We start from the raw sequence: 72,089 nt of genomic DNA on the forward strand, positions 1-72,089 counted from the left end.
GCCTTATATGTAAATATAAGCAAATTAAGGAGAACTGACTTGATGTCCTTTAATTTATGAGTCTTGATGGCCCTGTTGAAAAAACCCAGGACATTATCCAGGCATATGTGGTTTGCTTACAATGAATCCTATGCTTGAACTCTAAAGCTAGTTCTCATATACCTGTGATTTCATTTAATATTTATTACTAATCTTGCAAGAGCTGTAGGACTTTTGAATAGCATTGGTTTCCCGTGAAAATCAGTTACCGAATGACTGTGCCGAAGGGGGATTAGAATAGGTGGCAAATTATTGTGTAGGTGGCCTTGCTTCCAGCCCAACATTTGAGTTCAGTAATTTCAGATTAAAATGAATTTTCAGGGCAAGGGATAAAGAAGCCACCAGAACCAAAACACATAGCCTGGAGTTTGTTGTGGGGAGAAGGAGCAAAGATGGCTTCTTTGGCGATAGCTTATGTATGCGAAAGAGCTTCACCCCAACTTACTTCTTCACCCAGCCCTCCCAGAGGAGCCTTCCCACTGCTTGGTCTCCTCAATATTTGGTAAGATCCCAGGGCTATTAACTCTGCTAATTATATTCAAGCCAATTCACAAAAAGATATTTGGGGTTTCAAAATCATTTTTCATCCAATAATTTCTTGCAAGAGAAATAAAAAATACAATTGATAAGAGTAACATTTTAAAAACTTAATTAGTAAACTTGTTTTGCTTGTGTGTGTGTGTGTGTGTGTGTGTGTGTGAGAATGACTGCCTTCAATGTTGGTAAGGTGCTTTCGATCATTTATTCTTAATCACTGCTCATGGGTGGAGAAAATGATATGATATATTTTAAGCTTTGTCAAAAGTTTGTATTTTTTTGAACATTGTATTTGGACTGGCATTCCTCAGATTGACTATAAAGAAATTACTAACAAAAATTACCTGTACTTAATAGATTTTCTTGTTCCCAAAGAGTTATAGGTTAGTAATTTTGAAACTACTTTCTGTGTAAACTAGAATTAAGCAGATAATAGATTGCAGACAGCAGTAGCAATGTTTCAGATTATTGGAGGAAGGAGTTACAAATACAACAAAGGGTAAGAATTAGAATACATCCTATTCTGTTAAATTGGAACTGGAGGTCTTAACAATTGGAGGTCATAAACCACTCATTATTTTTGATGTGAAAGGTATGGATACAGTTATGGATACAAGTGAAGATGGGTGTGTGTATGTATATTCACATGTACACATGAGTGAATGTGTACAAAACTTTGGGTTTTCCAGCTCTGTGGGTTGAAAGGAACTAGAGGCAATAACACCTTCGTAAACACATGCATGCCTATCTCAGTCTCAAAATACCATTTTTCCCCAGAAGGAACTAAGACCCCTTAGAGAAATAGCTGACCCTAGGGGAGAGGCAACAAACAAATAAAAACAAACAAAAACAACACAGACCTGGAACTTCATGTTATGTCTGAAAGTAGGAAGTGCTCAAAGAATTATGGGGACATGCCAAAAGCACACAGGTGCCAGCCAGCTGGAAGGAACCCCCACTAGCTAAATACCGAACACTTTGAGTATCAAAATAGAGATAACAATAGATGATGACCAATTAAATAAAATAGGAAACCACGAGTCCATATGGATATAAATAATTAGTTAGGGAAAAGGGAAGTTACTCCTTATAGGAGACTGGACCTGATAAACGCAGAAGGAACGATGGAATTAGAAATCCACAGGTATCACAGTATCACAGTAACAATGAATTCAAGCTAATGTAGTCAACAGATACTAAAATAGTGAAAATATGATGAATAATAGGGTCTTTCCACAGTTTTACAAAATATGAATTAATTACAAAGGGGAAAAAGGTATCTTTACAGTGGAGAAATGTGTCAGATACCACCTTAACCAGGTGATCAAAGTTAGCATCCTGAGTAGTGAGACAAGCCAACAGCAGGGGCCTTATGATACGATACAATGAGAAGAAAATAGTATCACATCTACAGTGTTCCTGCTGCAAATGAGTAACCTGAAACCACTCATGAGAAAATATCCAAGAAATCCAGAGTGAAGAACATGTTACAAAATAATGGGCCTTTATTCTTTAATGATGTCAATATCATGAACGACAAAGAATAGTTGAGGAATTGTTTTAGATTACAGAAAACCAGAGGCTTATGACAATTGAACACAATGTATGATCCAGGATTTTATTTGCTATAAAGATCACTATCAGGACAAATGGAGAAATCTATATAAATTCTACAGATTAGACTATATATCATCAATACAAATTTTATATCTGATTTTCATGTGTGCTTTCCTTAATTTTAGGAAAGATACACTGAAGGATTTAGGGGTGTAGATGTATTATGTCTTCAAGGTGCTCTCAAATGGGAGAGGGAAAGAGGTTGGGAGGGAAGAAGGGAAGGCAGAGGGGAAATGGAGAGAAAGGATTAGAGACAAGAAGGAGAGGGGGAGAGACAGAGGAGGCTGGGAGAGAGAATCAGAAAGCAAATGTGGAGAAATGTTCAAATGTGGAAAATGTAGGTAAAGGCATATAAGGGATTTTAAAAAATATTTTCCTTCCATCTCATCTGTAAGTTGAAAACTAGGTTGAAATAACAAGTTAAAAAAGATGTATTTTTGGTTGGATAATTTCACTTCTAACAACATAGGGATATAAGAGTACAGATAATATTTATGTACAATGTGTTTATCCTAGCATTATTTACAATACAAAATTAGAAATAATGTACATGTAGAATAATAAGAGAATGTATAAATGATTAGACATAAGCATTTAAACATATTATGTAGTTAGTGGAATCAAGTTTTTCAAAGAGATATAATCAAGTGGAAAATGCTATAATAATTATAAACTCAATTATGCAAAAAATATATACACTAAAGAAGGGGTATATTAATATGTTGATGGAAACTTTCTTTAAAGAGAATAACTAAAGATTATTTGAAATATGTGTTGATTTTCATATTTATTCCTAATTAACATATTTCTAACAAGAAAGAAAAGCATTTTTTCTTATTTTCATAGCTTCTAATTTGAGATTCTGTTTGATTTGAGAAAGGGTGAGGTTTTCAGGAAAAGGATATGATAGTGAAAAAAAGAACAAGAAAAACTATTTCAACTACAAGATTACCTCAAGTGTGGGGCACTTTAGAGACCTCAATGTATAAACAATTAGTGTGCTAATTACAAATTGCAACTTGTCAACACTTGGGTGATTTAATTTTTTAATGCATGTATTTCAAAGTAAGGTGATTACATTTACACTTCCTAAAATACACATTTCCTTGTTTCAGACAGACCTTCCCTCTACTGAACACATGCAAATCATATATCCTTCTAAGATGTGATTTCCAAGGATGGGAGATGGCTTCTGGTAAAATGGCAGATGCTTTCTGTAGAGGATGGAAGAAATCATCACAGGGGTGGTAGCTATGATTCCCCCTCATTTAAAGAGCTTGTAAAATGTTGGTAAGAAGGGAAGTTGATTGAAGATCACATAGGAATATTTAAAAAATTTGTTAGTCATAGGTAATTTGAAACCATAGCAATGGTCGTGGTGAACAACATTGAGGCGATCTTTATCAGGCTGCAACCTTTCTTTGGTAGTAGACACACATACTATTTATTGAGAATTTCTTCTTCAGAGGTGGTGGGTTCAGGTATTTTTTGAAATAACAAATATTGTGTAGAATGTTCCACATTACTGAAAGAAGATATCAGAAGAGAATTCACAGGAGGAACATTGCTTAAGCAAAATTAAAAAGGCCTTGAAGTTGGGTTTTCTCAAAACCAAGGTGGTAAATGAAAGCCAATAATAACAACAATAAGGAACATGTATTGAGCACCTACTGTTTGCTTACTCTTGTGCCTTCCTTACTTCCTGTATTGCTAGTACCTAAACTGGACAGCCTTGAGAAGCTAAAAATAAAAATTGTCCTGCAATGACTTGGTATCATCTTTTGTGCTTAGGATCCAAATAACTCAAGAAAGATAGCTTGCTTGATTTTGTTTATGGGAGATAGGACTTGAGTTCAAGCAAGAAATCCCGGAAGCTGGGCTTCAGGTGAGCTGGAGGATTTGGCAAAGGAAGGCATGAGGCGATGTTTCCATTAGGGATGATTGGAAAAGAAAGAGGCTGGAAAGGAAATATCCATGTGCTGTTGGATTGCCAAGAAGAACATGACTCACCAATGAGAGATTTGTTATCTGAGACTCTGAGTCCCTTCTTGAAAAGTGATACTTCTCCCGAGGTGGATTGGACTCAGGAAGAATGAGATGTGGGAATCTGGATGGGTTCCATTTCGAGGGGGAGTGATACCAGACTGCACTCTGCTGCCAGTACCTTAGAGGCAAGGTATTGCATTTCCCCTGGACTTTGTTACAGATGTGCAAGCCTGATGGACAAGGGGAAGCACAGGAGACCCACCATTTGGAATGAGCAAATCTTCCAGGGAGCCTTTTCTCATGCCTGCAACTCGTCTTTTTTTTCTTCTCTTCCTCCTCCACATTTTTTCCCACATGTTGAAATCCTGCTTTAGTTTAAAGGTTAACCCACATACACAGTCTCCACTGAAGAATCTTCCTGATCCACTGAAGAAACGAATTCATCCCTTCCTGGTGCTTTCATATCACTGTTTATTCTTTTTGTCAAATCATGTCTTAGGCTGGCATGGCTTGCCTTCTACTCTGGCAATTGGTATAGATGTTGGTCCTCCTTGATATTGTGAAAGTTCTTTGAGGGCAGGGACTAAGACTTATCTTGCTGTCCCTAGACCATCACTCAAGGCCTTGCCCAAATGAAAGATCAGTAAGTATTTATTTGTGAAGTGTAATTAAGTGGTCCATCTGTGTGATATGCATTTACTTAGTGAAGTCTGTGAGAGGGATAAGAGGCATACCATGGGAATAGGGGGACAAGATGCAGTAGGTAACAGATCCAGGAACACCAGAAAGAAAAGTTAGCCAGCTATGTCATTTACCCTCTTTTCTGTGAAATGAATTTACGAGTTGATCTTAAGTCAGTAATGGCACTTAAGGCACTGTGAATTAAGGTTAGGGCAGCACTGTGCTGCTGGAAGAATGCTGGACTGAGACTCACTGTCTGCTCCTCTGACTTTAAGAGGGCATTTGACTTCTATGCACCTTATCCTCCTCACCTGAGAAATAGAGATGAACTACAGTCCCTCCCTTTCCACTGGTTTGTTGTCAAAATTCATGAGGCCACTACGAAAGTGATGTGTAAGCTCGGAGTACTCCTTACCGTTGTTGGATCAGCATCATCGGCATAACCTGGGAGCTGGTTAGCAATGCAGGACCTCAGGCCCCACTGTAGACCTCCTAAATCAGAAGCTACATTTTAACAAAGTCTTCAGGCAGTTTGCATGCCCATGAACTGTTTCAGAAGTACTGCTCTCAAGGGTTGTAGAATATAACATGTGGTTGTTAATAAGGTCTGGTCTGTATGTGTTGGGGAAAATGAACGTGAACTCAATCCTGATGACTGAGCATTGGAAGGGAAGCCAGCTGGCGAGTGGAAGGATGCTAGCACCCATGGATCATACTGGTGAGATAGGAAATGAAGGACCTCTTCTGTTGCTAATAAAATGGTGGGCATGCCGATCCCTCAGACACGTGCTCCCTTGATGCCACCTACGCTCAGTACTTCTCCCTGTCCTTTCCTTTCATCAAGACTCATCTGTCCTATGTTCTTCTTTCTCAACAATCCTGGCCACATGAGGGTTAGGTAGTACAAAGTAAGGGTTTAGTGTTAGGTGGTACCTCAGAAAGAGGCGTCATGCAAGAGAACTTCCCAAGATGCCATTTTCATTCCAGGGAGTTAGGGAGGTCATGGAGAATTTGGAGTGTGAAGGAAGACCCAAGGAGCTTATTAAACAACACCATGTTGATAATCATAGTTGTTAATGACCAGGACTCTGTGTATCTCGAAGTGGTAAGGCTAGTGTAGGACTACTGGATTTGCATACATGGAGGGCAATGAGATACTTAAGGAGAGGTTAGAGGAAGGTTGGAAATGACAATGAAAGCTACTATGCATTAAGCACCTACTCTGTGCTGGGCATTATGCTGGATATTTTGCCTTTACAAATATTATCCCACAACTAACTAAAATTTAAATAAAAAACCAAAAAGATAAAATATTATCCCCTTTCACCCAAACTGTAACTCTATAATCCCTATTTTACAAGCAAAGCAGTTGGGGTTATTAAACACGTACAAGGTCACACAGCTCGTGGACAGTGGAGCTGAGATTGGACCTCAAATTGGATGAATGGCAGAGCTTTCTACTGAAAAGAATGGAAGAAACAGAACTCCCTAAAGAAGTATCTAAGGATATCTAATTTTTGATACCATCAAGATATATATAATAAAATTTAGAAGCACTGGTTAGGACAAAACAATTCCCCTCTTCATACTTTATTTCAGTATGAGACAATATTTCATAGCGGAAGTCGAGACTTTGGATAGTAACTAGAATACTCTTTAAACTTTGTCCTTGATGTTGTACTTGAAAAATAAAACCAAAAGTGGTGACCACTTTCATTATAACTTTGTTTTGTCTTTTGCTGACTTACCAAGAGGTCTAGTACGAAGACGTGGGGAGGGTTAATTGAGTCTGACCTAAAAGAGAATTCCTACACATGTATATGAAGAAGTAAGAAGTTTTGTACTCGTAAAAATCTATCTTGAAGAACAAACCGTACATTCTTTCTGTGTATTTTTAAACAATGGATTGTAAAGCACCCATCGTTTTAAAGATAGTTTTGAACTTATACAGTTAAGAAAGGATAGAGCATTACTGTACACTTTCTAACACTTTTTTTGGGGAAAAATGACAATTTTGGGCTCTTGTCTAAGTGTATATACATTTTACCAGATATATGATATGACAATTTTAATTTCAGAAGACTAGGACTTTGGAATGATATAACATTAATAGATTCTATAATAATAGTCCTTGAATTTACTCTATTTGCTTTCTAATAGTTACAGTGTTAGGGGCTGAGACACACATGATGGTGTTTTTCCTAACCATTTGGGAACACAGATGTTTAACTGCTATCTAATAGGGGTCATTTCAAAAAATAGCTGGGCCAAAGCAACAGAAAACCTTTTTGCAAATATAATATGAGTGCATCTGTTCTAAGGAGGTCATATAATTTTCTCTAGCTTTATGCTAAAATGAAAGCAGGGAAGATTTACATTTACAGGGGAAGCAGGAATGTTTCAAAGGCTTACGAGTGTGGATATGATGTCAGCCATTGCTTCAAGGACAGCCTCCACCACTGTCTGTGGGAAGTTGCACAGGTTATTTAACCCCTAGTTGACAGTTATCCAATCAAAGAGTGACAGGAATGGTATCTCTACAACGTAGACAGGATTACTGGGAGATCTAGATGGAATGATGCATACTAAGCTTGAGCATGGGGACCTACCATACTGCAGTTAAGAGAAAGCTACTGTTGCTGAAACTAACAAACATTACATCGGATTATTTACAAGGTAAGGAATTCTGACTTCAGTCATATATGGCAGTTTTGGATGGAAATTGGGATGAATTAGAATTAAAATTGTTGGAATATGCTTTCGAGCTTGGCCATCCCCAGCCCCTTCCCAGTCTCTGCTTAATTACCAAGAAGCGTGGTTTCATTCTGGCTGCTGTGAAGTCCTTAAGGCTCAAAAGGCAACAGTCAGGACTTCTTAAAATGGAGTTCTGGTAGATTTACTTATTTGTATTTGTGCCAAGCTCTTTAAGATGCCCTATAATTCTACCAAGAACTGGGTTTTTAAAGTTCTCCCAGCTTGGAGAATTTGAAAACCAATATGTAGAGGATGATGGGAAATTTGATAACTAGACCAATATGCAGCGGATAACGTTCCCCAAAGATCAGCAAAATCCTGGATCAGACTGTGGTCTATACTTCTGTTTTTCGTTGAAATGTTTCTGCTTTAAAGGCCAGCCACGATCTTCACTGAGATGTGATAGAGTACTATGTGGGGAAATGATAAATCACACATGAACTTTTTCATCTTTAGATAATTATGGTTTAAATTTTATTGTTTAGGCATAACAACATGGATGAAATTGTGTGTTCTCTGCATCTGGTTTGAGAATTTTTTAACTGAGGAAATGTGGCCTTTGCTGAGAAGTTACATTCAGCCAGCTGTGGGGTAAGAGCAAGTGTGGGGCCAGGACAAGTTTTCATGCAGAAGAAGGAAATGACTTTACATTTATAAGAATCAGAAGCTGGAGTCAAGGCAAGGGGCCAAGAGAGAATGAGAAGCTACATGGGGAAAAAAGAGGAGAGACAAAGGGAAACCCATCAGTTACCTAGAAAAGAGCCCTTAGTACAAGAGAGTATCTTGTAGGGACCTTTACGGAGGTAATCACTGTAGGCTCTAAGGTGAAAGTATCCTCTCTCTCACTTGAAAACTTCCACAGAATTTACGTCGCTTACCAGTGCTCACGGCCTAAGCAGATTCTTTTTAGAGAACACAAAAAGGTCCTGAGCCTGCCTCCAACTAGGCATGAGGGAAAAATAGAGCCTGTGTGGGAGGAAACCAACATATGGTACACACAAATGGCACATGCTAATTGTGGAGAAATGAGAAAATATGGGTGAGTAAAAGGAAAGCAAGGAATCGTTCAGATTTAAACCATCCTGAGACAGCTATTCTTAATGTGTTGATGGCTTCTGGTCCTTGTTCTAGATTATTGTGCACATTTGTGTTGTTCTATTATACTTTTCTTCAAATAAAGTGTGATCCAAGCAGTATATATTGCTGTACATACAGTATATAACCTTTTCGATTTGTCTAACAATATGCTGAGGACATCCCTCTAACTGCAGGGTGGCATTGGCAGAAGCTAGGGAGAATAATCACATGAGAAACATTGATTTCCAGGCTTTTGCTATCATAATTATTGGCCTGATAATATCCTGACAGCTAAATCTTGAACGCTTATCTGGTTATTTCCTTCAGATGAATTTTCCCTTCTCCCCTTTCGTCCTTTCCCCCTTTCTTTCATCTGTCTATCAACAAATAGCTGCTGTCTTAGTCAGCTCGGGCTGCTGTGACAAAATACCACAGACTGGGGGACTTAAACCGCAGAGATTTATTCCACAGTGTGGGAGACAGGGAAGTCCAAAATCAAGTCGGTGGCAGATTCAGTTCCTGGTGAGAGTTCTCTTCCAGACTTGCAGACAGATAACCTCTCTCTGGGTCCTCACATGACAGAGAAGGCAAGAGTAAGGAAAAGAGCTCTTGTCTCTTCTTCCTCTTTGTAGAAGGACAGTACTTCTATCATGGTGGCTCTGCCCTCATGACCTCATCAGGCCTTATTAATTTCTAAAGGACTCACCTCCAAATAATATCACAGTGAGGGGTAGGGTTTCAACATACAAATTCTGGAGTGGACACAAAGCATTTGGTCCCTAACAATTGCTGAATGTTTCCTCAGTATTGGGTCCTGGTTGAGGTTCTGGAGATACAGATCTTTTGACCTTGATGTGGGAGATGTTGACGCTAATCAAATAGCCAGGCAGAAAGAATAACTTGTGAAAGTCATGGAAGATTTCACTGAAGAAGTAAACTTGAGCTGGCCTGTGAAGGATGAACAGGAAATAATTAGGGGAAGACAGAAAGGAAGAGGAGCTCAAGAAGAAGGAATAGCAGGTGCAGAGACTTGAAGGCAGGAAGGAATATGCCAGAACAAAGGAGTAAATGAGGATCAGTATTAAGAAAGTAGACGTAGTCAGGAGGTTTCCAGGAACTGTTGCTTCAAAAGGATATAGTATTTCCAGGACTTATTTTAAGTAAAACTGCCCTTAAGAAATGTGATATCACAGGTAATTGTATTATGTTTTAAATACTCTATTGAGTTAAATTATTCTCACGGGAAAATGTAAATAAAAAACTATTGGATTTATGGATATTGTATGGAGGAGGCTGAGTAAACCTGAGTGAACCTGCAAGAACATATAAGAAATCGTACTTGAAGAGTATTTGTGACTCCTTTAACAAGTCCGTACCTAAAAGCTCTTCCGGGTTGGTCTAGGAAGAGATACACGTATCCCGAGTGAACAAATCAGCAGTGGAACCAAATGAGCTTAGTCACATTTGGTAGGCTCTACCAGAGGATCATTTCATCAGTCACTAATCCTGGGCGCAGTCTTTCCTCAGCCAGAAAGAATAGGGCATCTACAGAGCAAAACAATGTGTACCAAGAGCAAGAATGTTATCGCTCAGTTGACGGAATTCCATGATATTCTTGGACAAGGTCCAGAATTAAGACATAACTTCATGAACGTTTCTGTGGTTTTTTGACATGCTGACAATACTGGTGAGGCTTCGAAGTATTTATTACTCAAATGGAATATTTGGTAATCAATTTGCTTTGGCTTAGAGCTGCTGCTAGCCCACACAGAGCCTTTGTGTGAAAAGGAAAATGGCTTGACTTGGCGATCTTACATGGTGTCTGTGTGAATTGGGGAAAGACAAGCCTCCTCCTGCTCTCGTCAGTGTAGCATCACACCAGGGTGTGCTGCTTGGTGAGGGGACCATAGGGGACACTTCAGCTACACTTGCCCCCTTTTCCAGGCACCTATGTGTCAGGTACGATCCACAAGGACAAGCCAGTGATCTTGCTTTGCCTTGCTCTCATTTTGATGTAAATCATGGCTATGAGGTTGCTTGCCTCATCTTTATTTTGGTGATTTTTCACAGAAAAAGTGAGAAAAAATTTTTTAAAAAGCAAGGTTTAAAAACCACCTTTTCTCTTTTATTTGACTTCCCAACATTTGATCCGATATGTAACCTTATCGTCATACTGATGACAAGGGATCATATTGCATGAATAATTTCTGATTTCCACAGGGAAAGTCAGTAAATCTGACCCATTTTTACTTATGATTGAGGAGATAGTTAATTTTAAAGTCTGTTTTTTTCTTACAGTGCTGAGTTCCTCTATGCTCAAAGCACAACTTCTGTTTGCAGATGCTTTTCTGGCTTTATCTTTCTATTTATTAGTGGTCTAGAAGGACCCCACTTTATGACTCTTTGTTTACACTTCTAGAGAGGCCAAGTGGGGAGCCATCTAAAGGGAACATACGTCGTTTTTGAAATTGTTTTTTAAAGGATTTTAATTGCCACGGAACTGACAGAGAAAAACCCTGGTTTCCTAGGCAAGCTCTCCTCTCAAACCACGATGCCCAGGGAAAATCATTAATGGCAACAGCAGAATATAGGGCGCTTCGTTGAATCAATGTTCTTTTGTTCTGAATTGTCCTTCTCAAGCATACAGCCACTATGCCAAATATTGGCCCTATTTAGGCCAATCATTAAGTAGAGCCTGGCACCAAATTTACAACAACTATTCGAGAAACAAGACTAGCTGGTTCTGTTCAATCGCAATGCATGCATGTGAGCTCAAAAACTTCTAGGGGACCCCTGGTGGCTCAGTCCCTTAAGCATCAGACTTTGTCTCAGGTCATGATCTCATGGCTCAGCTCAAGGGTTCAAGCCATGTATCGGGCTCTGTGCTGATAGCTTAGAGCCTGGAGCCTGCTTCAGATTCTGTCTCTGTCTCTCTCTGCCCCTCCCCTGCTCATATTCACTCTCTCTCTCTCTCTCTCTCTCTCTCTCTCTCTCTCTCTCTCAAGTATAAATAAACATGAAACAAACAAAAAAACCTTCTAGATGTACACAGTCTCATGGAAACTTGGTCTGCCCAAGGGTTTCTTTCATGCTCCTCCATGCTACTTGAATTATTCTGTAGCAATTTGAATTTATATTCCTCCTTTCATCACAACAGTGCCTTTTCCACTTAAAGGAGACATGATCTTTTTTCTCTCACATCTGTTTCAAGATAAACAAGAAGAGATTTCTCTCCTGCAACGTGCCAAGCTCGGTTGGCACTAAAAGCAAAGGGAGCAAGGAAGAAAAACAAATACAACGGAAATTATTTAAAGGAGGAGAGGCGACAGGGAGGAGGCAAACAGCAAGCAAACACCAGGCAGGCTCAGGGGTTTCACACAGGATAAGCTTCATCAATAATTTCACCCCAGAAACACCCGCACTCCTATCTCATTCTGGAAATTGTGACCATGAGGCTACACCGGTAGGATATTCTAGGGCTGAGAGCTGCCTTATGTACACTTATTTCTCTTCTAGTTAAGTGGCAAGTAAAGCAGGATGGGCTTAGGAAATTTGGGGTTTTGTCTCAGCTCTGCCATTACCTTGTGTTTTAGTCAGCTATTGCCTTAATTATGCTGCAAAACAAACCATCCAAAATCTCAGTGGCACGCAACAATAAGCATTCATTTCTTTCTCACTAGCCTGTGGGCTGGCGGGCACAGCCCTGCTTCTGGCTGTGAGTCTGCGGGTCAGTTGGGGTGGGCCTGCTCCAGGCTGCCAATCAAAGCGAGACTTACTCCGGGGTCTCTCATGCTGGGGCCAAGCAGAAAGGGCAGCAGTTACTTGGGGGCATAGTAATCTCATGGAGGAGGTCAGAAACTCCTGAAGGGCCGATGGGAACACACTATTCCTCTGATGGTCTGTGCTTAGAATTGCCACACTCTGGCTTTCACTCTCATGGACGTTTCTTCCTCAACTGGCCAAATTAAGTCATCGAAGCAGGGGTAGGGGTGAGGGGAGAACACTCCTCCCCCTTGGAGGGGGGTGAGGAGTGAATATTGGCTCAACAACAGAATATGCCATAACTTGATACTTGATTTCAGGTAACAAGTGTATTTCTCTTTCTCAAATTTGTGAAATGAGGCTTTGGATCACAAAGGCAGAGAGAAATATATTCTGCCTAAGACCCCTAAGACCAAGTGAGGAAACAATGGTTATTAACTATCTTTAAAAAATTAAAAAAATTTTTTTTTAATTTTTGAGAGAGAGAAAGAGACAGTGTGAGCAGGGGAGGGGCAGAGAGAGAGACACACACAGAATCTGAAGCAGGCTCGAGGCTCTGAGCTGTCAGCAAAGAGCCCAACGCAGGGCTCGAACTCACGAACCGTGAGATCATGACCTGAGCCGGAGTTGGATGCTTAACCAACTAACCGAGCCACCCAGATGTCCCTAACTACCTTTTTAAAAAGTCAAAATTAGAAGACTTAATGGTCTCCAAAAAGGAGACTTAATGGTCTCCTAAAAAAAATCATAATTTAGGGTGAGCATATTATCACATGTCAGAAGGTCAATGAAAAAGCTGTCATTGGTTTTTAACTTCTTGAATTTTTCTATTGCAGTCCATTGGAGAAGCAACCTCATGGCGACCAGGTTGTAAAACTAGCCAGGTTTTACATATGGCAATCTCCCACATCCACCCTAAGGTTGTTTCTGTTATTGGGCTCAGTCAGCAAATATGGCCTGTAGGCCAAATCTGTTTTCATACAGCCTTTTGCGTGCTAAGGATGGTTTTTAAATTTTTACGTGCTTTTTTTTTTAAAGAAAATAATGTTTTGTAACATGTGAAAATAAATAAAATTCAAATTTCAATGGCCTTAAAAATCCTCCTTGAAACATAGCCTTCCTCATCCACCTACGTATTGTCTCTGCTTTTGTGCTACAACAGAAGAGGTAAGCACTTATGACAGAGACCATAGGGCCAGAAAAGCTACTGTAATTGTGTTTCTGAGAAGGTATGAGGCCTAACAATTTTGTACCATGAGACAGAGAAATGAACACAGTATTTGATGCGTTCCTCGGCCTCCCCTGAATCTACATCACTCGGGCAAAGCAGGGAGTTCAAAGGCGTGGTGCCTGGCACTCCCTTAATCCTCTCCACAGACTGCACCTCAGATCCACCAGATCCTGTGATGAAGAAATACCTCCTTTCTGTTGCCTAGGTAAAATTCCGTATTTCTCTCCCGTAGGTGTTTCTTAACACAGGCTGGAGTGAAACAGCCAGCTCTTCAAAAGTCCACTGAGCATGCCTCCATGCCAAACCGCGTATATGTTTCATATGGCATTTTGGGTAATGCCAAAAATGGCTCTTGAAGGCCCTTGATAGACATCGATTTACATTTCCCGTTGGTTTACACTGACAATTTGTTTCCTGTCTATTGTTTTTCGCACACATTTTTTTCAACCTTCATAAGCTTGGATTTTGATTTAATTTTTGTTTTATAAAAACAAATGTCATCCCATGAGGGGAGATAGCTTTTGTTATAAACACACATGTGTAGGACTGTAAAAGTTAATGAAATTCACAACCAAACCTTATAATAAAATGGCCTCGGGACAGAAACAATCTGATCAGCCTCCAGTGAGTCACAGATGATCGACTGGAATCGCACACAGGTGGCTGAGGGCACAAGGCCGCTGGCGTCTTGCCTCACAACACACAGGGGACGTGCATTTTATGACCCAACTCTGCGTGCCCTGTCGTGCTTTATTGTTTGCATATTTCTGTTTAAACCTGCCCTGGCAACGTAGCTGCAGAGAAATTACAGTCTGCAAAACCACACTCATTAGGAGAAGTTAGCAAATATTTCATTGCCCGAGAAAGGACCAATTTCTTTGCAAAGCACCGTCCAGATGAGGTAACTCAAGCTTTGGGGGCCCCGGCTGAGGTTTGCAGCTTTGAAAAGGAGCACAAAGGAATAACTCTCCTTCATCCTTACTTGTCTTTAAATCTTTTTCTGTTAAGTCTGTGGGAGAAGGGAAACTATTTGCTATAGTTTGGGCTGCATGCTTTATTGAGTTGGACAGAGTCATTGAGAGAGTGGACATGACTCTCAGCTTTGGGGAGTACCAGGATGGAGACAGCTTCCCAATCTTCCGTTCCAAAATTAAATCATGAGCTCTATTACAAATCTTGGGTGGTATTGCAAGGTCAGTGAAACTATCTGGGTGTGTGGGGGGGGGTCCATTTAGAGTACTTGGTTGTGTATTGATGCCGAGCAAGCCAGGGGTGGGGTAGAGGAATACATTCTAAGAAAGGTAATACGGGCTTTATCATGGCACTGACTGATGCTACAAGGGGAAGTCTGTGGGATCGTCAGCTACATGAGGCTATGAGCGACAGAGAAACCTATCCAAATTGGAAAACAAATGCAGAAATAATACTGCATTGCTTTGAGAACAAATAAATCACCTGGGGTGTTTGAATCCTACCAATGGTAGCACCACCACCACCAGTAACCACTTCTAAGGGTATCTGCGACCGTTTTCTGATGGCATTTAGACAGCAGAATGGTCAAGAGCAGGCTCTGGAACCAGACACCAGGGATGGAGGGCCGGTCTGCCCAGTAAGAGCTCTGTAACTTGGGGCAACTTACCTACGATCTGTGTACCTCTGTCTCCTCTGCAGAAAGACAGGGATAACAAGAGCACCTACCCAGAGGGTTACTATGCTGATGCGGTAAGTCAATCAATGAAAGGAGCTTCACGCAGTGCCTGGCACACAGTAAATGCTTCAGTGATATTAACTATTATTAATGTAATTATTTGGTGTATATGTTCCTACATCTACCCAGGACTCTACAATCATACAGTTATTTAAGCAAGAGAGATGAGAACTAACAGTTAGTGCATGCCATGAGCTAGGTCTTAGCTCACCACTCTCTGTTTATTGTCGGATTTACTTCTGACAGTCTTACGGTGGTAAATACAGATAAGAAAACAAATTCTAGAAGGGCAATGAACTCAGAAAGCACCCATCAGCTACATGTCAGTAGAGGTGGTGTCAGCCACTTACTTACCAAGCTGTGCCTGGTTAAGAGCTGGAGCTTTGGGTTTAATTCTTGCCTCTGTCTCTTACTAACTGATCTCAGACAGTTTAACCCCTTTAAACTTCATTTTCTGCCTGAAAGAAGTGGATAATTATAGAAACTACATCACAGGTGTGCCATAAATATTAACATTCATGAGTGTGTAACACAGTACCCAGTACTTAAAAGATAGTGATCGACAGCCACTAGCTATTGTAACATGAGATGTGCACGTACATTGACTCTGTATTTCCCCATCACAACATCTGTCGTGTGGTTAATACACCCATCATCACTATAGGAGTGTGACCTATGTGATACTGGATACCCAAAGTAGAGTAATCACTCTGTGTCCCCAATTCCTGGGACAAATATTCTAGCTCACATCAGGTATTCAATAAATAAATGGTTGTCAAATGGCTAAATAAATCAGTGTTTATATTTAACTCACTGCACTCTCAGTGCAGAGCCCAATGAGGGGCTCAAACTCACGAACCATGAGATCCATGACCTGAACAGAAGTCTGGTGCTTAACCGACTGAGCCACCAGGTGCCCCTTAATTCATCCATTCTTATGTTTTCTTTGAAGTTATGAACAAAAGGCATTACACTTACAGTAGAATATTACTTATCCTTAACAAAGCAGGAAACCCTACCACCAAAAGGTGCAGGGACTAACCTGGAGAACCCCCTGCTAGGTGGAGAGAGTCCATCACAGAAGGATAAATATTGTAACACTTACATGCAGCATCTCAAATACAAATACTTATGTAATGTGTTGAAAATAGCCAACCTCTTAGAAGCAGAGACTGGAATGGTGGTCTCCAAGGACTGGGGAGGATGAAATGGGGAATTACTTTTCAACGGGTAGAAAGTTTTAGTTATGCAAGAGCGCTAAGTTCTAGAGATGTGCTGTGCAACATCGTGCCTATAGTTAATAGTTGTATTACACACTTAAATTTGTTAAGAGGATAGATCTCATGTTAAGTGTTCTTACCACAATAAAAAAAAAAAGCACTAGAACTGAAGTTTTTGAAATAGTTCCCATTAAGTTCAAGGGAACTGTGTCCCCCAAATGTTTTCCAATTTCTTCCTTAATTTGGCTTGAAGAACTGACATTTACAGGTGACCCTCATAAGCCTTTTTGCTCTTTAAAGAAAGAAGGATGGTGATAGAAACACGTTGTGTCCAGCCTAGCACTTTGGAGATCCTACTTAGTCACACTGCACCATCACCATCATGGTGCTTGTACTGTTAACTCTTTCTCTATGCGGCAGACCATACCAAGACCTTTTCGATAATGTCTTTTAAAAAAATGTTTTACTTGTTTTTGACAGGGTGAGTGGGGGAGGCACGGAGGGAGGGAGACAGAGGATCTGAAGTGGGCTCTGTGCTGACAGTGTACTGCAAGCCAATGTGGGACTCAAACTCATGACCCATGAGATCATGATATAAGCCGAAGCTGGATGCTCAACCGACTGAGCCAACCACTGCGTGCTGGGACCTTCTCAACAACGTCTTCTTTAACCCTCCCATCAACTCTATGAATGAGAATTCTCACTTCTATTTTCTTAGTGGAAAATGAACTGACGTTCAGAGAGTTTAAGTGACTTTCCCAAGGTCACACAGCAGGAATGTGTCAGAGTGAGGGATGGGACACCACTCAGTCTGATTCCACAACCACACCCTTGTTGTCTCCCTTTATGCACCCATTTCTATGAATACTTATCGAGTACCTACCATTACGTAAGTAGGTATTTTTAAAGAGGCTAGAACAGTGTCAGGCACAAAATAAGTACTGTGTGTTTGATACATACATAAACACGCAAGTCCTGGGCTGGATTGGAATATATCAACGAACAAAGCACTTCACTATCCCTGCTCTTGTGAAACTTACATATAATGGAGAGGACAGATGAGAAACAATGAGCATAATAAACATGTAACTGTTTGGTAGAAGGTCATAAGTGCTGTGGAAGAATTAAAACCAGGCATGGGAGATCCAGCAGGAATGTTCATAGGGGTGGTGGGTTTTAGTAGTCCATGTGGTGGTCAGGGCAGGACTCACGCAGGGGGTTTATGAGGGAAGGTTCCCTAAGGTAAGGATACTCTTGAAAGAGAACAGCTAGAGCAGGTGACTGGGGGCGACTGAGGAATTGGAAGGAGGCCAGTGGGTTCGAGCTAGAGTGGCAGGATATGAAGTCAGAAGGAGGAGCGGGTGAGTGACGGCAGGCACTCTATCAGATATTCTGGTCCAAGCCACTCTGATTAGGATCCCACAGCCCGACCCCTACTCTCTGGTCTATTCTTTGCAATTCTTGCCTGGGGGCATTTAGAAGGTCTCAGTAGCCACTTCCAATGTTTGACATTTGGGGGTGGTGGGGCGGAGAGAGTTAAAATAGGACGCTCAATCGTCCGCTGGTCAGCAGGGTCTGCTCAATCCATGAACATTAGATCCTGCAAAGGGCAAAGGTTATTTGGGTGGCTGCAAACCTATAACATCTGTCAGCCACGCACTGATAAAGGAGCCAAAAACGGTTTGAAAAAAATGAATGTGCAACAGAGGGAAGGGCTCTCTGGCAAGAACAAAAGGCTGAGCAACAAGAAATATAAATAGGTGTATATGTGTGCGTGCATGCGTGTGGACATGCATATTTAATTCAATTGGATCACTAGGTACTAATCGCCTGCTATGAGTGAGTCAAAATGGGCACACAAGACAATTTTGTGACATGGAACGAAGTTTCAAGCATCTTGAAAGCCTGGAAAGGGCACTGACATTTGGAGTCAAGAGCAAAGACTGGCAAATTGTTTCTGTGAAGGGCCAGAGTGTCAGACTTTTGGGCCCCATGGCCTCCGTCTCAACTACTAAACTCAGCTGCGTAGAGGGAAAGCAGTCACCAAGGATTCACAAGTACGTGCGGCTGCATTCCAATAAAACTTTATAAAAGCGGACAGCAGTCTGGACTTGGGCCATGGGCAGCTCTTCGCTGTGCCCCGAGCTAGGGACTTGTACTGCTATTAGTTCCTCGGAAGTGCCTCCTCACTGAGTATCACTTCTTGCTGTCAGGATCCTCTTAGGTGTTTCTCCTACTAATCCTACCGTAATTTTTAGAGCACAGATATCATAATCTCTTGGAGCGCCTGGGTGGCTCAGGCATTTGAGCATCAGTCTCTGTCCAGGTCAGGTCGTGATCTCACGGTTGTGAGACTGAGCCCTAAGTTGGATTCTGCACTGGGCACGGAGCCTGTGTAAGATTCTCTTTCTCCCTCTCCCTCTGCCCTGCCCCTACTCACGCTCTTTCTCTCTCTCTTTAAAAAAATATTATAATCTCTATTTCACAGATGAAGAAAGGGAGGCACTGTTCAGAGAGGATGAGTAAATTAACTAGGGTCACACAGTGATTAAAGTGCCGAACTGAGAAGCAAGCGCATCACGGAACGCCATTCCTCCTGGCGTGTTCTCTCAGTCACAGCACGTGGAACCTCACAAAAAAAGACATGCAGATCATAATCAGACGTTCAGCCCTTTGTACAAAGCATGAAAAACCAAACAGAATGAAACTATGATTTCAGTCACTGTGGATTCTAACATTTACAATGTCCATTTTACTTCTGGGAGAGGGGGAAAAAAAAAGACATGTTTCTACTTTGCCTTCTTTGGCATGTGTGTGAACTTCCCTCCAGAGATTTCAAAGCTGCTTGGCTCTGAGGTTCTGCATTTCTCTTGGAAACAATCTGTGTCTTTATGAATGCCAGAGGGGGGCTTTGAGGCCGCAGAGGGATGAAGGAACTCTGCCCTTGTCCTGTGCCAGGGGTTGGCAGCCTCGAGAATGCAGTGGGGGGAGCAGGAAGGAACATTACTCCTCGAGTCACTTGAAAACTTAGCACCTGCACAGAAGTAAGGCCACAGCCACGCCCTGCTCTCTCCATTCTTCCGTGCGCCCTTCTCCCCGTGCTCTGAGAACATCAGCCTTCTTTCTGTCCACAAATTAAATGCCAAGCTCAGTCCTGATTCATGGCCTTTGCACGTGTCCCCTCCGCCTGGAAGGCTCTGTCCCAAGATCCTCACATGCCTGGCATCTCCTGTTACTTAGGTCTTGGCTTAGTCCTTTCATCTTTAGAGGAACTTTCCAGAGCTCCTAGTGCCAATGTCCCAACCGCTAGAGATCTTTCTCTATCACATTAGCCTCTACTTGCTCTTGTCCCTTCATTCATGTGCTTTTTTATCTTCTATTTCCTCTGACGAGATCGTACACTCCATGGAGACGAAGACCTCTCCTACTTTGTTCATCACTGCCCACGGCGCCTAGGACAGTGCCTAACACAGAGAGGGCTTTTGGAGGATGTTTGTTGAATGGATATATGACCAAGGACAGTAGCGAAGCGCATATATGGACTGCTAGTTATGTGGCCAGCACCGTCCTGAGTCTGCATACGCACTTTCTCATTAATTTCTCAGCAACTCAAATTCCCCAAGGAATGCTGATTTATCCCCATTTTATAGAAGACAGAGTGGAGATCTGGAAAACTGAGCCCAGCAGGTACACAGCTATACAACTGGTATGTGGCACAGCTATGATTTTCACTCAAGCCCACATCCAACTTTGAAGCTGCCATTTGCATGATATGGGGAAAACGCAAGACTGAACTGTACACATTTGTTACCCTGAAGGATAGTGAATATGTTCTAATTAAGGGGCAAGGAGCCCGGTCAAGAAAGGTAACAGAACTACCTCAGCCTCACTGTCTCGGAGAGCTTACACAAGGGTGAAGGAATTGCCATCTGTGTCCATTTCAAAGAAATGTTTGAGAAGGAACAGCAGGCAGACCGTCTGCACCTTTTCGTGGAAGTCCACGGAACAGCACAGGGCGTGGCTCCTTATGGCGTCCCAGGGGACATGGCGCTTTTGTCCTGTGGCCTTGCCGAATTATCAAGGTGAGTTTTTAAAGAAACAACTTTCAGGGGAGACTGGAAATCTCAACGGGGAGCCCTACTCTCCACGCAGTGTAGAGTGCCTAAATTCTCCTTTGGGCCTGCAGGTCTCGTCACCTCTGCCTGTTTGGGGGCTGGATTAAGAAGTGACACTTAATAAAGCCTTCTCCAATTCTGCCACTTCCATTTGGCCTTTTGGCACATTTGCTTTGAGTTTCCGGCTTTGATGTGGGGCCTTGTTCGGCCAGCTCTGGGGTTGAGTGAGAGCTGCAGGGAGTGGGGAGGGAGGCTTTGTGTTTGAACTGGCACAGTGATTGATTAACCCTTTCTGCAACTCCTCTGGTGAAAAATAGACGGCTCGGCAAAGCAGGCTCCAGATGGCCACAAGATGTAGGCTACATTTCCTGAGATGCTGATTTCAGGGGTTGTATACCCTGTAACAGATTGAATTTGACATGTGGCCACACTCACATGTGAACCCTGGGAAGACTGGTTTCCCCGGAGTGCCTTTTAGGAGTTTGGGAGTGGAGATTTCATTCTCTGAGCAAATTTCAATCTCAGGGTAGCCCTGGTCCCCTCATGGCAAACAAAGCAATCCAAAGAGAAGGTACAAAAATAAACTCCAAAATAAAGCATTTTCATAACTTATTTTGCTCTTGATCTTTTGTTTTGCATTTTGTAAACTCCACTGTCAACTCCCAAGTGTTGAATACAATTGGGTAAAAAGAAAGAAAAAAAGAAAGGAAGGAAAGGAAGGAAGGAAGGAAGGAAAGAAGGAATCTACAATACTAACTTTAAATAACTGACCTTCTAAAGAAGTTTGAAACACAACACTGTTGCCATAACATTTAGTGACTAAATCAGTATTTTCATCTCTGGAACATCATTTAATATTTTAAGGCGAGAGATACTTGCTCATTTTACCCTATTTACTATGCAATTCCAAGCACGTTTATTCTGGGGTAAAGTCCAAGGAAGCCAGCTCTTTTTTCTTGCTTCAGTGAAAAAGGAAGCGAGTGTTTACAAACATGTTTTTAATCAGACTTCTTTTATTTTATTTATTGTTTTTGCCCTTTACCAAGCACGTTGCTAGTTCTTTCGAGGAAGAGAAAAGTACCATGTGAAATGCAATACCACTCTCTCCGCTGCTTTACCACAAGCCCAGCCTTTACAGTTACTAGTTCTGAGAGAGGGGAGACTTGGTTATCTGCCATCATGACACCAGTTTGGAATGCTGGGACCAATTTCAGCAACCAGGCCAAGCTCCTCATACAACCTTTGAAACCAAATCAAAAAAATGGAACGAGTATGCCTTGCTCCGTTTCTTAAGTGTGTTTGTAGTGGGAAACTGGATGCAAATGTACAGAATGGTTCAATATGGATTTGGGCATATGTTAAAAACAAGCCAGTAAGACAAGGCATCAGTTGTTAACAGTAACTCAAGCTGTGCCATTGGATCACAGCACATGCAGCCTCAGCTATCAGATATGTGATCTTTAGCCAGCTCATCATTTCCTCTGATTAGTGCCAAAGAGAAATTGTTATGTCTATTAGGCCTGGGAAAATGCCGTTTGAATGGGGCTCGACAATATGTGGACCCATGTTGCCATTCTTCCATGTCTCACCCATGGCAGACATCACTAATCGATTATGGCACTCTTTACCACTGAGTCCATGAGGCCTCAGAACCGTGTCAAAGTGAGGTGCCAGGTAGTCGGTCCATCATTGTTGCAATTGTCACCACATGACAATCTGCCGGGGCTACCTCCAGGTGACACCAAAGTGTCCTGCATTTCTGACAGCTTTCTGCCATCAAGAAACATTACCCCTATTTGTACCCATATGTAATTCCCTCCCCTTGAGTGTGGGCTAGACCTAACAATGCACTCTAGTGAGCAGAATAGGGCAAAAGTGATGAGGGAATGTCACATCTGAGACAGGGCTACAAAAGACTATGACTTTCATCTTGCTGACACTTGCTCTTGCCATCTCGCACTGAGGAAACCAGTTGCCATATTGTGAGTAGCTCCATAGAGAGACCCAAATGGCAAGGAACCAATGGAGGCCTCCAGTCACTGGCTCACGGGGAACAAAGATCCTCAGTCCAAAAGACAGTAAGTACTGAATTCTGCAAAAAACCATGTGAATAATCTTGGAAGTAGATGTTTCCCAGCTGTGCTTTGACACGTCTACAGCTTTGGCTGATACTTTTACTGTAGCCAGAGGACCCAGGTTTTCACTCACAGCAATTATGATAATAAATCCAGTTGTCTTAAGGCAGCTCAGTACTGGGTTGATTTGTTACACAGCAATAAATAGCTAATGCAGCAAGATTCTGGCAGACTCCATGAGAGGAAGGAGACAGGGATAGAGGGGACTTGTTCGAATATGGAATCTGAGACTCTGAAACAAAGTTCAAATTTTTCCGGGATGGAAAATACTTAAAGTCATGTCACAGCTCTATGCTGAGCTGCGGCTTTGGGATGAGTCTGTCACTCTTATCAAACATTTACTGCATATTTAGTTCAAGTATGGGTCCCCATGAGATCTTGAAGACACAAAGAAGCAAGCCTGATGTAGTGGACATCAACTCTTTTCATCTGCTCAGTAACCATTTTTGTTCCTTTAGCTTCAGCAGGCTGACTTTTCCTGAAAAAACCACCTCGATCGCTCCTAGACCATTTGCTGTGGGTAGAACTGACCCCATCTAAGGTTACATCTGACAGTGAGGTTGCTAACTTGGTAGAATGTAAGCTTAGGGGTGTTGGTGGTCATCCTTCTTCCTACTTGGGGAAACGTCAGTCTGAATCGTACCAAAGAGGAAAACAAAGCTGACAGAAGCAAAGAAGTGCATCCCTGACAAACTCTCTCCAGCACCTTTCTCCAACTGCACTTGAACTGTAACTTTCAATTCTATTAACCAATAAATCCCTGTCTTTTCTTTCTTAACCTTATGCCTGTTTGAATGGGATTTCTGTAGCTTGCAGCTGAAATAATTCAGAATAATGCAATATGAACGTTGTGAAAACATAGGCATTTTAAAGAGCTAGTCCTGAAAGGAGGCTTTGAGATGGGCCTGGCCCAGCAGGAAGACAGGGTCCTAGGTAGGTTTCTAGGTTGCTAAGTCCTTTGGAGACAACACAGATATTTTTTTAAAAAGGCATGTCTCGTAATATGAGTCCTATGCATGACTCGTGGTCTACCAAGACTCCCAGAGAAAATGAGCCAGGATATTAATAATGTTCATTCACTCAGCAAATATTTATTAAGTATTGACTATGTGCCAGGAACTATTGGGGGACTGGGGACACGATGACAAAACAAAGTGTCAGTGCTTGTGGACTGTGAGAATCAAGTCAGTTTGGGAAGGTCGATGAAAAATAAGTCTACCAGTGTTTGGTGAGGCTGCTAATGACAAGTACCAGAAGAGACCAAGCAAATAAAGGCTAGATAGTGATGATAGGGGCTAAGGAACGTGGGTGCCATTGTAGATATGGTGACCAGACGAAAGCTTATTGTAGTGTGAACATGCAAGCAGACATGTGAAGGAAATGGGGAATGATCTGTGCAGATAGCTGGGGGAAAGGTCTTTGGTTGGAATAGACTATTTTGTATGTTCGGGGACAGCTACAGGGCCAGCGTGCCAAGGATAAGTGGGAAAGGAGGAGGGGGAAATAAGACGAGTTTAGGCGAGGTCAGATCACATAGAGCATGCAGGCCACTGTAAGGATGTGATCTTTTACACTGAGACCAATGGGCAACCAGAGGAGTGCCATGCTCTGACTTACTAGGCTCCCTCTGGCTGCCCTATTGAGAAAGGACTGTCAGGGGACAGGAGCAGAAAGAGAAGACCAATATCAAAACTATTGCAACAGTCTTGGCAGGAACTGATGGTGGCTACTAGGTGGGTTTGGATTCCAGACATATGTTAAAGATAGAAGCTGAAAGATTTGCTAACACATTGGGTACAGCACATAAGAAAAACTATGTTGTGTTAGGAAGAACAGAAGGGTAGGACAGAGAAGACTGGGAGATTCTGGGTTGGACCTGCTCAGTGTATGGTGCCTCTTAGAGGCTCAAGTGGTGGGTGGATGTGGAAGACCAGAGTACAAGGGAAGGTCTGGGGTGGAGATATGTATTTGGGAGACACAGTGGACAGCGGTAGTTAAAAGTAAGACTGGTTGAAATCACCTAGGGAGTAAATATAGACAGAGGAAAGAAGAGTTTCAATGGGTTCCTAAGATATTCCATCATTTAGAGATTGGGAAGAAGAGGAAGTTGCTGAAAAAGAAAAGTGAGAGAAAGTTCAAGCCACGGGTCTGTGTTACCCACTACAAAACAAGAGCATTAATCTTTGTGCTTCTGTTTTACCTAATATTATATCCCTTTCACTTAGTACAGTACTTTCTCATTAAATGGTAGTAAAGTCAGACTATAAGCACACAGAATCACTAAGCAGTTTTCTTAGAGATAAATTTTAATCAAGGCAAAGAGCACTGGCCTTAAAAAAGATACAGAGTTTCTATTGCAATGAATTGTGAATGCAGGTTGAAGGGCAGGTGCTGGGGAAATAGGCAAGTTTCAAGCAATCATGTGATGAGTCAAAACCGCAAAGGCAGGCAAACCTGAAATCAGGGGACACGCAGAACTAGGTTGGGGAAACAGTGGGCCAGAAGTATACTAGATGAGGGTCTTGAATTTCTAAGACTCTGAAATAGAAGGTGGGAAGCCCAAATCCAGGTACCCGATAAATATCCAGAACGTGAACAGGGACATCAGTTGAACAGATGTGATAACTGAGTAATATCAATTAGTTCGTTGAATTACCCTTGGTATTTATGGGGTTTTATCTTCCTTTTTTCAGAAGATTTTCTTATCTTTCATTTGGAGAGAGAAACTAATTACTAAAGCAGAACAAGTCTGTGGGTTTGTAGGTGGAGGTACTTGGAAGTCCTTGGATAGAGGGAAAACGGGAGAGAAAAGTTTCCATCAACACTGACATTTGGTCAACCAAGCAGGATATTGCTGTTGTCATTCTCAGCTCTCTGCTCCATACAGGACTGATACCCAGATTCCTAAAAGCATCTGTGTCTTAATCTTTTCTGTACCTTCCTTGGTGCTTAGCAGTATGTTGATGTGCAAAGACCATGGACTTTGAGCCAGCTGATTTAAAAATTTGTTATGGTCTTGGACACCTTTTATTCTGCATTTTGGGGCCTCCTGTTCCTCCATGGAAATGGCAAATTTCAAAGCTTGGCCTTGTCACTCATTCACCTAGAATGCCCATTTCCTTACCTATGAACAAGGGCAAAGCCCACTGTAAAGAACACCACCAGCAATCAGAACTAACATGGCAGAGTGCCTTCAATGTGTCAGTGCTGCACTGATGCCTCGTTTTATACTCTGTCTCTTTGTTTTTACAGATGGAGAAATGGAGACTTAACAGAGTTAAGTGATGTGTCAAAGTTCACACAGCTAGTGAATAAGAAACCATCAATTCAAACCTAGGACTTTTTGATGGCATCCTGACAGTGTCAGAGGCATGTGGGGTGGGGTGTAGGTAAGGGCTAGGTGAAGTGGGGCTAAATGAACATGGGTTTGAATGATCGGCTACTTGGCCATGGGGACCGTAGTAGGTATTGAGCAAAATTGATGGCAGTGCTGATGGGAACACATCTCATGAATGTGTAACAAGTCTTCCACCTTGGTGTAGATTATCTGCCTATCAAAAGAAATGTCCTGATGACTCAGATGGGTCGGGGGAATTAGGCTATGGTGTTCTTTCTGTGATCAACAGCCTCAGTCCCCTAGGGAAGGAAGGTGCGAAACACCCACCTAGTGAGCATATGTTAAGCTAAGTGGCCACTGAGTGAGGTACTTCCCATGGGTGATTTTTGGTATCTTACTAGAACAATCCGCTAGGGTAGGTATTTAGTCCCCCTATGTTACAGGTGAAGAAACTTAGACTCAGGTGAGTGGCCAATCTTGTCCAGTATGAAAAGGGACAATGCCTGTTTGTTTGTTTGTTTGTTTGTTCCAGATTCTGCTTGATTCCAAAGCTCATGCTCTCTCTCATATTCCTGGGGAAAAGGTCTTCTTTAAACCAGTACAAAACCAGATGTGTGTTTTCTTGCCACTTTAATCTCTTCTGTAATAGCTTCCCTTTTCCTCTCCAATTGTCCCAAACAGTTCTGGGGAACATGCGAGTAGTGCAGGCCAATATTTCTTTCCTTACCTTCTGTTTCCTCTCCTCTCTGAGTCTCTTAAGCACATTTGAAACTTGTCCTCATTCCCGTCCCCCAAAGTGAAAGTTGCTGTCTTTTGGTTAACTCAGAACTGCAGGGATAAATTCTTGGGAAAGTCATGTGCTTTTTATTATTATGTTGTTTATTCATGTACTTGAAACACATTTATATTGTTAGGCTATTCATGGAATAAAGCATTCAGATGAAAAAACAAACCAGTGAGTTTGGAAGTCATCTTGAAGAAACAAAGAGAAATCTCCTAAGGAGGAGAACATTTAACTCTTCTGGTCTCCTTTCCTAATTCAGCAACCCTGTTGACCATTGCTTTCAGTTGAAAGGATTCCCATTTTCTCCCTGTGAAAGTCTTTATGGAGGAAGCTGCGAGTTTGCTGTCAGCATTATGAAGGAAACTGGGTCCTCAGAACTTACTGGAATCACATGCAAAGCAAACAAAGTCAGTGTCAATAGCGCCTCCAGCTTTCCATTTCAAAGTTCTCATTGGGAGTGTATATTTTTATGGAGGGTGGTAGTGGGGAATTAGTACCCACCAAGTACTGTGATCAAGCACTCTGCAGTCTAGCTTCGCAAAGTGTGGTTCTGGCACTGGTCACACTGGTGTAGTTGGGAGCTGGTTAGGAATGTATAATCTCAGATCCTGCCATAACTCTACTCAATCACAATCCACATTTTCACAAGATTCCTGGTCAACATTCCATGCATATTAAAGTTTGAAAGACAATGCCCTCCTAGTCACTTATTTATACATTTTTCACCTTTAGGGAAGAGGTATTCATGTCAGGGTTGCTTAAATGAGAAAACACAAGTTCAAGGTGGGTAAGTAACTTGGCCAAATCCTCAGCTAGTTTGTGTCAGGGCCATATGTGAACGCTGTTTTGTCTGACTTCAATGCTTGTCTATTTTCTACTCTCTCATATTACCTTCATTTTTTCCTAAAGCTTAGGTTGCAGCGTGCTGGTTTCGTCTCAACAAGAGGAAACATGAGACCTGAATTTCCACAAGGGGAGACTCAGTGAAGCTAGAACGCAGGCCCCAAAAATGGTGGACCAGGGGAACCAACAAGCAAGTCAAATGAAGACAGGCTGTCACAGGTGAGGATGAGAAGGTCATGACCTTGATGATCTGGACTGTTCCCTGTGTGTACTCAGACCACAGTACTGTGCCCTGGAAATCTATTTGTGCCTCATGGAAACTCATAGCCATGTCTAGCCTTTCCCTTCCTCCCCAGCCTTTGAATAAGTGCTAAAAAGTCAGAATTCTTTTTCCCCTTCGAAGTTTTCTAAATTAAAGTTTATAAAGAGTGACCTTGAGGGCTTAATTCAACCCACAGATGGGCGTTATTAGGCCTACATGATGTTGGCCCAGATAATGTTTTAAAATTCTTCTAAAAACTCAACTACCTGCCAACACATTTAAAAACGTTTCATTAAAGTATAATATATACAGAAAAGTACACATTTAAGTGCCCAGCTAGATGAATGTTCATAAAGAACACGCCTATGTAATTAGCAGCAACATCAAGAAATAGAACATTACCAGCACCCCAACGTTCAACTTGTACTTTTTACATAAGGGTAACCAATATAATGACTTACAGTTGCATTGGTTAGTTTACTTGACAATATTCAAAACTTAGAAATCTCTGGCTTCTCCTGAAAAACTGAATCATCTAGCAACATTGGGCTCATGGTCTCACAGGGTAACAATCAGCTGGAGATGAGCAGGGACGACTCTGTTTATTTTTGTTTATTTATTTTAATGTTTATTTATATGAGAGAGAGAGACAGAGAGAGAGACACTTAACCAGCTGAGTGGCCAAGGTGCCTGGGACCACTCTGTTTAATCATGCATGCTGTCTTTAGTTTTCCACAGTCCCCACCACTCCCTACTATTCAACACTTAGAGCTAGTGGCAATGGCCTTTAATCAACACACTTATAATCAACAGTAGAATTAAGAATTAAAACAGAATTATGTAAAATTATGTCTTATATTCTCTTGCTTCCCTCCTTTACATTACATGCCAGACTCCTATGGGCATTTGAATTTGAGATCGCTGCTCTAAGCCTGAAGATTCCCCACGTCAACCTCAGAGAATATCTCAAATATTTCTTTTTTTATGTTTATATATTTATTTTGAGAGAGAGAGCATGAGCATGACTGGGGGAGGGGCAGAGAGAGAAGGGGAGAAAGAGAATACTAAGCAGCCTCTGTGCTGTCAGCACAGAGCCTGATGCCGGGCTTGAACTCACAAACTGTGAGATCATGACTTGAGCCGATATTAAGAATCAGACACTTAACTGACTGAGCCACCCAGGCGCCCTCACATATTTCTTAAGAATGTTATGACAATCCTTTGTTACCCTCACAATTGACTTTGGGGGTGCTAACTAAATGGTCAAGTATCCTTGTTAAATTTAGTGCAAAGGGAAGGAGATTCAGTTTCTTAACAGATTTGCTTTCTTTTCCTCTGTTTGGCATAGGTAGGTGTTTTTGTAGAGGTTTTTGGCCTAGTACAACCAAACACAGCCCGGGCAGGTTGGCAGGAGTGACCACATCCACACCTAAGTTCTGAGGGTAGCTCTTCTGCTCTGAACTAGTCATTGCCTCCTGCATAACTTCCTTCCAGTTTCCAAGCTGGAGAAAAAATTTTCTCACAGTATAGGTGTTGCTCTGGAAAAGAGGAAGAGAAAGAAAAGTAAACAAGGAACTGGGTAGGAGCCTTCCATATAAGGAAAGAATAAAAATAACGTAACAGTTGTATCATTTCCAAATTCAAAGTGTGGGCTGTGAGGACAGCAAAGCCAACGCCAGGGTGAACATGTAACCCTTTTCCCGAGGCCTTAAGTCTATCCTCTGTTGAGGGGAGCCCCATCATAACCGAAGAAGACCACTCTAATTTCAATGAAAGAAAGTGCTATATTCCCTGCCACATAACACAGGTATGAAATGATCCCCTGAGGTGGTAACAATTTGAAAGTAAGTTTAAAAAAATTTTTGATGAATGATTCTAGGCTAATAAGGGGAAGTTACAGGCCGAAGTTTTCAGCCTTGAAGTTGTTGTCAATGAGGAGAGACTTTCCCTCCCTTAAAGTTTCCATGTACTAAGCTTACATTTGGACCTGGATATCTTCCTCCAATGGCAGTGGAAAACCTGGATATCCATTTGCAAAATAAGAAAAATCGGATCCTTATCTTACACAACAGACAAAAGCCAACTCAAAAAGGCTTACAGATTTAAACATAGGACTTGAAACTGTAAAACGACTAGAAGAAAACATACGGGAAAAGCTTCATGAAACTGATCTTGGCAATGGTGTTTTGGCCATGACACCAAAAACACAGGTCACACAAGCAAAAATAGACAAGTGAGAGTAGATCAAACAAAAGGTGTTGATGGAAACAAAGTGAAAAAGCAACCTGTAGAAGGGAGAAAATATTAGCAAACCATAGATCCGACAAGGAGTTAATATCCAAAATATATAAAGATCTCAACTCATTACGGAGAAAACAAATATGATGATTAAAAAATGAGCAAAAGAAGTGAAGAGACACTTCTCCAAAGAAGACCTACAAATGGCCAAGAAGCAAAAGGAAAGGTGTTCAACATTACCAAGCATTAGGAAAATGCAAAGCAAAGCCACAGTGAGACATCACCTCATTCCTGCTGGGAAGGCTATTATTTTAAATATGTATATTATAAACACATACACACACAGACACACACACACACACAGAAATACTATACAGCCTTAAAAAAGGATATCCTTTCATATGCAACATCTTGGCTGAACTTTGAGGACTTTGTGCTAAGTGAACTAAGCACATCACAGGACCAATATTGCATGATACTATTTATCCAAGGAATAAAAAGTAGTCAAATGCAGAGAGTAGAATTCTTCTTTCCAAGGGCCGGGGGAGGGGAAATGGAGAGCTGCTATTCAACTGTTTTAAACTTTCACTTATGCAAGATGATTAAGTTCTAGAGACCTGCATTGTGTTAACTGACAATACTGTATACACTTTAAAATCCGTGACGAAGGTAGATCTCATGTTAAGTGTTCTTTGCACAATTAAAAAAAAATCGGGGCTGGATATGCCATTTGTTCTTAAGAAAACTGAAAATCAATTCCCTGATGACAGCAAACATCCCTTTAGGCTCTGAAATATGCTAATCAGTCTGTGTATGACTCCATAATGACAGAAACTATAGCTCACCTAATTTCAAAATGGACACTGTGAGGTCAACAGTATGAGATTTTAGATTTTATGGATGAGGAAATTGAGGCAGAAAGAAGTAAGGCGTCAAAGTTGCCAAACTGGTCCTCTCCAGCATATTGGCTAATCCCAACACCCTCAGCTTTTAAAAACCACGCGGATTGCTTCAACACCATGAAAACATGGTTTTAGAGTTGATCTCTCACGCCAGCTCCCCTCCCCCAACGTTCAACCTGGGATGATAAAGAGACAGAGATTGAGTGTCAACTGGGTGAGCACTTATCCTGGCTTGGGTTCTTCTTTGTCAAACGCCATCACGTGAAAAGTATGAGGTGTTGTCACAGGAATAATTGGCCACCCAGGAAGGAGAAGAAAAGCTGTTGTCTTGCTTCTAGGAGTGCAGGATAGGCTCTTCTGGATTCTCCTGGAAACTCCTTAGCAGGAAGTGTCTTTGGCACATTTTCTATTCCAGAAAGATTGCTGCTAAAATTATCTGCGTTAGGAATGTGACAGAGTTCTGGCCCCCGAGAATTTGGTATGGAAATAAACAGCAGAGTTGATTATCTCTATTCAAACTTAAATAAAACCGTATGAAGGGTTCAGCCAACCCTCCCCCACCAGCCCCACCTCATCTCTGTGTTTTTTGGAACATCTATTACAACAGGGCTTTTTCTTTTTCCTTTTCTGTCTCCTCCTCCCCCCACATCACAGCCCGTTACTCCCAGCTGTGTGCTGCAAATCAGCATACACTTCCAAGTCTTTCCCAAGTGTCTAGAGGCTAGAGGAACCCCAAACATATTGCCACCAAACCTCCTTCTTCTGAAATTTTCAGTGTGTATAAATTCAGAAATGTAATCAGCATGATTAGGACTCAGCTGCGTGTTGCTCATTCAAGTTCTATGCTGCAAGAGCCATTTGATGTCAAGTAGAATTTTTTAGTCTTCTCCCCTCTTCCACCCCAAGTCTTTTATCCTAAAACCAGGAAGTCACATTTGGCCAGCTGACTATGAACTGTAACCACAAAAAGTTGGACATCGGTTCAAAGCTCAGGACTCATGAGAGGCCTGAATATGTTTTAACCTTGGTGGAAGGCATTCCGCAGTCATTCGGGCTCAATGCACCTCCACAACGGCTGATGCGGGCAGCGGTGTTACTGGTGACATGGTTGGTAGGATGTTCTCACAGGCTGAGGTATGTGTGAAGGAAGCAGCCTTGTTCTGGGAGGGGCTGTACAGGACTGGAAGAGGAGTTAGTTTCATTTTCCACTCGGATGCAGTGGTGGAAAGAATCAGTCAGGAACCTCTCCTTCTTTCTTGGCTGTCTCTCCCTGAGCTCAGATGTAAAAACAAGGGTCGCTGTTCATCCTCTTACACTGGGGGAAGGAAACCTAAGCCATGCGAAGTGTTCACTAAAAACACTCACTTAGTGGTGGATTTTCCCTCCTTAGCCCCGTCTCCTTCTATTTCACCCTCCTTGGCCCTTAGTCTTTATCCTTCTACAATACAGTGTACCTTGAATTCCCTGGGCACGCTTGTGGCTTTTTTGTCTTCCTTGGTGCTTTTGTACATGATATGCCTCTTCAAGGACTTTTCCTCCTCCTCGAGTCTTCCTGAAAGCACCTTGATACCCCTCAGACTACTCTTGGAGTATTATCTCTTGTGTAAAGGCTTACATTAAAAGAATCTCTATCTCTATCTCTATCTCTCTATCATTCCATCTTCTTTGACACCACTGGAAAGACCTCATCACTTCCATGTTTCACCTTCCTGTTTTGCATATTGATACGGATAGTGCTTTTTAAAATGATTATTAACTTCTATGAGTCTGTTTAGCCTTCCAGACCACTGTGGTCCAATAGAACTTTCTGCAGTGATGGACATGTTCTACACCTGTGTTATATGGTATGGTAACTACAAGTCACATGTGGCTGTCAAGCACTTGAAATGTGGCCGGTGCCCTCGAGGAACTGAATTTTTAATTTTACTTAATTTTACCTAATTTAAATGTAAATAGTTGCACATGGTTAGTGGATACTATATTGGACAGCACACTGTAGACTGTGATCTTCTTGAGGATAAAACTAATGTATTACTAATTCCTTGTTGTAAGGGCTCAGTAAACATTTACTGAATTCAGTTATTGTAGATACTTATGACAATAGTTCTGTTAGGCAGGTATTACTAGCTCTAATTTCATCTTCATACACAAAAGCAAAACAAAACAGAACAACAGCAAAATGTGGTTCAGTGAAGTTAAGTGATCCAGCCAGGATCAGAACCACAATCTATTTAAAATACCGCCCCCCCCACCCCCCCCATTTTTTCTGCTTCCATTGGCAGGGCTTTGGTAGTTGGTGAGTAAAGTTGTATGTAAGTGGGTGCATATACAAGATAGGAGGAAGCAACATTTTATAGAACAGTTAATTGTCTCCATACAATTAGACATGCAAAGACTTGCCTGGAAATCTTTGGAAGGAAAATCAATGGAAGGAAAGAAAAAAGGAAAATAAAAGCAAGCTAGCACACTGCTTATGCATCTTTAGTTCCATGCACACATTTAAAGGATATATTGGCTAAATCTCTTTTAAAGGAGGAGTGTATCATAAAAGAAAGTTTACAACAGCCAACAAATTGGGCAGCTGGTCTGCAATCTGTGATTGTTAACTTTCAAACGCTGATAACCTCAGAGTTGGCAGATGAAGATCAAAATGGTGGAGGTAATGCTGCCATCTACTGGTAATCATGCAAGTTGGCTGGTATTTCAAGATGTGAACAAATAATCCAGATGCGGTAATCACAGTTACCTATTCTTTGAATTTATGACTTAGCCTTATACATTAAAAACAACTTCAAAACTATTTTAAATTTGGAGGAAAAATTACCATCCTTCAAATTTTCTTCCTTCCTTCCTTTTCCCCTTTCTTTTCTCCTTTCCTTTCCTTTCCTTTCCTTTTGCAAATATATATAGCCACCTGAAGTTTTCAGGTCCTCCTCCCCTCCTCATTTAGCTGAATTGCCAGTTGAAACAATCTGATAATAGTTTCAGTTGGCTTTTCTTTGATTCATGTTCTAGCTCCAGACAAATGATTGTATCAGGCTGCATTCTGATGGGACTACACATAATCATGGACCCACCCAGGTCTTACAGAATTTCTTTTTCTCAGCATCAAATCTGTTTCTAGATCAGTGATGAAGGCTGTACCTGAAGATATGCTGTTAGGACAAACTTTGGGATTTGGCGATAGCACTGAGGGTACTCCCAACTGAAAAAATATTAAAGTTCCAGTTTTAACCAAATGGGATAGACTAACCAATACTCTTTGCCAGAAACCAGAACTCATGCTGCCATTTTGATTAGCCATAAAATCCCAAGAGGCAATATGGGACATGGGATTTTGATATTCTATCAGTTGGATTCTTAGCAGAGGGATCTAGACTTTATCTGACGATTTTATAGTAAGAGTCACCCTGTCCCTACATGTTTAAGCAGTTGGAAGTAAGGGAAGCAATATGAGCCTGGGGAAATAGATGAAGAATGGAAAAGAAGCACTTATACTGTTAGATTGTATGCATGCATATGAGTTTCAATGGACTTGTGGTGACTGATGGTAAGTAGACCATCATCTTATCTCTCCCATCTAGGACATAGCTGCCTCGGTGGGTCATTGCTCAACCTTTGAGCACCTAATTATTCTTTGTTTTAAGCAGCATCTTGGATGTACTCTGAGAGATGAATGACATTGACACATATTCATGAATTCATTGATTTAGTTATCCGTTCAACAAATATTGAACACATACTAATTGATGTATTTATAGGGACACAAAACAGAATGAGAAGTGGTCCTTATCTTCAAAAGATACATTGCTTTCTCTTACATATATTGCATATACTGTGTGCTAGGTACTATGTTAAATGTTTTATAACTATTAAATTAGTTACTCATTTGTTCAACAAAGTTACTCAGGACCTACTCTGTGTTAGGCATTGCGCTGAGTGCAAAGATGAAATGAAACACAAGTTGGATATGGTTCCTGGCCTTAGAGATATTGGTGCCTTTTGGGTAGGAAGAAAATTAAACAAAGAAACACAGTGTGTTTAACTTGTGCAATTCATTTTGGCCGCTCAGCATTTGATTTTCTTTCTACATGAAGAAATGCCTTATCAGTGTGGATGGAGCAAAGACCTCTAACTATAAAAGCTTAAAATGCTGCGTATTTTTTCCCAGCACCACTTGCAGCTACGTTACAGGCATGTCACCCAAGTTTTGCCAAACGGACACCACCTTGCTAGAATTTGAATAGGTTCTGCCTCAAGGAAGAGACAGGGCACTTTATTTCTCTGATGGTGGTTGTGATGGTGTTAACATTGTCCGCATCAAAATCTCTCAGGAACATAATTTTAGCTAGTTTTATTTATTTATTTGTTTGTTTCTTTCCACTTCCTTTACACCAAATTCACCGGCCTTCCAGTGATGCCTGAGCTTCTTATTAGTCTTGTAACAATTCCTTTTCTTTTTGGTCAGTGTGAATCACCACCTGTTGTGTGGAACCAGGTACTCTGACAATATCCACTGTGACATGGGAAGGACAGCCATCATCGATGGTATCATCAATGTACAGAGATTACTGCCCTACTAAAGCAATGGACAACAACACTTATATCTTAAAGACAAGTAGGAATTATCTGGGGTAAAGGTATCAGAGGAAGGAGCCAGAAAATGGATAACAGGCAGAGGAAACAGCACATTTGAAAGCCCATGGCACTGCTCTGAGGTAGGAATTCTTAGGCCTATTTTTACATTTGAGAAAACTGAGGCTAGAAAGCAGTAAATCCAGGGCTGACTGTAAAGTTCAACCACTGTGGCTCTCTTCCAGTTGGAGCCTGGAGATATATTTACACCAGTGGATTCCAGTACTAATTTTTAAAGAGCTTTTTATTTTGGAGTGTCTGTGTACAGGAAAGTGGCCAACCCCTAAAGGTACAGCTTAGTAAGTAATCACAGGGCATTCATTTAACTATGACTGATCAAGGATTTAGAACACTGGACAGCCCAGAAGATTTCCATCTGGCCCTTTCTAATCAATACCCTTCTTTCCTCTCTAGAGGTAATTGCCATACTGACTTCTAACACCATGGTCATCATACCTGGTTTTTGACTTTGAATAAATGAAGAAAATATCATACATATTATTTCATGTGTCCTCCCTAACTCAATATGAGGATCCTAAATTTCATGTATGTCTTCGTAGTTTGTTCATTTACATTGCTGTATAGTATCAATTGCATAGATTCATTTATCCTTTAGAGTTGATGGGCATTTGATGATTTTCAGATTATGTTATGGCCATTACAAATCATGTTGCTAAAGACATTCTCATTCATGTTTCTTCTTGAGTAAATGAATTTGTTGAAAATATACCTAAAAGTAAAACTGCAGATCACAGAGTGTGTTGTATTTTGAACTTTAGTGGATAATACCAGTTTTCTGAAATTGCTAAGGCAATGTAACTTTCCATGTGCACTTTCCATTTGAAAGTTCCAGTTCCTCCATGCTCTGCAATGTGTGGTATGGTTAATCTTTTTAACTTTAGCCATTCTGGTGGGTGTAGTGCTATACCACTGTGATTTTAATTTGCATTTCCCTGAAGACTTATGATGTTGAGTAATTTTTCATACGTTTATTGGCCAGAACCTCAGTGCTATTTATCAGACGGCCACTTCCTGGCATGTATTTTAGGGTAAAGTGCCTTATGGATGAATCCATATGATTTCCAAAGATAGTGCAGTCTTTTTTTTTTTTTTTCTATTCCCCAAGGTCATGGTTTTAATTATTTCTCTTAAGATAGATACCTTCTAGATTTGTGGGGCTCTGTTCTTTCTCAGGAAGTGACTCTCTTGGGGCTAACTTTCTATATGTAGAGTTGGTTCAATAACTGTTGAAATTCAAGGACAGACTGAGGAAAAAGCCACTGAGGCCCTTGACCGGGTCACTAATGGTCTCTTGAATGTTGTTTGGCAAACACTGGCCTCAACAATATTTGTATTTTCCCACACGTTCACTGGGCAAAAGTCTCAATGGACATGTTACTGTGAATTTACGATTCTCTTTGAGGGGTTTGGGTTAGTTCTGTAATAAAAATTCCGGCATATGGAGACATACGTCTGGTTCCCACACATTTAAGGCTAGAGAGAGCATAGCTACATTTTCTTAAGGTCACCTTACTGATGTCTCCAAAGATAAAAGGCACCTTCTGATTGAAGGCTTGCTCTGAAAATATTTTTGGCAAAGGATTTCCAAGTTCCATTCTCCTGGGATGATCAAATTGAGTTCTGTTTTGTCTGTTGTTTTGAAAAACTCACTTTGGCAGGGAAAAGGGTTTATTGCAGGCCCCTCTGCTTTGATTTTAAGATTTTACAATTAGAGGCAAGAAGAAGACAATTGTAATCAATGAAAACAATTCACTCAGAAGACGGAGTCGGGTACAAACATATAAAAGAACCCAATAACAGAAATTACAGCTTTGCTCTTGGGTTTTGCCAAAGGTTTCTTACACTTAGAGGTTTTTCGTCAGGTTAAGTCCATAACCTCTACTATTTTTAGCTTTAAACCATAAGGTACTGGTACGATTCTAGCCTCTTGCGCCAATGTCATGATGTCCCCAATCTCTCAAAGATATGGACATTAACTATCCACAAGATTTTGAACAAAGCTCCTTTCTATTAGTCAGGATTTTGTTTGTAAGCAATAAGCCCTAAGTACAGTTATCCTAACAATGGGGGAATTCATCTAAGGAATATCAGAGGCTTACAGACTTAGCGGGAAGCTGTGAACTAGACTTGGAACATGGACTAGATTCTAGAAAGCTGCAGAGAGTTGAGTATCAAAGATCATAGCAATGGTCACATGGTAGAAAGGTCAGTTTGTCATGATGCTGGGCCCACCAAAGTCTCTCTCCTGGAAAATACATTTCAAATAGCAACACACAAAGGATGGGTGTTGGAGTTGATTCATCTCATTGCAGGAATTGTGTGAATAAATTCTCTTTGATTTCTACTCTCCAAAAGCTGGAACTGTCCTGATTCCTGTCTTTCCCTGTGCATCATTTTCCATCTCTTCCATGTACATGGTGAATTACCAAATATTCTTCCAGTCAGTGATTTCAATGGCTGTTGGTGAGAGTTTTCTCTTACTTGAAACCAAAATCTCTAACAGACACTTATGATGGTAGATGTGGCCCAGGCTTGTGTTCTGCTTTGAGAAGGATGAGAGAGAAGATGCCTCCCTACTTTTAGTGAAACCAGAAGGCTCATGCGGTCTAAGGACAGGTCCTGCAAATGGTCTCCTTTATATCTTCATATGAATCACTCCTTGTAGTCACACACGAAGGCCCTGCAGAACAGGGTGATTTGGACACAATGGGCTCTCTAAAGATAGTTTAGGCCATCAATTATCAGTTTTGCAACTGGGGTCTCAGCGTTCTAGGGATTCTCAGTAAGTGTTTAAATGGCTAGTGGGACAATGAGAAAGGGGTTTCCTCTACCACTACATTTATTCAGAGTCCTTATACTATTATCATTTTATATATTGGGATTCTAAGATTTGTCCTTTAATAAACCCTTTGCATTTCAAAAGCACTGCAGTGAACTGTCATTATCCATTAACACTTCATTTTAATTCATTTATTAATTTATTGTAAGAAGAGGAAATGATACTTACTGGGTTCCGACTGAATTGCAAGCATTGGACCAATTCTTCACCTATGTAATCCCATTTCATTCCTTACTATCATGAAAGTCAGCTCATCTGTTGGCCAATCATTCATTAATCACATTTATCACGAAATTCTTCTCTTACAAATTTGGCCCTAAGTTTGTCTGTTTTATTAGCTTCTTAAGGGGCTGGAGTTAGACTGGGTTGATCCTCATTAGTATTTGTTTATTAAAAAACTTTGCTTAAGTTTTGCTCTTATGTTTATTGTTTCCTGCCACCTGCTTGATTTTCTCTGTTATTCTTTTTCAGGTTTTTGTGGTGAACATGTAGCTCTTTGGTTTTTAATTTTTCTCTTCCTTCATATATGTTTTTAAGGTAATACATTTTCCTTCAAGGAGAGCTTTTACTCTGTTACGCATCTGGGGTTTTGGGTCAGTTCTTTCTGTTTTTCTTTTTTTGTTTATTTTTGAGTGAGAAAGAGAGACAGAGTATGAGTGGGAGAGGAAAAGAGAGAGAGAGGGAGACACAGAATCCAAAGCAGGCTCCAGGCTCCGAGCTGTCAGCACAGAGCCCGATGAGGGGCTCGAACCCATGAGCCATGAGATCACGACATGAGCCGAAGTTGGAAGCTCAACCAACTGAGCCACCTGGGCACCCCTTGGGTCAGTTATTTTTAAAAAAATTCTTTTGCTTTCTTTTTTACTAATTGCTAACAGAAGAATGTTTTACAATTTCTGAATGTATTTGGGGCCATGGCTATCCTATTTTCTTGAGTTCTAATTTTATTATACTCTTGTCAGAGAACACAGTCCGTGTGACATAGATATTTTATATTTGCTCCTTTATTATCTGTAGGACTTAGATTCTGTAATATTTGTTGCCTCATATAAGTTGAATGTTTGAAAATCTGTGTTGCACATACATTTGAAGAGAAACAAAAGTAATATTGTAGGTTGGAGTTCTAAATAGGAATTACATCAAACTTGTTAATTATGTTCATAGCATTTATATCCTTAGTTGGGGCATAAGTATTTACAATTGTTAGATCTTCTTGAGTGATAGAGCCTTTAATTATGATATGATGCTCTTCTTGATGTCTTATTACAGCCTTTGTTTTAAAATCTAGTTTGTCTGATATAAGTATGGCTACTCCAGCTTTCTTTTGACCTCCGTTAGTATGACAGATCGTTCTCCAGCCCCTCACATTTAATCTGCAGGTGACTTTAGGTCTCAAATGAGTCTCTTATAGGCAACATATAAATGAATTTTTTTTAACCATTCTGCTAATCTCTGTCTTTTGATTGGAACATTTAGTCCATTTACATTCAGTGATTATTGAAAGAAATGAATTTAGTGCCATTGTGTTACCTGTAGAGTTGGTGTTTCCTTATTAATTTTCAGCTCTTCAGAGAGTGCTTTCTGAGCCAGATGTGTTACATCTCCCTTAGTGATTGTAGACGGATCATTTTTTTTTTTTTTTAGTTCTATTAACCTTTGACTTATATTCTGGAATTCTGTTAGCCATGTATAGATAGGCTCAGAATAGTTCCATCTTCCTTTTACCATTACATAACATCCTTGTCTCTTACTGATTCTTTCATCCTTGTCTATATCATGTGATATTCATATTTTCTACAAGAGCTGGTTTTGATTAATGTTGGCTTTCTATTTATATATTCCTTCTACGCCATTATGTTTTACACACATCATTTGTAAGCTATGAAATTTGTTTTATTTTTACCTACATCTGAGAACCTGTGCAGGGAAACTGGCAAATTGTATTCATCTTTTTAAATGTGATTACTAATAAATTTGGATTTATTGTTACTACCTTTCTTTGAGCTTTCTCTTTGCCATGATTTTTTTTTTCTTTCCTTGCTTCTATAAAACTGGTTGAGAGTACATAGGTTCATAGCAGAGATGGGATTTATTCTTTAAAAAAAATTTTTTTTAATGTTTCTTTACCTGTGAGAGAGAGGCAGACAGGCAGACAGACAGAGTGTGAGGAGGGAAGGGGCAGAGAGAGAGGGAGACACCGAATCTGAAGCTGGCTCCAGGCTCTGAGCTATCAGCACAGAGCCCGATGCGGGGCTCGAACTCACGAACCGCGAGATCATGACCTGAGCCGAAGTCATACGCTTAACTGACTGAACCACCCAGGCGCCCCAGGATTTATTCTTTATAGTGCTGGGAGTAGAGGTCCCCTAAATGGAGTGAGTGCCAGGCCATATGGTAGGGACAGTCACAAGTGGCTCCTCTCCAGTGGCTCTTGTACTCTGCCACACAAACTTTTCAGGCTTCCACAGAAGGATTATTTTCTTTAGTTGTATCTTCATTCATTCATTCATTCATTCATTCAACTAATATTGACAGAGGGCCTGATAAGCACTAGGTTTTATATGAGGTGCTTAAGGACACGTGTTGAATACATGTGGTTTCTACACTCTAGTAGGGGAGCCATTCAATGCATTTACAGATATAAAAGTACAAATTTTATTGTGAGTTGTAAAGGAAATAATTTGTGTGCAGTGAGAGAAAACAATAGAATGGGGTTTACTCCAACCTAGTAGCTAGGCTATTCGAAAGGATGAAATTAAAGAAGAGGTAGAGTGGGAGATGTGGCAGGGTCTGAAAATTACTCCCAGTATGTATTCCTTCATTCTTCCTTAGCAATATAATCCGAGTTTAGGTAGACAGACCACTCAGAGCAAACCTATCTGAGAGTCTTCCTTGAAGTTGGGTGTGACCATGTGAGTAACATTCTGGTCAAAGGGGAGCAAATGGAAGTGGTATGCCTGACTTCTGGCAAGTGTCCTTAAGGGGAAGGTCATGACCTTTTCCTTTCTCTCCTTCCAGGTGCCTGGAATGAAGCGATGACAGCTGGAACCAGAGGAGAGCTCCTGAATCATGATGTGAACTTGAGAACAGAGGCCCAGAAAGGTGACGCCACAAGAAAGACAGTAGGAGTAGGAGTTCTGGAACAGTAGAATCCTGTTCCAGCCCCATTTTATCCACGAAGATTTTTGCATGAAAAAGAAATACATTTCTACATTTTAAACCTTTGCTATTTTGGTTTCTGGTAAACTCTCTGCTGAAAGCATAGAGGATTTCAGGCCCAAGGGAACAGAATTCTTTAGAGTAGTGACTCTCAGACTTTAGCACTGAAAAAAAAAAAAAAAAAGAAAACACATAGAGAGCTTGTTAGAACACAAACTTCTGGGTCCTATCCCTAGAAATTCTGATGTTGTATATCAGCCATAGAATCTGAGAATATGCATTTCATATAACCTTCCAAATGATACAGAAGACCCTTGGACCACACACTGTTCTAGGGCTCTGAGTCAGAAAAGAGTTCAGCACATTTAAGGAACTGAATCAAGGCTAGCTTTAGAGAACAGTGGGAGGCATGGACGAACGTTGGAAAGGTAGGTAGATGGCCACATTATGCAAAGCTTTGTAGTCCAGAAAGGGAATGATTTTCTTCTAAGTTAAGTGGGTATCTATTGAAGAATATTGAGCAAGGAAGTGACCATATTTAAGGTTATAAGGTCATTCTCTACTCTATGGAAAATGGACTGCAAAGGGGTCTAAGATGTTAAATCAGTAGACAAGGCCAGATACTCTGGCCAGGGTTGTAGCAGTAGAGACAGAATCAAGATATATTTTGGAAGTAAGAATAACAAATACTTTGCTAATAGATTCAATGTGTGGAATAAAGGAAGAGGAGGAATTGGGAAGGAGGATGACTCCCAGGTTTTTGTTTTGAGTAAATGGGTGTAATCTTCATATGATACGCTGAGCAGATTCCTATGCCACTGACACACAAGCCAGAATTTCCAGGGATGGTAGTCTACCACTCCCATTTGTGGCACTTTTAGGAGATGCCAACTTTCAGATTATCCATCCAGTCCAAGCTATTCACTGCAATTGCCCAATAAGCCTCTGGGTGGGTTGGCCCCACCCACATGACATCTCTTCATAAGCACTTGTGCCTTAGATGTGGTTTGGAATTATTTTGTCTGTTTTCCAGAGATGATCTCCAGGGTTTTGTTTTTGTGTGTGTGTTTGTATATGTTTATGTTCCCTTTGGCAGGATACAGTGTGATTCTTCAATCACAGGGCACAAAGAGTTCTCAGAGTTCTATAGTTCTGGAGGTGTCTGATGTGTTGGCCAATGTGTACAAATGGTCTGTTTTCCAGCACATTTCAATTCTAATTCACCTCATTACGGAATGACTATCACAAGAAGAGTCATTAAATTTTCTCTGGTCTTACTTCCCATAACTGTTGCTGCTCATAGAATAATTGCTCTTAATCCTTAACAAGGCCCTGTATGATCCGGTTCCTCCCTACTCCTCCGGGCTCATCATCTACTTTTCCCCCAATTTCCTTCCACTGTAGCTACTCTGAACTTCTCTCAGTTTATACATTGAACTTGCTTTCTTCTGCCTTGGCAACCCTGTAGAAGCTAATCACTATTTATAGAAAACATTTCCCCGTTGGTAACCTAGCCAGTCCCCAATCATTCAGCTCAAATTTGAATAAATGACACTATGTCAGCCTTTTTCTGTGGCTCCCCAATACCCTTTCCCATCCCCTGAGATTGGATAGTCCTCCTTCTTAAATGCTCCGGAGGCTACCTGAACAGTTATTTTGCTAATTTACCATAAGTTAGTTAATTATCTATAGTACTAGTTTCATTATTACTTACTACTTATCATCTCTGGTTAACTATAAATGCTATGAGGACAGAGACTGCATCTGTCTGCCTTGGCTTTGTATATCCTCAGTGCCTGGCATGCAACATTTTCTCACTAAATATTTGTTGGTTCACATATTGATTTCAACAAATGAGATATATTTATACTTTAACTTTAGAAAGAACCATCATATACTTTTAGCAGCTCAGATTATTTTTAACTCTGAGATTATGCATGGATTAAAAATCTGTATCCCAGTGCATCTGGTGGGCAATGTAATAGAGCTTCCCACATTTCCATATTGCTGTTTCTTCTTTTATTTCCAACAATTTCAAACTGAGGTTTATCTTCAAAAAAATTATTTTCAGGAAAATTATTTCTCTGTTTTGTTCCTCACCAGTTTTAAAATAGGGTTCTTTTCTATTTAAAGATTCCTTCCCTCATTCCTGTTTCTTTTTCCCTTAATCAGGAGTACTTTCTCTGGACTTTATTTTGAATATTCTTCTACAGTCAAATATTGTCAATTCTTAAACACTGTCCCCCCACTTCAAAAGAACAAATAGGAGCATTCTCTACAAACTACCCACCCATTCTGTGTTTTTTGTCAGTTCCCTAGATTAAAGTTAACTGCCTCTATCTTCAGATTGTAAAATTTCTCTAGCTGGGAGGTTTTTTGCTCTGTGTACTTTTATGACATTTGTAAGCATTAATGATATGCTACAGCATTTTGTAGAGTACTATAACAGAGAATTACATATTAGGGAAAAATTAAGGCCATCAAGTCTGTCATCAGGCCTTAGGAGAACTGCTGATATCTCAAATGTGTTTGGGATTTCTATAAAATTTGGTTTGGCATTTATACTGAGTTCCAAATAGTTTTTATGTCTCTCATCTTATGATTGCCCCAATTATTGTACTCTGGTTTTCCATTTTGCAGAAGAAATCAGCAAAAAGAAATTTCTACATCCGGTCAGAAGTGGTAAAACCAAAATTAGTCTTTTTGTTTTTTCAGTTTAAAAAGTGAATGAATAGAAATACCTTTAGCTGCTCAATCTTCCCAAATGGTTGAGATGATTAAAATGGAAATGTCAACTAATACCTCAAAAGAAAAAAAGCTAAAAGATGTTGATTTTCTAAAAGGCTAGAAACTGATAAGTCCTGTGGCTCTTTTGGTATAATGCTCCCATGCTCACAACATTCCTGGAGAAGAGAAATTATCTCTAAGCAGAAGGTAAGAAGACAGGTGCGGTAAAGTAGGTAAATTGCTTCAGGTCTTCTGGTTGGAGAACTATGGGTATGAGAGATAAATCTATATCTTAATGTTTCATCATTTGTGCTGTTACTAAGACATGGATAATTCAGACCAGGTATCTGCCTTCATGGAGCTTAGATGCTGGTAGAGGATGGGGCTGTAAACCAATACATTAAGAAGATGACTTGAGAGATCTAGGGGCTGGAAAAGTATCCAATGGGACAAAGCAAAGAAGAGCAAGCTGATGTAGGTAGTAGGGCTGAGGGGAGACTACCTCATGATCATTTAAAAATTATTTTTAGATTTCTTTGTTATGGAAAAATTCAAATATAAAAGTAGAGAGAACAGGAAAATGAACTCTCATGTGACTATAGCCTCCTTCAACAATGTCAACTTATGGTCAATCTTATCTCCTCTCTGTCTCCACCAATTCTGCCTGATTATTTCATTTATAAATACTTCATCATGTATTTCCAAAAGAAAACCATTTTTTTTCTTTTTATACAAACACCACCACCATTATCACATCTGGACAGAACTTAATAATTTATGATTTGATTTTAGAATTTACATTTGAGGGAAGGTCTATTGGAGGAGGTACAACTTGATGAGATCCAAGTGAAAGAAGGAGCGAGCCTTGACAAGATATGGGGATGGTACCAAACTTGTATTTTTTGGTGTTTGTTTTTTATACAAATTCAAAATTTTATAGCTAGAGGGAAAAATAATTGATTCCTCAAAATCAGTTGTTGTTGTTCCTCGTCAAACATGATGCTCACAGAACATTTTTGACAAAGGAACAAAAGATCTATATATGTTTTTGGTGCAAGGTTTGTTGGATTTTTGTCTTTTTTTCCTGTCTTCAGGTGACAGATAGACATAGCTGAATCAATGAAGGACAATACTTGCCTAAAATGTGCAACATAAATATAGACATCCTATGAACAGAAGATTCAAAACCAGTACTGGAACAAAGCCAGCTCTGAGCTCTGGTGAATCTTCTGTGTAGAAGGCCACATCTGAAAGACCAACAAAGTCTTTCAGCTGCTTCCTTGTTCCATAGCTGGCCAGACTACAGATCTTGCTGGCTGGCTTTTTCATTATTCCTCCTTTGAAGATCTCTTTAACCACACCTTTCTGGAACCGAGGGACAAGAAATACTCTTTAAAAACCGTTGGATTACCACGTTGAGAAGCATCTTTGTGCTTTCTTCTTTTTCTGGATGAAGATCAGCCAAACACAGAAGCAGCATTAATGTTCCTTTGCTGGCAGTTCCATCCAACCTCCCAGGGGAAGGCATTTTGCCAAGTTCTTCTCTGCCCATTTGAAATTCAAATCCCTGAGTAAGCCTCAGTGCCACCTTTGTCCAGAAACCTCAAAAGCCCCAGTCCATGTCAATCTGCCTTGAAATTATAAAGGGACATATTACTGTGTAGGAAGATAAGCTGTGTTGAAATAACATCCAGGGTGGTTGTTAAATAAATTCAGGAAAACCAAGACATTCACTGTTAAGCTGAGACTCTGTCCTCAACTCACCTCCCAAGCAAGAAGTGGGCAGAGAAGCCACATGCTGGAGGTAGACACTCTTGAACTAATGACTTCAGTGGCTATTTGACTTAAAAATAATGTAACTTGCCAACTTCTAGAAGCTTATGAGCTGTTGTTTCAGACATCTCCACAGGTGTGATTAAAGCTTCAGCTTAAGAAAATTTTAGTTAAGATGGGAGAAACTTGGGTCCATTTTCTAGCTCAGAGATTCTGTTGCTGTGCGGCCTTGGCATGTTCATTCAGGACCATCCCTAACTTTATTTTCCCTATTCACAAAATGGGACCATTCAGATTGGATTATACAGTTGTTTTTAGGATAAAATAAGCATGGGAAGATAGTTTCAGAAGTAAAAGGTCCAACGTAATGTAACGGTTAAAGATCAGATATACGCTAAGAAGCCATGCGGCTACACTTTCTGACTGCTAAGGGATTTGTTTGAAGCCTGTGGCCCATTTGATTTGGAAGGCATTTACCAGGCACCTACTCTGTATTAGCATGTTTTCCCTGGTGCCATAAAAACGTGTCGGTGTGGGGGTGTGGGGGTGTGGGGGTGTGGGGGTGTGGGGGTGGGGAGACAAGAAAAACACAAACAAAATGATGAAAGAGCAATACATTGCACCATGAATCCTTGAGCAAGATTAACCTCTCCAAGCCTGAGTTTCCTTATTAAATTTCTCTGACAGAGAAACCCCCATAATTTTATCTACTTTAAAAAAGACTTTAAATTTTTTCTTCCTTAATAAAGGCAGTAAAATTCTGATTTTTTCCCCATCAGATTTAAGAAGAGTGGATTTTTTTTTTCTGCTGATAATAAGAACCATGAAGGCTGGTGAAAAGGAATTGCTGTGTAAGATTAACAGGACAGCAGTTTTAGGAAGGAATGGAAGGAGGAAGGGCAGTAGAGAGGAGGCCCAAGACACTATTTTGATGATTCCCAAGACAGAGGCATGGAATTGTGATTGAAAAGGATGATGAATGATAGAGTCAGGTCTCAGAGGACAGAAGGGCAAAGACCAAGAATGTAGGACTTGGTGGCATACATCTACTACCCTTTCTGTAGACGAGGGTGGTAGGCACCATCTGATCATGGAGGTCTTTCCCACTGAGCAAGTGCAGCAGACGTCGAGGCCTCTGACTCACACTTAGTACATGTCATGTACTCTCTTTAGAGATGGAGAAGTTAGTCTCAGAAGGGAGGAGCATGACTTTTCTGGAAGCAGGTGCTAACAAAGAGACAGAAGTTGAATGAGTGTTCTCAAGATGAAAACAGCTGGATAATCTCAACTGCCTGTTCCATATTGGAATCTGGCTTAGGACTTGAGCTCACAGGATAAAAATGACGAGGGGACAGGAGGGAGTGAGGAACAGAGAGATGGTTTGGATCAGTCTGGAGTATATCAATGAGAAAGATATTTTGAGCAATTGTTATAACTAGGCACTGCATTGGGTGTTTTGCATGTCTTTTCTCATTTAATCCTTCCAATGACTTGGTGATATTAGTCATGTTATTACCTCCATTGTCTGGACGAGGAAACTGAAGTAGCCAAAATTATTTAGCTAGTAAGTGGCAAAACTAAGATTTGAGCCACACTGTATGATCCTGGAGCCCACGTACGGAGCTCAACTGAGGATTTTGAATATGTTAAGGAAACAAGAAGTGGATAAAACCCAATGAAGGAGAAAAGGCAAATGCAATGGATGTTGCATTTATACCCAGGGCTTCATATTTATTTAGTCTCAAAAATATGTTTCTATGGTAAATAAAACTGGAAAAGTGAAACCACTTCTTTGATACAAACTACGGACACAGTTTTGACGGTTGGCTGTTTTAGATAAGGAAGAATACTTCTCTGTGTATCTAAAGGAGAGCTGATTATAAGTGTTGCAATGGAAAATTGTCTCTTCAGAGAGAGAGAGACAGAGAGAGAAAGAGCACATGAGCAGGGGAAGGGCAGAGAGAGAGGGAGAGAGAGAATCCCAACTCTCTCTCTCTCTCTCTCTCTCTCTCTCTCTCTCAAGCAGGGCTTGAACTCACAAACCATGAGATCATGACCTAAGCGGAGATCAATAGACGCCTAACTCAATGAGCCACCCCGGCACCCCCAAAAGTTGTCTTCTCAACAATGTCCTCCTTAAAGTTATCTGTTGATTGTGGACAAACGGTGATATAGAGTGCTATAGAGTCTATTTGTGTGTGCATCTGTGGAAACCTACCTGTGTTACATTGTCTAGTCATTCTGCTAAAAACAGCTGGACATGACACGAAGAATTATCTAACCCCAAAGCAGCTAAGTGATTACCTAGAGTGGTTTGGTTGTCATATCATATTCCTTTGATTCCTTCCTATTTTTGCCTTTCAACTTTCATTCCAATGAACCATTTAGTGGGGCTCGTAGTGGAGCTTATTTATTCCTCATAAAATAGGAGGACTTTATCACCAGATGTGATATTGTAATGTTATAAATGTGTCAGATGTCCAAAAGAAACACACCACTGGTGCAATATCACTGTGCACCCACATGTCTGTTAAATAAGACCATCTTCTGTTGGATGGTGGCTTTCAAAAACATTCCCTTTCTCATTCAACAGTGCAGAGCATCCATGCAGTCAGATGTTTATTTATTATACAATTCATGCCTCTAAGGAGTCACTCTTTGTTTCATGTTTCTTATCAGTGTCAATTGTAATCAATTACTTGTATAAAACTATAGAACACCTAATTTATGACATGATGACACACAGTAGATACAGGGTTTCTATCTAGAATTGAACTGAACCTCTGCATGACTTTTCTGCCAGAGCCAGGAAAGGGCTCTGGGGACAGAACCAAGATGAATAAAGCATATTTTCTTTTTCTTAGCCCCCTTTCCTCACAAGTTCAACTTTTAGAAATAACATTGGCTAGCCAATGAAAACACTCCTTTGATAAAGGCTAAGAATTTAAGATAAAAAACAGCTGGGCAGGTTTTTTTTTATATGAAAGGAAACAACTTTGAACTACATAGACAATGTCATTTAAACCCAAACAGATGTGGTTTAATCTTGTTTTTGATCCTCTTGTAGATTTTTCTCAAAATGCCTGCATATGCATAGAAATGATGACTTTCAGATGTTTGAACATAATTTGTCTCTGTTAGAGTATCACCTTGGTACATAGATCATGTACACCAAATACTCCCAGTCTTTGAACACGGACAGCAGGGTACCAGGGAGAATTTATGTGGGTCTTTTGGTTTTGCCCACCAATTTGGTAAGAAACTAAAAGGGGAGGAAAAAAAAAGCAATGGTATCCACATACTGTCATTTTCAAAACAAGAGTCACATGTGTTCTCCATGACTTCAGTAAATCATGGTGATAGTTTTAGATCCTAACACTTAGAAAGGCTTTCAAGATGAATCCCATCACGTGAATGCTCTAAAAATAACACACTGTTGATTTGTGGACCATTTCGTGTCCTCATTGATTATTACCCACGTATCACATGATATCCTCATGTATTAAGGTTTTCCCATCCCATTGCTGGAAAAAGAAACCACTGGAGCAAAAACTATGTTAAAATATACAATGTCATCAGTCAGATTGTCAAGGAACCCACTAAAATATACTCAAACCCACTTTCAACTTCAAAGGCTATTAAAGTTGTTACCGCAGGCATTAGCCCAAAGATTGAAGGAAGGGTTGTGCAGATAGAAATTTTATACATTTTTCTCCTTTTTCTTCTTCCTCCCTTTCTCAATTTGAATGAATATAATGGTGAAGCGGTGGGGATAGTCTGTGAAACACGTGGAGAGACTAAATATCATGAGAAGGAATCAGAAACAAAGAGAACTCTGGGGACAGAAGGCACTGGGCAATTAACACCCAGCTCTAGCAAATGACCTTGGGCAAGAACAGGGACACCACTGCTCCTATTTAAAAGCCTTGCCTTCAAGGTGTCTCCTCCTTGCTGTCTACAATTGTCTCCACAGTCACAGCCCTTGAAGGTATTTAAAAAACCACATCTGGACCAACAGAAAATGAGACGCCCATATTTATTTGAAAAATTCTGAAAGGATCATTGAGAGTGTGTGTGTGTGTGTGTGTGTGTGTGTGTGTGTGTGTACATGTGTATGGCATGTGGGGGGGAGTGAACAAAGGGGTAGATGGAGATGAGGTGCACTAATGGCACTGATGGGCTTATGCTTGATCATTGGGAAACCAGCCCCATAACTCCAATCAAAACACAAAAGAAGGGTCCAACTTTTAAACAAACAGTTTCTAGAACCCTGTTGGTTCTTTGGCAGCAAAGTGTTGTTCTGTGTAATGTCTCTCCCCATCAAAACCCACCTCAGGGCATAAGTGCAATGTGAGGTCATTTGGAGCCACAAGCTAATCTACAAGAATCATCTGGCATCATATGCGAATGCTTATTATTTAAAAAATGCAGTTCTGTTTATACTGTTGGAGTCTCTAAGTCCTCTTCATTATCCATTCATGCTGTCTGTCTGGATGTGTTTTCTGATATTTTTGTGAGGACGTTGCCTCTACTCATTGTGACTCAGGGAGAAAATATTAGGCTCCAATGCCCTATGTTGTCATGATTCCCATGCCAGGGGCTTCAGGAATGATGTTTCCCACCAAGAATTACAGTAGCTGCCAAGGGATGGAGGAGGCAGGCACTGGCCCAATTACAGAGCAGCTAGTGAGAGTTCCAGAGGCTTTGTGGAAATCCAACTGACTCTTGGGGCAGTGGGGAAAGGGCGAGGAACTAGAAGAGGCATGGGGAAGAAGCATGCCTCCTGCATCAAAGATGCTTGGATCCTGAGCCAGGAGAGGAGGGAAGTCAAGGAGGCTGCATCCACTCTGGTGAATAGTTTTAGGAGTGAAACACGGAAAAGGAAGAATGGAAGGGATACATGTGACACACTAGGGGGCAGACAACTAGATGGAGAAAAGTCACTGGACAAGGGGGCCACAGAACTGGGTTCTAGCACTACAATTCATTCATTGTGTGATTTTAGACCAATTATGTCCACTTTTATTATGTATCTTGTGTAAAAGAAGACCTCCAACTAGCAAATGTTCTGAGACTCATAGTCTTTTGTCACTACTTGTGATTTGAAAAATGCACACCTCTAACTCATACTATTTCAGCTCTATGCACAGCAGAAAAGAAAAAGGGGAGGGGGGGAAGGAGGGAGGGGGGTAAGGGGAGAGGGAGACAAGGGCCTGCTTCCCACTCTGGAAGGGCATGTGTGGCGTGGCTTCAAGGAAACGGGTGTCTTTATCTACATTTGGTCTCAGACCCCAGAAGCCTCCCATTCCATGAGAATCTCACCCTGCTGAGTAACATCCTGATGTTTAAAGAGACTTGTGTTAAATCTGAGAGTGGTTTAAATTATTATTTTTTGTACAACATAGGTTCTAATAAGCCAAATACTCCATTTTATACTCAACCAAACACGTGTTACTCTGGTGCGATGCTGGAGGAAAAGAGACCCACCAAGAAGGGAAGGAGGGGGTGAAATTATGAAGTCAGTCTTCATCTTAGACTTATGAAACAGTCTTCATCTGTTTGTGAGGTGAGGACAAACAAATAGCTAATTTGTACTGAGGTCATTCTGTGTGCCAGGTACCATGTGGGACATTTTATACATACTCTTTTCTTTTTTACAACAATCTCATGATTCATTCCACAGCTAACTCATTTTACTGCCTGCCAAAAACTCTCCTGGACTTCAGGGGAAGAGCAGCAAACAGAAGAAAACAATGATTCTGCTCTTTTGAGGTTGAATTCTGGTTAGGGGGGAGAGATGAGAAACAAATAAGTACACGTGATGTTAGGTGGTGAGAAGCACTATGAGAAGGTAATAACGAATGCCAGAAGAACAGGTGGGTGGTCAGAGAGGCGTTCTGGTGAAGTCACAGAAGGAAGGGAGCGAGCCTGGTGCTGGAGCAGAGAAAGCAGTCATATTCCCTACTCTACAGATGGGGAAACTGAGCTTCCCACGGTCTCTCATTTAATAAGCTGTGATGATGCCACTAGATCCCAGCATAGCATCTGCTTCCCATCTTAAAAGGACAGCAAGTCAGAGGAGGGCTGTGAGTACAAGCAAGTCTGGCACTAAAAACTGCATGAGTCTATTAACAACACGCCATTGCTTTGTCTGTGTAATGCCCGAGCTGGCTGGGTTCTTCTACTATACTGAGCTAAGAGAATTGGCAGATTGCACTGGTATTACATAGAAAAGGCACACACTTTCTTGGAGATCTTTCCCCTTATTTCTTCCACTATTGAACCTCTGGTTACAAACAAAGGGACAGGGAGGCATGGTTTTCACCTAGTATTCACCAAGTGACAGGGGCTCCTCAAAGAGGCTTCAAGGACTTTTTGAAGAGATGACAGGGAGGGTCAATTGGTAGGGCTCATGGTCACCGATGTCTTCTTCACTCAGGGCAGTAGTGGTTTTATCTCTATAATGCACTGGGGCTCTGAAATGAAATTTCTGGGACTAGGATGAAAGTTGAAAAATACATGAAAGCCTTGGTTTCTAGTGTTTTTGAGCCATCTTAAAAATTTGGTTTTAAATGCAAAGTTTCTTAAAAAGTTCCCAGTGGGATGATAACCCTAGGGGATAGCTTTCAAGTTGTGAGAAATGAACGGTGTATGCAAGTCTTCTATTGGATGAGAAAGCCAGGTGATCCAAATAACTGGTAAGCAACTCTGATCAAAGATTTGGAGGACCCATGGAAAGAGATTGCTGTTACTATACTTTTCTCTGTCCTCTTCCCTAATGAATGTGGTATACACCACACACACACACACACACACACACACGCCTGTGTGTACACATGTACACACAAAGCATGGGACTGTAAGGAAGTTTTTAAAAAAATACAGAAGCGTCAGGTGAAGAGGGACTTCTTCCACTCTAAACATTTAATAAAATGTGTAATTTCCATATGGGCAAAATTAGAAGCCTCACCCATCAGGCGAATCAATAGTAGTAAGAATTGGAAAGAAGTTGTGAAAGCCAAAATTTGGTGTCTAATCCACAGTTTATAGAAAGACCATTTCCTATTATTTCCACTGTTGTGGCTATTTGTTTAAAAAAAATAAGGACTATTCAGAGCTAACAGATAGATGCCTCTGGCTGTGGCATGTGTGCTTGTATATGTGTGAGTGTGGTCTCTGAGAAGAAAGATCTTTCTGCCTCCCACTTTCTTTCTGAAAGGCTTTTGGGAGCAGGGAGTAGGTTCTTACCCAGGGAGTGAGATCAGCGGTAGTGGGTTTGCCTTTGGAAACACCTCCTTAAAGGCAGGTTGTTGCCTCTGCACTTTCTCTTTCCCCTGTCCCATGAGCTGGACCTTGGATGTGTAATGTGAGCCACCTTTAATCAGGTGGATGAGAAATCGCATTAGAGGATGACAGAGTCATCTTTCCCTCAAGGGAAAAGAAAACTACATATTTGGATGATTTCTTACAAAGAAGCTACCTACAACCTGGACCCTGTGAGTACCTCTGGAATATTTCAAGAAAGAGAAATAAACCTGTTTTATTTGAGCTACTGTATTTTTGTGTTTTTTTCCTGCTTTCTCTGTTTTAGCAATTTATCTTATACTCCAACCAATAACCTATTGGATATAAAATAAAATTAAATGTTGATTTGGCTCCAGATTGCTAAATTTTTGAATTCTCTCTTCAACTGGCCACCACCACCCTCTTAGATCCACAGGGGGAATTAGATAGGTAGATGAGGATTTGACCTCAAACTTTAGTCCTCTACTGAGCTTGGGTTGAATCATACAGAGCAGGTGTTACAAACTCAGTCTGCAATAGGGGTTGGGAAGATAAGTGCGAAGAAACAAAGCTGACTGGATAGGGTTGCACTCAGTGGAGAATGTGTGACCCATCTAAAGGACTGTTATTCAGAAACATGGGCTTAGTATTTCTTGATATTTTTATCTTTTTAAAAGAAAATGGAAATCTAGATTTATTTATAAAGTCAAATTCATACATTTTAATAGGCTACTTAAAATTTTTAAGAAAACATACTGTGTGCACCAAAGAACTAATCAGATAACTATTGGCAAGATAAGCTTATTCCAGACCAAGTGTGTATAGCCAGCAAAAGACTCCATCCCAAAAGTAAGAGAGGTTAGCTTCATGTCCTGAGTGGACATGGTATGGGCCATTTGATCAAACAGTTTTGGCCTAAGCTAATAGTTCTGGAGTCTGTTTTAGAATCAGTGTTCTAGGTTCCAAACAAAGGAATCATTAGTACCAGAGAAAATCAATAACTTATTGAAATGTCACAATTAAGTAACTGGGAGGTTAGGAAGAACAGGAATCCGTGTAACTCCTATAGTCGGTTTTTCCAATGAGTAGACACAACATCAACTATCTTTTGATTCTGTCTTTGACATCTTAGCAGAGCTCCATGCCCAAAATAACAACTGCTAAATGGTTCTGAATAAGGGACCGGTTAACTATATATAGTTAATGAGCAGGCTGCAGCCATTGGAAAGAATGTGGTACATCTCCTTGCTACCAGGGGAAAAGGGGCACCATGGATGATAGCCACAGAGTAAAGACGGAGAAGATCCACAAGTGAAAAAGAGGGTGCTACTCTTCTAAGAATGGGAAAAATATTCCCGGTTATGCCAAAACAGTAGATATCCATTGTAATAACACTTCCCATATGGAGATTCCTTCCTGCCATTTCGTGAAACAATTTTTTTTTCTGAATCTCACATTTTGAAAAAAATGAAGTTTAGAAGTCTAGAAAAAGAAAACAGTATTATAATTCTCCTGTGATAATAAAAGATTGATATTACTTAGAGACATTACTCTTCAAAGAAATCCAATGATGTCAATAAGAAGAAAGCAAGAGCAGGAAAAGTTGATGCAAAGTTGAAGGTCAAGGTCAATGTTTCTGGTCACTAGGATGGGGTGAGAAGGAGAGAAGCAATCACAATCTCACTGGTTTTGCTTGTAGCTGGGCCCTGTCCACTCCTAGCGGTGCATTCTTTTGATAAAGTGAATGCTAAGGTTATTCACTTGGTATCTTCTGTAGTAAACCTGTAACTGGTGTTCAAAGAAACAACAAGATTTGGAATAAAAATAAGTCTTTAAATTGTCAGTTCTATTTAGAGCTGTTAACCTTACCAGATGAGTAGCATGTTAACATTACTTGTAGTTACCCAGTAACGTTCCTACACGTTTTCCAGTATTTGGGTATTCAAGCTAGACTATAGTTCATTGTGAATATTACTAAATGCATGTATCCTTCTTATTAAGGATTTTTGATATTTCTAATAATGAGTTAGGTTGCATGAGGAATGTTGGATTTATGACTTGGTGTATTCCAAAGAATTCTAATTTTTCCCCCAATTCTCTAACACTAAATCTGTCGGGAGTTTGGAAACTGCACTTGCCACAGGGAAGAAGGATTGTCCAAAGAGAAAGCAAAGGAGGGAAACAAAGAGAAGGAATGCTGGCCAAGTCTCCTCAAGAGGGAGAGCTGAGGCAGGTCTATACTATCCTAGCCCTAAGAAGTCTAAGAGAGACTCTTACAAGGGAAGACCACCGGAGGGGTAGATCACATCAGGCTCCTCCTTTAGGGAGAACTAAGGGAGGAAGAGGATCTGAGTGCATATGTGTGAATTGGGAGAGGGGAGGAGGGAAGGAAGAGAGCAGAAATGAGCTTTCTCAAGGGGCCTAAAGAATCCACTAGCATTCCAACTTTTTTTTTTTTTTTTTTTTTTTAGATTGGAGAATTGTCCAAATGTGGATTTGGATGTTCCATCTGGGCTGACCAGACAAGGACCAGCTGGATTTGATTGTCCCCATTCTCCCACTAGAAGTGGGTGCACCTGCACATGATTTCTCATGGGGGAGTGGATCTCTTCTGTCCGGGAGAGGCTGCAGCTGCTCATTGGCCCCAAGGTCTCTAGGAGCTACACAGTTGGTTTCCCAGACAACTGCTATAAAAAGTGAGAGTATGTTGTGGAATTTATCCACCCAAATTCAGGGGAGATCAAAAAGAAAATGCCCACCTGGTGGGAAAAAGAGCAGCTGAATGAGCCCTTAGGAAGAGGTCTGTTTTATCACTGACTTGGATGACCATTCCGAAGATACACGAAATGAATCTGTGAGCGGCATGAGGCTGAGGTGTACAGTGAATATGTGGCTGTACAACTAGAATGTAGATGGAATTTCACAGGCTGAAACAATAAATGGAATCTACTAATGTTGAACCTCTTATGGATAGTGTGTCAAGTCCTGGCCTTGGGTCCAAACACTGTCCAAGTATGAGCAGCAAAGAGACTTCAGAACTTAAATAGACAGAAAATAGTTTGAATGAAGAGTGGACGGGGCAGTCAAAAACTTAATATCCTATGTGATGAGTTAACAAGAGTAGCGCTTGTGAATATTGAATAAGATACCAGTTGCAGTGCCCGGAATATACTAAGTGTTCAATAAATGTTAGTTACTATTGCTGCTGTGGCCACTGTTGGCTCTTGTTGACAACAGGGTGAAGAGGAGAGAGTGCTGAACCACTTTAAGGTTTCTGGGTTTTCTCTCAACCTTCTGTTACCACTCGTCTTTTCTTTCATGTTCCTCTTAAATGTTCCTCAGTGCTGTTGGGATGGATCAAAGTAGCGTTAGGAACTGGGTAGGGAGAGGGGCTGTAATCAGGAACCAACCTTAAATCCTTCTCACTGTCTAGGGCCATGTCAGAGGCTTTATATGGATTATGTGATTGAATCATCTCAACACCCCAAAGTTAGCAGTGGTAATTTCCCTATTTACAAACTAAGTCTGTACTTCTCCACAACAAACTAAGGCTCAGAAAGTGGCTTCACTGATATTTTAGAGTTAGGAGGGGACAGAGCCTGGACTTAAACTTAGCTTTATATTCTTATACATGGCTTTCACTTTGTGATTTTGTCCCCACTGTAGCAGCCAGCTTATTCTGGGTATGCAGCAGGGGTGGTGGGGATTGGGGTGGAAATGGGGGGTTATGGATGGGTTTTGGGTGGTTTAGGGAGGGGAGAAAAGAAGAAAGGGATTAAACAAACCATTTAGATGGCTACATCATTCCCAACAATTAAAAAATGTTCTTTCCCCTCAGAGAGGCTCAACAATAGTATGTTTGCCTTTAGTTCCAGAAAAGGGGTTGTATTTTGGACTTCTCAACTCGTCCCCAGTCTCTGATGGGTCTGATGAAATACTTCCAATTTTAAGTAACCCTTCAAACAAAACTGACAAGTGAGATCAATCGCTAAGTTTTTACTTTCCTTTCTCTTCAACCCAGACAAAGCTATCATGTCCTCAAGTTTTGCTAAAAAGAAAAAGTTTACAGGAAGAAAAATGTTCTTCCTTTGGAGATAAAAATAGCATCTGCTCTTTTGAGAGCCAGTCAGCAGCTGGAGGAAATTATTTATCTCTTATCTCAGACCATTTTCTAAGTCTGCTGGTCACCTTTCTGTTTAATTACTTTTGCCATTATGATTTAAAACCACCACAATTTTAGCATCCATTACTTCAATAGCACTTCCATGTTCAGATTTTTTACTCAGCTTTAAAATTTAGCCAAGTTATACCACATAGCAATTTTAGGAGCTCTCTTCACCCTGTTCTAAACACTTTACTCTAAAAACAATAGCTATCACTTTAGAACAAAAAGTCCCTAAAGGGTCAATGACTTAACTGATATTGCAAAATTTCAACAAATTCTCTGGGCTTCAATTAAGTCACCCTTTCCCAAAATTATGTAGGAAAAACAATCAAGTCGAGGAGGCTATCTTTGTTTTCTCTTCAAATATTATATTTTAAAATAAATTATATTTTGGGGGGACATGGGGAAGAACACACTTACAATTTGATCTTTATTTCATTTACAGAAGAGTTTTCTGGTACCCACTGGACTCAGGGTAGGCAGAAACCTTATTATTAACTAAAATTTGAGAACTCTGTAGCATGGTAACTTTGAAGTGGCTCTTTGTTGTGGTTTGAATTCTAGGATGGGAGAAAAAGCTGCCGGCAACCTTGGGGAATTACTTAACTTTTCCTGTATTTGTTCCTCACCAATATAAGAAATCGCTCTCTTCAGCATTGGGAGTAGTGAAGCATAGTTTGAAAATAAGAGCTGGGGAGTTTTTCTTTTCCCATGAATTCTCTAATCCTTGGAAAAAAGGAACGAGCTTCTAAACAAATTTTTTTGTCTCTCTCCTTGGTGATTGAAAAGTATTGATACAAGAGAGAAAACAGGGAAGGGGAGGATGATGAAGAACAGAGAGAGAAATTGGGAGAAGTCTACTTCCCACTGTCAACACTCAGATCAGGAGACTGACAATTACTAATGAGGTGGCTAAATGGTGAATTATTAACCAGAGGGTGATTATGCTAGGGACAATGTTCTATTAGGGCTACGCTAAGGTAGCAAGGACTTGCTTCTTACACTACAGTAACAGTGAGCATTTAATAGCACTCTACTAAAGTTTTTTTTTTAAGTTTATTTATTTTGAGGTGGGGAGGGGCAGAGAGAGAGAGAGACAGACAGATAGAAAGAGAATCCCAAGCAGGCTCCATGCAGCCCACCGTGGGGTTCAAACCCATGAACTGTGAGGCCATGACCTGAGCCAAAACCAAAGGTGAGACACTCAACCAATGGAGACACTCAGGTGCCCCTTTACGAAAGTATTTTGGTCACTGTGTTTGTCATTTAGATTTGAGAAGAAAAAGAGTATTATCATCATGCAATGACAACTGTCACTGGAAGCCTGGAGGAAGCTAGAGAGGTAGAGCTGACCATAACAGCACGTATGTAGGGCAGAAAGTGTGGGAGTGTACTTAGCAGGCCCAGCTGCCCTGTGAGAATTTGGTTGCTAGGGACAAATCAGAACAGAGCAGTTTCTCATATTTTTGGGCTGTTAAGTTCCCCCTTTGGGGGATTTGGAAGCTAGTCTCATGGATTCAAGATTGGAATCACTCAGACAGAATGAGTCTCACAAAGTCAACTTTGTCAGTCTCCTGCCTTTGGGAAGGATGTACATAAAGGACACAGGAAAATGAATGTTCTGTGGCAGACACTTTTCCCTTGATAGGGCATTAAATGTAATGAAATAACAGTCTGGGGCTTAGCCTCCATTTAAATTCACAAATGTAATTTTCAGTTTCTCACTGAAATTGAATGTCTCATTGCCTAATTTTTGAGTTGATATTAAACAAAAAGAGTTCTGGAATTCCAAAGTTTCAGTTCATAAAGTAAAAACTAAAGATCATAAAATCTTGAATTATATTTTACCTTTCAGATATAAAGTTCAATGACACAGTTCTGTTATACACATTTTAGAACTTTTCTTCTCAAATGACCATCCAAGAGCCCAAATTGTCTTTGCAAAACTAAATGCTGTCCACATTTGGCATGCACAGTAAGTTCTTTCACCTTTGTAGTTTTAATTTTCAAAATACTTGATCACCAGAATCAATACTCTTGCTTTCCATTTTGTACCCACTAAAAAATAAAAGGTTAGGGGTGCCTGGGTGCCTCAGTTGGTTAAGTGTCCAACTCTTGGTTTTGGCTCATGGCATGACCTCAAGGTTCATGGGTTCGAGTCCCGTGTTGGACTCTGCGATGGCAGTGTGGAGCCTGCTTGGGATTCATTCTCTCTCTCTCTCTCTCTCTCTCTCTCTCCCTTTCCCAATAAATAAACAAATTATTTTAATAAACTCAAACTTAAAAAAACAAAAATAAAAGCTTAATATCTAAGTTCAATAATGCATTTAAAGTATGCTATAAGCTCTACTTAAAAATTTTTTTTAAATGTTTACTTATTTTTGAGAGAGAGAGAGGGAGAGACAGAGAGAGAGGGAGAGACAGAGACAGAGAGAGAGAGAGAGAGAGAGAGAGAGAGAGAGAGAGAGAGAGAGAAACAGAATGCGAGCAGGGGAGGGGCAGAGACAGAGGGAGACACAGAAACAGAAGCAGGGTCCAGGCTCTAACCTGTTAGCACAGAGCCCTACGTGGGGCTCGAACTCACAAGTGTTTGAACTGTGAGATAATGACCTGAGCTGAAGTTAGCCACTCAACTGATTGAGCTACCCAGGCGTCCAGTAAGCTCTACTTTTTAGGCAAAGTTTGTGATACTGTCGTTCATTGGGCCAAAGTCAGAGCGAGCACAATATTTTGAAATGTTTGTTCAGTCAACATACCAACGTGTATTTTTGGCTCTGGAGTGCATTAAGGTTATCAAGTTGTGAATGCATGGGCTGTACAATGTTTGGGGACCATTTGCATGCCAGAGCACCCTATATTTATAAAACCACTTTGCTTTTTTGAAACATTTCAGATTGACTCTCACAAAAGTACTCTATTTCTCTGAGAAAACACTTTTGAAGAAACATGCATATAGCAAAGGACAAAATCAGATGCGTGAGCTGGCTTTTCTAACTGCAGTGATGGTGCCATCAGAAGCTGGAGGTTGAGTTTCTGTTTTCAGTGTGGAGACCATTAATTTTCGTTCCAATGGAATGCTTTTCCAATTCAGGCAATGGAGTCTTAATTTCCAACTTTCAATTTTTTTCCCCTTATAAAGCACTTAGTAATCTGGTGACCACTCTTGGATTTAAAAGTACTTGGAAGATAGTTTCCTTTCTTAAATTTCACATACATCAATCAAATAGATTAAACACAATATAAAAACCATTGGACTCTGATGAATGTGCTGTATGATGGTTATGAATGGGGACTCTGAAGTTGGGGAGGCCTGAGATGGCACCCTAAACGCCATCTGTGAGACAATGGACAAGAAAAACAAACATTGTGTGCCTCAGCTTCTTCATCTGTAAAATGGGAGATCGCAGGGCTTACTCATAGCTGTTTGGAGAATTAAATGATAGCACGCATGTAAACCTTTCAGAACAGGACCTGACTCAGAATATATGCTAATATTTTGTTGAATTCATACCTACCAGTGGACAATCACTCTGGCTTCTCACTCATCAATCATTCTTCTACTTATCCACCGTGAATATTTATTTTGTATATACTCCACTACTTTAAGAGTAATTTCTGTCAGTTTAAAACAAAATAACTGATATAATATGATGAATCCATTAATAAGAAAGATAAAACCTGAGAGACAGATGGGCACATTCTAATGAAAATTCCTGGTTTAAGGAAGACATAGCAATGAACACGAAACTTAGCTCTAAGATTCCTGCAAGCTAGAGAAGAGAGGGAAGTATAGCACAGTGAACTATAGATTATACTGCTGACTAGAAGAACAAATTCTGGTTTGTTTCCATTACCAATAGCTGCCAAACAAGCTGACCTAACATCTGTGGCTAAAATCATGATGAGTCACCAGTTTTCAGAATGCTGTGGGTTGGCCGAAGGACTCTTCTGCTAATCTTGCTTGGGTAGCACATGTGGGTCACACACTGAGAGGCTGACATTGGCTGGGGTTGTTCATTGGGAATCTTGGTTTATGTCCACATGGCCAACTTGAGCTTCCTCATAACATGGCAGTCTTTTTTTTTTTTTTTTTTTTTTTTTAGTGTTTATTTTCGAGAGAGACAGAGTGTGAGCAGGGGAGGGCAGAGAGAGGGAGGGATACACAGAATCTGAAGCAGCTTCCAGGCTCTGAGCTGTCTGCACAGAGCCTGATGCAGGGCTCAAACTCATGGACCACCAGATCATGACCTTAGCCAAAGTCAGACGCTTAACCGACTGAGCCACCCAGGTGCCCTTATGACAGTCTTAAAGTAGCATTCCAATAGGACAAGCCCCTGAATGCAAGGCTCTGCTCATTCATCCGTGCTAATGTCCGACTGATGAAATCAAGTCATAAAAGTAACAAGCCTAGAGTAATATCAGTTGGAATTCCAGGAGGTATGGTTCACAGAGTCCATAATCTATCAGTTTCTTAGGACATGCCAAGTTAGACATCTGGGACTCATTAGCACCCATAACTGTTTTTTTTTCTTTTAATAGCTATCTTCATGCTTCATATCCTTTTTACTATTAAACCTTGTTTCCATGTGTTACATCTTTTTTCTCTCTAGTGACACCACCAGTGCAAGCCTTATAAGCTCCTATCTGCCAGCACCATAATGATTTTGTTAGCCTTCTGCCTCTGGAGGCCTTAGAATAATTTTCTCTGCCTTTTTGTTGATGACTCTCTAGACCTTGCTTGCTAAAACAGAAGTTTAGCAATAGTCCTGCACATGTTGTCCATGGATTCAAATGCTTCAGCAGATCTCCTATAAGCTATGATGAATTACTCACAAAATTATTGCAGTGTTCAGGTGTGAATCATATCAGCTGGGGGAATATCCAAAATGCAGACCTCTGGGCCTATCAAAACTTAATCTACAGAAAAATAAGAGCATATGAGGCATTTCAGGAACATGAAGAAAGACTTCCCTCTAAACTATACTCTTCTGCCCTTCTTCTTCCTCCTGACACTTATTTTTCTTTCAGTATTTTACTTACCCTTGGCCTGTTTTGCCTTCAAATATGAGAAGGGGTAAGAAAATGGGAAGCAAACAATTTTGGGTTTAATTCTCTCCATCTTTTGCCAAGTGGTCGACTTTGACTAAATCACTACACCTTCCTGGGCCCTTCTTTCTTCATGGGCTAAGGGGAGATAATTTCCTACCTCATATCATTATGGTAAAGACTAAATGCCTGAAACACAGTGAGAATTCCACTACTTATTCTTCTTCTTTCTTCTCATTCTCCTTCTTCTTCTTATGGTGCTTTAGGTTGTGCTTAAGAATAGACCCAATGTGGGGCTCCTGGGTCGCTCATTTGGTTAAGCATCCACCTTCAGCTCAGATCATGATCTCACAGCTCAGAGCCTGGAGCCTGCTTCAGATTCTGTGTCCCCTCTCTCTCTGCCCCTCAGCCACATGCACTCTCTTGAAAATAAATAAACATTAAAAAAAAAAAGAGAATAGAGCCAATGTACAGGCAAACAGAGTTGACAGATGGGAGAGTGACTCAATCTCTGAGTACTTTGCTTGAGTACTTGGATCCAGCTGCGCCTGAAGCCATTTCCCTTGTTGGACTTTTTAGTTACTAGAGTTGACACGTTCCCTTTGTGTTTTAAGCCAGCTGAAACTAGAGGTCTGTTACTTGCGAGAGAGGTCTTGACTTATGTAGAATCCAAACATGCTCTGTATCAGTTTCATCTGATGAATGTCGTTAAAATATAGTTTCTTTCTATGGCCGCTGAAGATTCTGATTTTGTTGGCTTGGGATAGGACCTGGGAAGGTGTATTTTTAGAGCACCCTAAATGAGTTACTCATCACTAGCCTGTACATCACGTTTAGGAAACTGCTTCCTTCAATTCTGAGTTCCTTATTTGGCAGTCCCTACAGGACTTGGTAAGCTATCTTGCACACAGAAGGCCCACTGGTCCATTAAATATTTGTTGAATTGAATACACATTCCAAGAACATGAGTAAGGAGAAAGGACAGATTGTCTCGATAGGCTGATTATATAAAGTTGGGAGGACAGTTAAAAAGAAACAGATTACTTCCAGAAACTTCTAGCATCTCAGGGTAACTATCTTGCTTGAATGAATTTCATACAAATTAAAAATTCTATTCAGTTTTCTCCTTCAAGCTTTGATGATTTGCCTGTGACCAATTTATCACATGGCCTTGGACCTCTTTCCTGACAATTTAATGCTTCATTTTTTTAATTTGTTTCAAATTAAGACCTCTTTGCTCCATATAAAGATTTCATGTTAGGGTTGCCCTCTATGATAAATTTTATTTCATCTGAATGACTGACTAAATAGAAGTTTCAGTTGCATTCCAACCACATCAAGGGGTTCCCAGAGAAAAATAGTTTCATACATTCAGGATCCTGACAAATGGGGTGGGAATCCTCCTTTACTAAAGGCAGGCAGTAAAAGGTGCTACTGATGGAAGCATTACCAGCACAGGCTATCAAAGTGGGAGAGACATCAGAGCCCACCTGCGATAGAACATTGTTCCATTTATTGAATGCACACTTCGGCAGTTTCTTGCTCCTGGCCCCACAAATATTACAATGGCTCCTTTGGAAAAAAAATGCATCTGAAGCCCTGCCTGGATGGATTTTTAAGAGTTATAGACTAGAGTTGACAGCGTGACCACAGGAAAAGATTTATTCCAAAGACGTTCAATGGGAACCACCCATCATCAGCACTGAAAGGGAGTCCAAAAGATTATTTTTAAAAGCAGCATTGCATTGATGGTTTGGATTCCAAAGCTAAAGGACGCCAAAGATAACTCATTTCAAACCATTGGAATTAAATTAGAACCTGAACATTCACAAGCCAGAAAAATTAACGCATGCAATCACATCTTAGAGGTCCCTCTGATCAGATACGTTATAACGTATCAGTGAGAGAAATCATCCCATTTTAAAGATCACAACAAGATTTGTACTCCCCTGGAGATGTCCTTCTGTGTGATCACGGTCAACCACAATATCAAAGCCGGGGTTTTCCTCAGTGGAAGAAGAGATGCTGAGGATCTCCAAGAGAGAGAAAAATACCCCATCCTTCCTGCTAAAGTGACACATCTTTTTAGATCAAAGAAAATTTTGGCAACACATAGCCCAGAGATGCTTCACCTTGGTTTTATGGATCTGCTGTGTGGAGAAGAGGGTCAGTGGTGAAAGCTTAGAGCATCACTGGAAAATGAAACATGTAACATTTTGCATCTGCATGTATATGAGATTTTCGGTAGACAGAACCACTGAGAAAGAGGAAGAGTTATCAATTTTCTCTCTCTTAAACCATTTTATGGATGGGATGTTAAGGACTACATGGACAAGCCCAATGTCACCCAGCAAGTAACCTGAAGAACTGCCTTGGGGTTATGATAACAGATGGGAACCCATTTGTGAACATGAGGCCAAGGGGACGGGACACCCTACAGTGAACATAGCCCACAGCCTTGCTTATTTGACCTGCAGTGCTTTCTCCATTATGAAAAGTCATGAACATCCCTCTGCTTCTCAAAAATTGCAAGATGTGGTAAGAGAGAGCCCACATTTCATTGGCGTGTGTCCACCAGCTTGACTCAGTTCTTCCCACTTTCTACCATTTTGTGCCCAGCTACTTCCCTGATTTTCCCTGCCCTCCCTGGTCACTGTAACACTGGAATTCATGGTTTTGGATGTCAAGAATCCTGGCACCTGTTGAGTCCCTTGGAAGGTTTATAAAACTCCTTTGGATCTGGTTCTGTGTCAGGATGGTTGTGTGTGTGTGTGTGTGTGTTTATTTTAAAAATAGCCAAATCACAACAGCTTAGAATAACAAATGTTTAGGGGTGCCTGGGTGGCTCAGTCAGTTAAGTGTCTGACTTCGGCTCAGATCATGATCTCACGGTTTGTGGGGTCCAGCCCCATGTGGGGCTCTGTGCTGACAGCTCAGAGCCTGGAGCCTGCTTCAGATTGTGTCTCCCTCTCTCTCTGCTCCTCCCCAGCTCATGCTCTGTCTCTCTCTCTCTCTCTCAAAAATAAGTATTTAAAAAAAATAGGAAAAAAAAGTATAACAAATGTTTAATGCTTGCTAATGCTACATGTCCCTCAGTGTTGGGACAGGAGCTCTGCTGTTATAGTCATTTAGGCATAATCTGACAAACAGCTACTGTCCCAAATATGACCAGCAAGAGTTCAAGGTGGTCTCACGCTGACAAATGCTTTGGCCAGAAAGTGACGCATGCAGTGTCTGCTCAGGGCTCATTGGTCAGCATTAGTCACATGGCCCCAACCTACCTCAAGGGGCTTGGAGGGGTAATCTTATAGTGTGTGCAGAAGGCAGAGGCTGAGAAATATTTAGTGAGCACCATTTGTTCCTTCTGTTACCTTAGTTGTGGAAACCTGCCCAGGTCTTGAGCACTGGTGTGTAGTTTCTGGAAGAGCTAAGTTGCTTTGGGATGCCTTGGGGTACCTTTTCTACAGTGATATAGTACTCTGTGCACGAGGAACACGGAAGCATGTGAGGTTCTGGTGTCCTATTGATACAGGTGTCAAAATTTTGTGCTGGCTTCAGTTCCCAGGCTTTTACTATGCACCACTGGTTAACTGTGCTGTGTATCTGAGCCTCAGTTTCCTCAGCTTGAAGAATAGCACCCTACAGATTTGTGGAGATAATTACATTAAATGAACTTTGTCAAGTCCAATGTCTCCATCAATGGTAGCTGCGGTTGGTGGAGGTGGTACATCTTAGTAGTTGTAAGAATGGGTTTACAAGTAGCTGTGTGACTTTGGTAAAGTCACCAACCTTCTCTGAAGACTTAATTTCCTCATCTTCAAAATGGGAACTCACTATGCTATGGATGAAAAGCCCCTTGTACAAATTAAGCACTCAAGAAAAAATGGCATTTCAGTATTTAAAATATATTCTTGGGGCACCTGGGTGGCTCAGTCAGTTAGGTGTCCGATTTTGGTTCAGGGCAACATCTCACAGTTCATGAGTTCAAGCCCCTTATCAGGCTCTTTGGTGCAAGCATGAGCCTGCTTTGGATCCTCTATCCCGCCCCCCCCTTGCTCTCTCAAAAATAAACAAACATTTAAAAACAAAAACAAAAAGGGGTGCCTGGGAGGCTCAGTACGTTAAGCATTCAACTTCGGCTCAGGTCATGATCTCAGGGCTCCTGAGTTTGAACCCCACCTCCGGCTCTGTGCTGACAGCTCAGAGCCTGGAGCCTGCTTCAGATTATGTCTGTCTGTCTGTCTGTCTGTCTGTCTCTCTCTCTCTCACTCTGCCCTTCCCCCACTCACACTCTGTCAAAAATGAACGTTAAAATTTAAAAACAAAAACATATTCTCATATGGGTTAGTATGTGGATGCCCCACTTCTTTCATTTCTTTAAAAACAAAACTCTAACACTCATTTGCCCTGCTGACCACTATCACTGTCACTTGATTTAAGCTTCTTTTTGGCATTACGTGTTCTTACATTACGACCTTCTTGGATATAAACTACTTTCTGGCTGGGGCTTCAGGCCTCCTTGGTGTCGCCTGGTGAGGCTGAACTCTATTCCAAGCACTTGGCAACCATGCTGATCCCTGATCCGCATGGTACATTTGTGAAGCGGTCTGGGGAGCTGCCATCAGTTTCGATCAGTGTTGAGCAGCCTGAGAGAAATTATGGGAACCCTTACCCTTATCTACCTAAAGCCTCCTCGAAGAACCAGTGAACAAATTGACTTCAGGAAATCAAGCAGGTTACTTTTCTTTCTCCCCCCCTAGATCTTCTTGTGACTATTCTGGACAAGTATACAAGACATCTAAAACTGAAACCTGATTCCCTAGATGTCTGTCTCCAAGAAAAACACCGAAGGATAAAAAAGCCTGTCTTTTGGGAGACTGTTAAGTGCTTTATTATTTTTTGTAATTCTCCAGACACTGCTCTGTGAGGTGGTTCTATGTGTTTCCATTTTCAGATGAGGAAACTGAGGCTCAGAGAAGTTAAGCAACTGTCCAAGGTCACACAGGACTCAGGGGAGATCTCAAATTTAAACAATGCCTGACTAGCTCTACTCTAGCATGCAATTTCTCCTGCCAGGGAAAAGTTAGCTGCAAAACCGTTAGTTTTAGAGTCAACTTAGTAATGTGGCCATAGAGAAGTTAAGCAGTTTCTTGGAGAGATAAAACAATTTGACCATTTCACAGCTGCTTGATGGAGGGAATTGTCTCCAAATCTCATATTCTTTCCCTGATTCTATCCAGCCTCCCAAAGCAGGCTGATTCTTGGTTCTAATGTTGACTCCCCTGGGCTTCTTCAGGTTTCCCCAGTCACCAGGAATCTGAGGGACCGGCTCAGGAATCTCCCCAACTTGCTCTGTCACTTAAACACCTACTTCATATAAACACTTCTCCGTGGGGACCACATAACATGGCTCCCCCGCTGCCAAGTGGCTCCCACATATTGAACCCCTCTGCCAGCCAATAATCACTGTACTTTTTCATCTGCCTTATATACAGGCAATGTTCCACTCCTGAGCTCTGACTGACACAAAGTATGACACCAGTCCTGCTCAGGCAAGCTGCTTCAAGCCAACTGGAAGTGAGTAACCCTGGATTCTGGGCCAGGGGGAGAGAGATGAGGTCAGCACGGCAAATTTCAGCACCCAGATTTCTTTACAGAGGAAGGAAGAAGGAACTTTTAAAAAGGACACTCTCAAGCGTGCCCCAAAGATCCTGGCTCTCCCCCAGCTATGGGCACATCAGAGTCCTTCTGGATCAAGCTGGATGAGGCTCTGAGGGCTTTTTATGGAGGGACAGGACTATTTCCCTACATGATAGGGAATTTGGTTTTGGAGGTGTCACGAGATCCAAAGCAGGCCTGACATGTTAGACCTTAGCTGTTTTCAGCTCAAGTTTTTGTGGATGGGGGTGAGGTAGAGACACAAAACTAGTGGCTCTTGGTGTGAATACACAGCTGGTAGAATACAACATTCCACAGCACCCTAGATATGTCTTGGGTAGAGCTTCCTTAGGTTTTGGGGGTCTCCAAAGCTTTAATTTTTAACTCCAGAGCTTTAACTTTGTAGACAGAACTTTTAAATTAACAAGCATAAACAGCCCAATTCCATCATTAAGGAAAGTAATGGCGGAGGTGAGGAGAGGAGGGTGCTGGGAGGTGCAATGATTCTTCTGGACTCTTGATAGTTCCTTCCTGTTCAGGGCATGTATTTGGCAGAAAAAAAAAGTTCTGGCCCCTCTGCCACTCGACTGGCTCTATTCCAGGGAGGTGGAGGGACCTACCTGATTGGGAAGAAAAAAACCAGACCTTCCTCTTTGTGTTTTTAGGTATGAACCGATCAGGAGAGATGGGAGTTCTTCTCAGCTCATCCACACTGTAAATCTTACCTGGCAACACTGCCTTTGCTGTTTTTGTTAATCTACCCAGCAGAGGCTGGCAGGGAAGGAGTTCCTAATTCCACTGCACCCACTTACGTGCAAACATCTCCCATCCTAGACTTTGGCTGCCATACAAGTTATAGCTGGATTTTCCAACCTGCAACTCTTTTGTCCTATGTCTTTGTTCAGAATCCAGGTGGGGAAGGGGGTCATATTTATTAGGTTTTGATGATGGTTAATTTTAATGTGTCAACTTGGCTAGGCCATTTTACTCAGCTATTTTTGTTTTTTTTCCCCCCAAACAACAGTCTAGATGTTGCTGTAAAAATATTTTTTAGATGTGATTAATATTTAGGGGCATCTGGGTGGCTCACTTGGTTAAACATCTGACTTCAGCTTGGGTCATGATCTCACGGTTGATGAGCATAGGGCCCTGTGCTGACAGTTCGGGGCCTGGACTTTCTTCAGATTCTATGTCTCCCTCTCTCTCTGCTGTCCCCTGCTTGCACTCTGTCTCTATCTCTCTCTTAAAAAAAAAATACACATTAAAAATTAAAAAAAAAGATGTGATTAACTTTTAAATCAGGTGACTTTAAATAAGGCAGAGTAGCCTCCGTAATGTGGGTGGGCCTCATCTAATCAGTTGCAGTCCGTAAGAACAAAGGCTAAATTTCCCAGAAGAAGCAATTTTGCCTCAAGATTGCAACATGAAAACCTGAGTTTCCAGCCTTAAGGCTCAAGACTGCATCAAATCTTAATCTCCAGCCTGCTAGCTTGCCCTAGATTTAACGCTTATTAGCACCCACAAATGTGTGAGTAAATTCCTAAAATAATTACCTGTATGCTTAGTAAATTCCTAAAATAATTACCTCTCTATCTGTGTCTCTACGAGAGAGAGACAGAAACACAGACAGACAGAGAGAGAGAGAAAGAGAGAGAGAAATAATCACAGTGGCAGACATCACTAAGCCCTCAATCTCACAACTACTTACAAGGTAGACAACTGCATTTTTCCCATTTTATAAATGAGGAAACTAACACTTAAGAAAATTAAGTAATTTGCTCAAGCCCATGCAACTAGAAAGTGGAAGCATTTGAACTCAAATTTTCCTGCAAGAGTAAGTGATATTCTTGATCATTATACCACATCAGAAGACAAAGACATAGTCAAAGCTATGATAAAATGTATATAATTAAAATTAAGTTGGGTATTCTCATTTGATCATGGCCAAGTGAGGCAAATCCTTGTCTAGCAATCATCTTGTAGTGAGTGCTTCTATTCTGAGGTTGTATGAACTGATCACATGTTAAAGCGGATACTAACAGCCCAGGGGCTGATCCCTTGGCCAGCCCTCTCAGTGTCTGCAGGGTCTGGCTGGGTTCTGATTGCTCCTGCTGTATTAGGTACTCTGATATTCACCGTAATGAATAACTCTCAAGGCTTGCTTACGTAGACTACACATACCCTTTTTTTTTTTAAATTTATATCTAGAATTTGCCATTATAAAAACTTACAATATTAGCAAGAACAACAGCATGAAGAAATAAGGTAGCTTCACAGATAAATTTCAACTTTGAGGATTTAGTTTTATGTTCAACTACGCATGCACTTATACAAAAGTCATCTAAGAAAGATACTGAGAATTTATTCTGTGCATGTCTTTTATTTCATTCACTTATTTATTAAAAATTAATTACGGAATTCTTAACGCATGCTCTCTTTTTTGAGGGTCACTCTCCCAAGCTTCTTCCTTTGTTTTCCTACACAAACTAGTGCCTTACAATCTGCCCACAGTGATATTCAAGGACCTCCCTTCTACTCAGACTTTTTTGTATCCACTGCTTGAAAATGTATCTAACTTATTTCTACCCCCCTTACAGTCTTACTTTCCATGATGATACTTAGTTTGATAAACTAATACAGAGAACCAGGTTAATGGATAATGAATAGCCTAACAGTTATCCAGTGCAGGTAACATGAATTTTAGAAGAAAGATCTTTTGGAAGCACATCTGCTCCATGCAGAAAGAGTAGCTTTTATGGCAGACATTTCAGATCTTATATTATGGGGGGGGTTTGGTCAGATGAGCTTTCTCAGTGTCCTATCAAATGCATGACCTGTGTTGAGGACAAAACCACCACCTTATGAGAAGCTAGCAATATGACCTCTTGGGTAACATCATTCTACTTTCTGATGGGATGATTTTTATCACAAAAGCAAAAGAGAACCAAGTATTTGCATTAAGAAAATCATGTGTGAAATATTTATATAAGATCTAAGATCATGGTTAAAAGAGGACAACGGTTTTCTTCCAAGGATCTCCTCTCGAATTTCATGAAAATCTTACTTGACAGGTGGAAGCTACCTAATCAAGATCTGCTCTCTTTGTGTTTTTCAATGGCTGAACCACCATGTGGTTAGGGTGACGAAAACACCTTATTTCTTAGCCTCCATGCATCCAGTCAGTAGTGTGTTTCAACAGATGACCAGTAACCAGTAGCATGTTTCCCCCAGGAAATTTCTTCAAGGACACAAGACTCAACTAGGAGGGGCTTGTCTACTGCTTTTCCCTCTTCCTCCTCCTTGGAAAGCAATCATAACATTGAGACATGAAGCCACATAATAGCCTCGCAGACCATACACACAGGACAAGCTTGGTGAGTAGGGATTTATCCTGTCAATACTGGACTATCTACTTCTAGAATTTTGTGTAATATATAAATTTCCACCTCATTGCAACCACTGTGCATGTATATGTGTGTGTTCTATATAGCTGTCATTATAACTAAAACATCACTCATTTAATATTAAAATCTATTACATGTATCATTCCAATA

This window comes from Panthera uncia, chromosome A2 (genome assembly GCF_023721935.1).
Source record: "Panthera uncia isolate 11264 chromosome A2, Puncia_PCG_1.0, whole genome shotgun sequence".
NCBI classification, from domain to species: Eukaryota; Metazoa; Chordata; class Mammalia; order Carnivora; family Felidae; genus Panthera; species Panthera uncia.